Source organism: Cynocephalus volans, chromosome 6 (assembly GCF_027409185.1).
Source record: "Cynocephalus volans isolate mCynVol1 chromosome 6, mCynVol1.pri, whole genome shotgun sequence".
NCBI lineage: Eukaryota > Metazoa > Chordata > Mammalia > Dermoptera > Cynocephalidae > Cynocephalus > Cynocephalus volans.
This window is the reverse complement of record NC_084465.1, coordinates 134,963,464-135,035,552: the sequence shown is the minus strand read 5'-3', so window position 1 is coordinate 135,035,552 and position 72,089 is coordinate 134,963,464. Positions and strand designations below refer to the sequence as shown.

General features: G+C 38.9%; 3 protein-coding genes across 4 annotated transcripts in view; 1 reads left to right on the top strand and 2 right to left on the bottom strand.

Annotated features, from left to right (window-relative positions):
* Positions 1-2,605, bottom strand: part of RPP38 (ribonuclease P/MRP subunit p38) — a 3,910-nt gene extending 1,305 nt beyond the window's left edge. The window contains exons 1-2 of one of the 2 annotated variants that reach the window (XM_063099808.1): positions 2,404-2,605; positions 1,201-1,257 (exon numbers count right to left, since the gene is read on the bottom strand). The gene's annotated coding sequence lies outside the window, so the exon portion shown is untranslated. The remainder of the gene's footprint in view (positions 1-1,200; positions 1,258-2,403) is intronic. The other variant, XM_063099809.1, reaches the window with a different exon arrangement.
* Positions 2,606-21,399: 18,794 nt separating this feature from the next.
* On the top strand, positions 21,400-27,951 carry ACBD7 (acyl-CoA binding domain containing 7). The gene is made up of 4 exons (XM_063100926.1): positions 21,400-21,443; positions 27,431-27,548; positions 27,653-27,715; positions 27,802-27,951. Exons 1-4 carry the CDS (start codon positions 21,417-21,419, stop codon positions 27,873-27,875), a joined length of 282 nt encoding a protein of 93 aa, XP_062956996.1. The 5' UTR covers positions 21,400-21,416; the 3' UTR covers positions 27,876-27,951.
* A 3,240-nt stretch (positions 27,952-31,191) lies between these two features.
* Positions 31,192-64,306, bottom strand: OLAH (oleoyl-ACP hydrolase). The gene is made up of 7 exons (XM_063101342.1): positions 64,275-64,306; positions 60,986-61,116; positions 38,148-38,286; positions 36,184-36,283; positions 35,314-35,483; positions 31,686-31,768; positions 31,192-31,334 (listed from the first exon to the last, which is right to left on the bottom strand). The coding sequence occupies exons 1-7, from the start codon at positions 64,304-64,306 to the stop codon at positions 31,192-31,194; spliced, it is 798 nt and encodes a 265-aa protein (XP_062957412.1).
* Positions 64,307-72,089: the final 7,783 nt, after the last annotated feature.

The window sequence follows — 72,089 nt, the reverse complement described above, 5'->3', positions numbered from 1 at the left end:
ATAATACTTTCATTGTCCCCTTTTGTAAGTCTCCCTCTCTCCCAGGGCCCTAAGTTTCTTGTCTATCCTTCCTGAGACATTTGATGCGGATATAGTTATATATCTTCCTTCTTGTGGTTATCTCAAGCTGACTGCTCTGGCTGTCAATTTCATGAAAACTTGGCAAATGTAATGAAATTTAAAGATATTCATCCATTAAGAAAAAATAAGAGGGATCCTTATTGGGGAAAATCTTATAAGCCACTGGTCAAGGGAGCATATCCTGTTTATCCTTCCCAGAGGGAACCGTACATTCCTTTCTCTTCCCTCAATTTTCTTCCTCGCCCTGGGGCTCAGCTGAGAACCATCAGGACCCACTGTGCAAAACTAAAAGAAGTTAAGTCCTCTCCAGTGAAACTCCATTTACCAGGCAGGCATCTGATGAAGAGCAAGTGTGTCTGTGGAGTGTGTCGGAATGAATCAAACACTTTCTCCACGAATTATTTGATTCACACAGCATTCCTGTAGAATTTCCCAGTGTGTGGATGAGGAAACAGACTCAGTGCCCAAAGTCACAACTAGTTTTCCAAATCCTGGTTGTATGCTCTTTCAATCCTGGCTGCACTTCAAAAATAACCTGTGGCTTTTGGAAACATACCGATGGACGGTCCTCACCTCAGATCTACTGAATCGGAATCTCTTGGAATACGGCCAGGGCACTTCTGCTTATTAAAAAAAGCTACCCAGGTGAATCTGATTCAGAATTGCAACTAGGAACTGCTGGTGTAGGTCAGGCAGACTTTCCACACTGGACAGCCCTGACAAGTGGTCCCCTGACTTCTACTGGTCTCCGATATTCCTCCCAGTTACCTTCCTACAGAAAACCAAAATTCAGCTCCTTGGGTGAGAGATCAAACTTTGGTCACCTCATAGAAGTACTGTCCACTGCTGGAGACATCTGCTACCTAAGCTGCTTCCTCCATGCAGCCACTGTGAGCCCTCCCCCGGCTGTCTCTATCGTCCCCTCGAGCCCAGGGCATCAGGAAGAAAAGCAGCTCATCTGAATCCAATAAAGTGGTTGCCAGAGGATGGTATAAGGTGGTCAGAAAGAGGGAAATAAATGACTAAGGGGCAAGACAAATATGACCTAACAGAGTTCTTGCCAAACCGCAAGTTAGTTAATGCTTCTCAGCATCCAAACAGCACAGGGTAAATACTTACAATTATGTGCTCCAGAGGGATAGCAAGATAGGCAGTAAATTCTCCTGTCTTCAGAATCTGGTAAGGGGAGATGAAGAGAGTCAAGTAGTTCAGATGAGCAGAATCTAATATGTTGTAATCCAAAAACAAAAGTGCTAACTGGTAAGAAATAATACGTTTGCAGAAAGGAAGGACAGTAGGAAGACCTCGCCAAGCTGCCTTTTAAACTATGTCACAGAGACCTCTGCTGCTTACGGGATCATGTGCAAATTCTTTTAAGTGACAGACAACTGCCCTCCACACTGTGGCCCCCATGTCCACGTGCCTTTCTCCTTATGCCCCACCACGCACATGACCCCCAACACTGAACCACATACTATTTAACAAGGCCACCACTTTCTCATCTCCATGTCTATATACATTAGTGCCTCTGCCTGGAATTGCAAACCTATTCTCAGCCCCTTGACCACCTTTCTTACTTAAACAAATATTTATCCACTACACACCAGGTCTATACAGATTAAGTGTTAAACAAGGCAAAAACAGTCACTGGCTTCGATGAGCTTAGAGTCAATGAAGAATACATACACATCAACAAGTAAAATGTGGTGCACATTAAGGTCAGGGAACTACAGGATGCTTAGGGAACATATAGCAAAGGTCTAACTTAGTTGAGTGGGTAAGGAAAGGAAGGCCTCCTGGAAGAAGAGACCTTTTAACCTACATCTGAATAATTCCGACCAAAGGGAGTACGAAGTAGAGAAGTATCCCAGAAAACAGAATTAAAGGAAATAAGTTTAATGTCGCTGGGGCAGAGATGCTACGTAGTGGTGAGCTATTTGGAAACGTAGGCAAGGACTAGGTGGTAAATGCCCTTGCAAGGCTGCCAGTGGGAAGCGACTGTAACGTTCCCAGCGGAGGAGTGGCATGATTAGAAAAGCGTTATTGCAAGACTGGAAGCAGCCAAGAGGCTCCTGCAGTATTCCAGGTAAGAAATGGTAGTGGCATGCACTAGCCGAGCCGCTGAGGGGATGGAGAGGAACACGTTAGTTGAAAGAGGAGGTGAAAATCCCCCGACCTAATGATCAACTGGGAGTAAAGACGAGGAAAAGCTCAGGGATGACCCCCGGTTTCTGGAGGGGATGGCGGCGCCGGTACTCAGTGACTGCAGTCCTGACCCAGGGTCAGTCCCTCCCTACTGTGCGCAGCCCCTCCATCTGGTACCTCCGTCCTTTACTATTTAAGTAGCACACGGAGTTGTCGTTACTTTGTTGTCCGTCTTCCCGTCCGGCGGCTGCGCGAGAGACGTCCGGGAAGCCGTGGAGACCTTGCGTGCCCGCCGACTTCGGCCGTCGCCGGGGTCCCAGGCCCTCCTGCAGGGTCGGCGTCCTCTCCACTCCCGCTCCCGACTCCGCGCCCAGCCGCGGTGGCTCCACGTGCGCCTGCGCCGCGCGTGCGCACAACCCTCGCCCCCCCCCCCCCCCGGGCCCGCCTTCCAAGCGCAGTGGGACGGAGTGGAACGGCTCGGAACGCTTCATGTTTTAATATTCTGCCTTAGGTCACTATCTTGGGGGAAGTCAGCCCCCAGCGTCGCGCGGCCCGGAAGCGACAGAACGAGGCCCCTTTACCAAAACCTTGAGTTTAGGACCGTGGTTGGAAACCCCACTGCCCTGAAGCGGCAGTGCGCAGGCGCAATATCAGTCTCGCGAGACCCTACGGTAACCTGCAGCTCGCGATTTTGACTGCCTGGTGGTTTGGGGACCATCTCAGCCAATAATCTCATGGAGGCTGGTTCTCTGACGGTATCTTTGCTTCCCTCGTCACCCTCTCCCTTCTCACCCAGCGTCTGTCTTTCAGCCCCTTGGAGTCTTAGCCCTCTATCTATTTTCGCTTTTCTGAATTTGGCTTGCCTTAGGGACGCAAAACCCCAGCCCCTGTCCTGGTGCCCCCATCTCCGTCGAATCCCTGCGGACTCCCCCCAGCACCGTGAAAATGAAAACAAATGGGGGTGGGTTGGAGGGAGTAAAACACATATTTACAAGCAATAATGGAGGGAATCTTGACCGCCTGAAAGAGAAGGGGCGTAAGGGCTGCTTTGAATTCTGCAATAACGGTCCCGAATACCCCATCCATTGTCTGCTGTGGCCACTCCAACCGGTGGAGACCAGCGGTTACGAATGGAGTCGCTAGAAAACCCTGGACAATTGGTAAAACAGCTGAATAACATTTTAAAGGTCAGGAATCTTAATCGGTTGATCTACCCCTGCCAAGAACTTAGAAGACGGCACGTTGCTTCTGACCTAATGAGCCTACTCTCTCCCTACCCTTTTGCTTTTGCTTTTCCAGTCTAACTTGTGCCCCCTCTTTTTCTTTTCTCAATCTCTTCACTGCTCGTTTTGTTTCTCATTTTTTGGTCTAGTTTCTTTATTTTCAATTTTCATTACTTACATAATACCTAACTGGCCATAAAGTAAACAAAACAAAAACTGTGTTGCTGTTGATCATAGGTTATTACGGGTTACACAGGGTAAAGTACAATGTGATTTTTTTCACAATTAGATTTTTTAAAAACGAGGCTACAGTGAGTTTGAGTGTAAAATCAGTCTTTTGTTTCATACAATGAATAATATTAGTTCACTATGATGGACTGCAAACATCATGCAGTTCTAAAGACAAATAGAGATACACAGGTCTAACTGAAATGTTAGAGTAATGGGAAGGAGATGTGTATAAGAGTTTGTCCCTCTAAGGTTGCAGATTTATAGTTTGAGCAGCATCTCAGTTAACATTTGCTCTGTGGAGATTATCAGCCCTTATATTACATGGCTCTGGAGCCAGGCTGTGTTGGTGGAAATACTAACTTCACTGCTGACTAGCATATGACCCAGACAAGTTAATTAACCTCCTCCATGAAGTGATAAAAATAGTACCTATTGTGAGGATTACAAGAGATGATCTATGTAAAATGCTTATCCCAGTGCCTGGCACACAGTAACTGCTTGATAAATTGAACTATGATGAATCCAAAGGCAGCCTTGGCAGAATTAAGTTAATAAGAATTAAATATAGCTTCTATGATTTTAGTTTTTGTGTTCTAAGACAAGCAATATAATTTCCACAATAATTTTGCTAAAATGAACCACATTTCAAAGTTAAATTCTTTCCAATTTGTACTGCACAACATTACAACAGAGTAAAAAGATTCCATGACCCAATCACTTCCAAACATGTTTCCTTTCAGTTTTCCATTCTAATTTGTTTCACATATATGCATGCTTTTACATTAAAATAATACTATAGATTAAATTTTGTGTTCTGATTTTCTTTCTGTGTACATTTTTCCATATTTCTGAAACATAGGCTTCAAATCACCACTTTAACTCAAATATTTGGTATTCTACACTGAGTGATCAGTTTTACTTTATAGTGACATCTGTTACAGTTACTTTACCGTGTTTGGCCTTTTTTAATATTAGTTCTAGAATTAGACTATTATTATATTTATATGCTTGCTGTAATATAACAGTGGTTTAAGATTGGGGATGATAACTTACGTCATTGGCCACAATCCTTTGATGAAATAAATGAAAGTTTCAATGAGAAAGTTTGTCAATAGAAGAATGTAAGAGAATTGACCTTCAGATTCTTCTTTCCCTCCATGGCATTCTGACCTTTGCTCTGTGTGTGTGTGTGTGTTGTGAGATTATTATGTCCTATAATAATAATTGTTATATGAACAACAATCAGTTACTTTAAATCATTTATTACAAATAAGCTTTAATGATAAGCTTCAAAATCAAAGAACAGACTTTGAACCTTTGCTATTGGAAGCTCTGCTAGTTAAGACTGTATAAGAGTAATACCCCAAAGAATATCTGTGTCCACAGAGGCAATGTGAATGTGAGGAGTTTCAAGCACGTAAGCAATTCCTAGGCAACAGCATGGTGGCAGTGCCACATGTCCATAGATAAGGCTGGTAAGAGAAAAAGAACCTAATTGGACTCAGGACATTTATTATACTTACAAGACAGCAAAACCAAGATCAACATGATGTCAACTCCCTGCACCCCTAATCCCATGAGACAACATCCCTAGTTCTAGAGGCCTAGTTCTACAGGTGTTATGAGTGGTGGCTTATTCAGCATTAAGGAACCAACTCTAAACTTCAGCAAGCAGTTCTATAGACTTACACAGAAGCCTGCAGCTGTACCCTAAGGTGGAGCTCCTTGTCGGGGGAAAGGAATAGGGGGAGGAAATGGCAAGCCCTAGTCTTAACGAGACTAGGGAAATGGATGAGAAACACTCTTGTGAGGGTCTTCCACAAGACAGGGAAGCTCCAAGAGAAATTGATAGTTATTCAGCCAAGAGTTGGGTCAAACTGCAGTCAGACCTTCTCATGTGGCTATATGAAGACGTTCAAAGTTGTCAGGGGCCTTGGCAGAGCTGTTCTATTAAAAAAAAGAAAATTTGAAAGACTTTCAATCATATGATCATAAGACTAGTCTGGGATTCTCTTTTCTTTCTCTCTTTTTCTTTCTCTAATAGGTTGTTTTTTAGAGCAGTTTTAGGGCCACAGCAATTTTTTTTTTTTTTTTTTTTTTTTTTTTTTTTTTTTGGAGGAAAGAGTCCTAATGTGATGTTAGGCTTTAGATTTTCCATAGGTCCTAAATAACCAGTGCCAGTGATGGAAATAAAATGTGTACATGACATAAAGTGGGCTACAAGTAACTGTTCAAAATATGCCACAAAAAATACTAGAATTATTTAAAGTATAGATATTTATATGAATTAAATTCCCACAGAATTTTCTCTGAAGCAATATGAGCAGGATGGTTGAGAAGCATTTTTAAGATAGAAATATGTACATATGTGTATATATATCTATATCAGGTGAAAAAATATAAATAACACTCTACTTTGTTGTTCAACAATATTTATTGAGCATCTTAACGTGTCACACGATGTGCTAGATGGCAGGTACATAAGAACGAAGAAACCATTTTTCCTTTCTTTTTCCTTCCCTTCATTTCTTTTTTCAATAGGTACAATATTCATTGAACTCAATGTTAGGAATAAAGCAGTGAGCTGAACAAAATTCTTGTAGAGGAGACAGACAATAAACAAGAAAAGTAAAAAAAAAAAATGTAGTATGTCAGATGATTACAAATGCTATCAAAAAAATAAATAAAGCAGGGAAAGGAGGAAGGGGATGCTGGGATGGGGTGACAAAAGGTCTCACTGAGAGGTAACATTTGAGAAAAGACCTGGAGAAAGGGAAGCATTGAGCCAGGCAGACACCCAGGGAACAGTGTTCTGAGATAAAGGCCCAAAGACAGGAGGGTGCATGGCCTGTTAGAACAGCAGGGAGACCTAGTGGAGCAGGAGTCCTTTGAAGGAAGGTGAGAGGAAAAGGAGAGAATGGGAAAGGAGAGGGGAGGTGGCTAGAGGCTTGTAGACCACACTAAGGATGTTTCTTGTCCTGAAGGCTTCATGGAGGGGGCTCTGTCTAGGCTGAGTCTTGAAAGAGGTGTTGGCCAGTTAAGAAGGTGGGAGAAGGGCATTCCAGAGAGTAGTGTGGCAGTTATAAACCTGGAGAAAAGGGAACTTAAAATGGTGCAGTTACCTGCAGGGGTAGAGTGTGCATGCCTGTGAGGAAAGAGAGCAGTGAGAGATGAGGTTGGAAAGGTCAACACCACATATATTATTCAGACTACTCTAAGAAGGAGAGCTAAGTTAATATTTTAGATGTGAGCACAACCCTAGCTGCATCATTCCTATGGTTTGGGCCCCACCCCACAACCATTAAATCAAAATCTCTGGTGGTGGGAATCAAGCATCAGATTTGGGTTTGTGACTTTCCTTCCAGGTGACTGACTCCACAGCTAGGATTAAGAAGCGTTCATCTTGAGAATTCTGCCCAAAGTGATCTTAAGATTCAATGCAGTCCACATCAAAATGCCAGTGGGTGGTATTCACAGAAATAGAAAAACCTATTCTAAAATTGATAAGGGGTCTCAGGGAACCCTCAAGTAGCTGCAACAGTTGTAAAGGAGGACTCACAGTTTCTGATTTTAGAATTTATTACAGAGCTGTAGTAGCTAAAACAGTGTGATATTGGCATAAAGAAATATAGATCAAAGGAATAGAGAGGTCAGATATAAACCCTTGCATCTGTGGTCGATTAATTTACTACATGGGGGCCAAGACCATTCAATGAGAAAAGAATAGTTTTTTCAACAAATGATACAGAAAAAACTGGACATCTACATGCAAAAGAATTAAGTCAGACTGTTACTTACACCTAATACATAAATAAACTTGAAATGAATCAAAGACCTAAACTTAAGAAGTAAAATTATAGAAGGAGCATGCCAAGGATCCTAGGCAGGAACTGAGGGCAGAATCCCCTGTCCAGAAGTAGCCAAGGAGCACACCAAAAACACCAGTTCTGTGTGGATAGCACACCACAGCCACAGCTGCCACGAAAGCAGCTTGATGCCACAGCGTTTGCCACAGCCACCATGCAGGCAGCCCACCACACACTCAACTAAATTGACACAAAGTCACGAATGGAGAACAGAAAAAGAAGAGGATGTCTCCTCAAAGCCCACTCCAGAGTAGTAGAAGAAGCAACTGCTCTACCAGATTCCCAGACACAATGTGCCTGGAAATACAAAGTACTAGACATACAAAAATCCAAAAAAAAAAAAAAAAAAAAAATGACACCACCAAAGGAATACAGTAATTCTCAAGTAACACACCTTATAGAGCAGGAAACCCTTGAAATGACTAAAAAGGAATTCCAAGGAAAAAAATCTTAAGGAAACTCACTGACACACATGAGAAGACTCAGTTAAACAACATAATTAAATGACAAAAAAAAAAAATACAGGATATAAAGGAGGAAATATACAAAGATTAATACCTTAAAAAGAATGTAGCAGAACTCATGGAACTGAACGATTCAGTCAAAGAAATCAAAAACATAGCCAATAGCTTAAGCAGCAGGCTAGAACAAACAGAAGAAAAAAATTCTGATCATGAAGGTAGTCTTTTCAAAACAATCCAGCTGTACAAAAAAGAAGGAAAACAGAATTTTTTAAAAAATGAAAATCTAAGAGAGCTAGCAGACAACCTTAAGCACACAAAAATTCGAATCATGGGTGTTCCAGAAGAGGAGGAGAAAGGAAAAGGCATGGAAAACATATTTCATGAAATAATAACAGGAAACTTCCCAGGTATAGGGAGAGATATGGACGTTCAGATACAGTAGGCTCAAAGATCCCCAAACGGATTCAACCCAAAAAGATCCTCTCCAAGACACGATATAGTTAAATTGGCAAAGCTCAAAGACAAAGAATCTTAAAAACAGCAAGAGAAAAGCATCAAGTCACCTGTAAGGGATCCCCTATCAGACTAACAAAAGACTTCTCAACAGAAATGCAACAGGCCAGAAGAAAATGGGATGATATATTCATCATACTAAAAGGGAAAAACTACCAGCCAAGAATACTATATCCAGCAAAGCTATCCTTCAGAAAAGAGGGAGAAATAGTGTATTTTCCAGACAAAAACTGTGGGAGTTCACCACCACACAACCAGACCTGCAAGAAATCCTCAAGAGAGTCCTTCATCTGAAATCTGAAAAACAATAATCATTACCACGAATACACAAGAAAGAACAAAACCCACTGGTAGAACAAAAGTGCAAACAAGAAAGAGAAACTAAATGTTATCACAACAAAATACCATAATGACAATAAAACAAAAACAAACTCTCAATCTCTTTGGAAGATGGTAAGGAAACAATTCATTTTTCTAAAACTAGTAAGTAAAAGGAAAGAGTCAAGGTTTTATCCTGTCTTTCCTATATGAATTGTTCCTCAGGATAACCATAAATAGCTGAGGAGGGAACATTTCTGTCTAGTGAAATATTCCAGCTAGTAAATAAAGAGGGAATAAAATAATTAGAATATATGGTATTTTGCAAACCTCTCTTGAAATAATAGATCTAGCAAATGATCATCAATGACTGCTAACATCACAGAGAGATGATCAAACATAATGGGCCTCTTGCAGTAAGAACATATACCTCTAAAGCCAAATCTAACCTTTGTGAGACCAAGCCTCAGGATCCATCAACCAATCATCAGGAAATGCAAGGGATGGTGGAACAAGTTAAATGATACTACTGGGAATGGGGCCAGCAAATCCAGACCTTGGAAAATTTTAGGGTGTAAAGGGGACAAAAAGCAGATAAAGGGAAACCTATAGTTTAAAAGAAACTTAAGGGACAGCTGACATAGCAATCAATGCAACAAGCAGAACTTGTTTGGATCCTGATGTAACAAATCAATTGTAAGAAAGAAAGAGGGAAGGGGAGAGAATTGGAGAAACTTAAACATGTTTCATGTTTGATTATATCAAAGAATTATTGATTTTTTAAATGTGATTATATACTACAGTTATATCTTTTATAAAAGAGTTATTTTTTTTTAGAGACACACTGAAATATATAAAGATGGATGCTACGATACAGGGATTTATTCAAAATAATCCAGGGGAAAGGCAGAAAGTGAGTGGGAGATACAAATAAGATAAGATTGGCCATGAATTGTTGATTGCTGTAGCCGGATTTATTGTATAAGTATTAAATTTTTCATAGTAAAAAGTTAAAAAATAAAAATTAAATTTAAATTTAAAAAATGCTAGCTGCACAACGATAATTACTAGGGAGAGTTTTAAAAAGTAAAACTATAAAACTCTTAGAAGAAAACAGGGGAAAATTTTATGACGTTAAATTTGGCAATGAAATCTCAGATATGACACCAAAAGCACAGGCAACAAAAGAAAAAAAATAGATTAATTAGATCTTCATCAAAATTAATACATTTTGCACATCAAACTACACTACCAATAGAATGAAAAGACAAACCACAGAATGGGAGAAAAAATTTGCAATCATATATCTGATACAGGATTAATATACAGAATATATATATATATATATATTATAAATATATAAATTCCTACAACTCAACAATAAAGAAAAATTTCAAAAAATGAGTGAAGTACTTGAAAAGACATTTCTCCAGAGAAGATATACAAAAAACCAATAAACACATGCAAAGATGCTCAATATCCTTGGTCACAGGGAATGCAAATCAAATCCACAGTGAGATACCACTTCATACCCACTAGGATGACTATTATTAAAAAGCAAATGAACAAACAAATATGGAAAGTAAGAAGTGTTGGCAGGAACATGGAGAAATTGGAACCATCCTAAATTGCTGGTAGGAATGTAAAATTGTGCATCTGCTGTGGAAAACACGTTGGCAGTTACTCAAAAAACTAAACACAGGATTACCATTTGACCCAACAATTCCACTCCTAGGTGTATACCCGAAAGAATTGAAAGCAAGGACTCAGCAGATATTTCTATGCCAACGTTCACAGCAACATTAGACACAATAGCCAAAAGGTGGAAACAACTTAAGTGTCCATCAACAGATTAATGGTTAAACAAAATGTGATACATACCTACAAATGAAATATTACTCAGCCATAAAAACGAATGAAGTACTGATAAATGCCACAACATGGCTAAATCTTGAAAAACATTATGCTAAGTGGAAAAAGCCAGTGACAAAAGGACAAATACCGTATGATTACACTTATATGAGGTACCTAGAAGGCAAATTTATAGAGACAAAGTAGAATAGAGGTTACCAAGGGCTAGGATGTATGGGTGGATGGGTAGTTATTGCTTAATGGTTACAGAGTTTCTGTTTGGGATGATAAAAAATTTTGGAAATAGTGGTAATGGTTATGCAATATGGCGATCATACTTAATGCCACTGGATTGTACACTTAAAATGGTTACAATGGTAAATTTCACATTATGTGTATTTTACCACCAAAAAGAAGTGCTAGTCTTTGGCCTCACACATAGGCAGTCCCTTATTAAACAAGAGGCCTTAGCCTAGAGCACAGTAACGATCCTACTGGCCTCAAAAAAGATGTAGAGCACTCAGCTGTTGTACAAAAACATGCTTTTTCTTCATAGTACAATTCACATTGAAAACAAAAAGATGCATGTATTTTCACCCAGTTTTAGAGATCAGGACCCTTTTGGTCTGCAGGTAACAAAGTATCCTACTAGAAGTGATATACTTGATGGTGGTTGTTTTCTGTCATTGAAGTCTGGAGGTTTTCCAGGACTGGCTCATTTGGCTACACATATTTCATCCAAAACCCAAGGGCTTTCTACATTTCCCTTTTGCCATCCTCGGAACGTTGTCTTCTCAAGGTTACAATTTAGATGTCACAGCTCATTACATTCTACACAATCACATTGTGTAAGGCAGTAAGTTTTTCCAGCATTTCTTTCTTTTAATCAGAGAGAATATTTCTAAGAAGCCCTAACATAGTTCCCTTTGCAGCTCATTGGCCAGAATTACTTACATGCCCACACCTAAACCAATCACTGGCAAAGGTAAGTGAGCAAACAAGACTGGTGTAGGCCAATTATGATTCTTCTCCTGGCAATGGACCCGCCTTCCTTGAGCATATTAAGGCTCCATAACTGAACAAAAGTGGAATTGTTGACAAACAAGAAGAGAGAAATGGCTGCAGGTAGGGAACCAATGATATCCCCAGTAGGGAGATATTTTGCTTGAGTTCAATCACAGAATATGTTAACTGGACATTAATATGTAAATGCACACAATATTATAACCAAAAGAGCAGAGTGGAAACGAAATTATAAGCCCTATGTACTTTAATTCAGCTTTGGCTAGACATTACAATTAAAACCAAAGTCTACAAATTCCATACATTTACTGAAGAACATTAAATAAATAGGAGATTATTGACAGTAGTGTTTGAGAAGATAAAGCCCTGAGCTAGCCATTGTGTTTTGTCAGGTTGGGTAAAAGCTAGAAGATACCTATAGACTTTTACTCTAAAGATACTAAAAATATAAATATTAAGCCAAATTGAGTTAACAGTGCCCTCTGGCAGATATATACTTGTATTAATTTGTTTCTGTTGCTTGTAACAGAATACTTGACACTGGGTAATTTATAAAGAAATGATATATATTTCTTACAGTTTAGAGGCTAGGAAGTCCATGGCCCAAGGGCTACATCTGGTGAGGACCTTCTACTTGGTGGGAACTCTACAGAGTCACATGGTGACCAAGGTATCACATGGCAAGAATGGGCTGAGAAAGGGTGAGCTAACTTTCTACTCACTCTCCTTATAAACCCATCATAACCATGCCCATGACCACCCATTAAACCATCAATATATTAATCCATTCATGAGGGTACAGTCCTCACAATGTAATTACCTTTTAAAGGCCCCACCTTTAATACCACAATTGGATTTCCCACCTTCTTAACACTGTTACAGTGGGGGGCAAGTTTCCCATACATGAACTTTTGGCAGACACACTTAACTCATAGCAATACTTTTACAGAAACTTGTTATAATGAAATTGTCCTGGCTAGTTTTGTTGCAAGGAGTCCCCTTCAGACATCCTAATTTTGAAATTATGTGAAATGTAATCCTTCGTCTCTAGGCTATCCTTATTCGTTTGTTATGGGAAATACTAATACAAGTATTAGCCATTTGTGTTTGATTCAAAGTTATATTTATTAGAATGTGTTTGTTGTAGAAAATTATTTATTCATCTAAAGCAATATAATTTATTAATTATATTACGTACAATCACCAGCACTGTAATCATTAATTCCACATTGTGCCATTCCTGACTTTATAACTTTACTAATAATGTATAAGTGACTTGACATCATTGTTTAGTCAAAAATTAGTAAGACTCCTGTTTTGGAATTCTCCCTACAGACCCATTTGTAATTAATCTGGTAGCACTAACAGACCCATTTATTGTAAACAACACAAGTATGACTTTTTTCTCTGACATCGATTACCATTCTTCATACTTGTGAATATTCATCACTGACAGATGTTTAGAACAATCAGACCATAAAAAAATTCGGCCAATCACACAAAACCAGAACTGGATAATCGTATCATTGTAGTTAATATACTAATCTTTATAATAAAATCAAACACCGAATGCAAACATAAAAGTAAACAAAAGCAAATACTAACATTTTAAGCCACTTGGATTTATGGGAAAAGCTGGTATCTTTGATTAGTGACTAGTAAAATAATATGGTAAAATCACAGAAATGTTACAAAGCAGGAAAGAATATAACGGGGGCAGAAATTTTAATCTATATTTGAAATTAAAAAATCTGACCTTGGAAAACTGCAGTTTGCTTCTTTTATAACTTTTTTTTTTTTTAAGTATAGGCATTATGAGCTCTTTAAAAGCCACAAATTATTACAGGTTTTCAAACTAGAAATGAAAAAGCCACAGAAGCATTATACAGGTTTTCATTTCAAATAAAAGTTAATATTGAGAGCTGTAACCCATATAAACAAAAAGGTCTATGGAGTTCTCAACGGTTTGTTTAAAAGTGTAAATTTAAAATTTAAAAGAGCATTTTAGAGTCCAGAAAGTGAGAAAATCACTGTGGATTATCTCGTTTTGATAGGTCTATGTCTTGCTGTGGCTTTGTAAAGAGCCACTGTTCTGAAATTTCAAGCCTCTGTTTTAAGCACCTGGCTGGGCCTAGGCTTTGATTCTTCTAGCTCATCAAGCTGGTTTTCAGTGACCTGAGAAAATAACCAAAGTTTCCTTCATAGCATTGTGGTTTTTCTGTCTATTTTGTTTGCTATCAATTTTTACCTTTTTTCTCATTTTTTTCTTTACTCTTTTTTTCACTATCCTTTTTTTCTTATGTTTCATTTTTATTTATTCTATTCTTAATCTAATTTTTTTTATTTTAAACTTCTTTTTTTTCTCCTTTCTCTTATTTAGTTCATTAGTATTTGCTTTTATTTATTTTTGTGTTTGTCTGGCACTGTGTTTTGATTCCATTATAAAGATCAGTTTGTCAGGTGGACTTTGGAAGTGATTTATTTTTTCTTTTCTGGCTTATGGCTGGTATAGGGATACGAACCCTGAACCTTGGTGTTATCAGAACCACACTCTAACCAACTGAGCTAACCGGCCAGCCTGGAAGTGATTTTCTTTTGAAGTGATTTTCTTTTGAAGTGATTTTAATCAAGTTCCTCACCAGCTTTTCCCAACTTTAAGTTGACCTGGGGACATCTTGACTCCAAGCCCAGCAGAAAATACAACTTGCTGCAAGGCCTCTCAGCCATCCCCTCCACAGAGGAGACTCATATCAGCCACCACCAGTTCCTCAAGGCCATCGCCAAGTGTGACTCCACCAAGCTGAAGTTGGCCTGGCACATCCTGACTGCAAAAAAGGTAGCCATAGAGATCATTAATAAGACTCAGCAGACCTCTTCCAACCTCGAGAGACTACTCAACAAAGTAAGAATCTTGAAGGTCTTGAATCATCCCAACATATGTTTGAAGTGATAGAGATCAAGGCAACACCTGTCTTTCCATGGAATACCGTAGTGGAAGAGAGGTATGGAGTACCTAGTGGCTTGTGGAAGTGTGCAAGAAACAGAAGCCTGGGGTAAATTCCACCAGGTAGTGTCTGTGGAATCCTGCCACCAGAAGTGTACTGTTCACAGTGTTAGAGGCCAAAAACCTGCTCTTGGATTATGACATGAGCATCAGGTTTGAAGATTCTGGCTTCAGCAACAAATTCAACTTTGGCAACAGGCTGGACACCTTCTGGGGCAGTCCCCTTTACGCTGCCCTGGAACTCTTCCAGGGCCAAAAGTGAGATGGACCCATGGTAGATGGAAGACATCTGAGACTTATGCTGTATACACTGGTCAGCAGAACCCTGACTTTTCATGGACATAACTTTGAGGAGCTGCAGATGGATATTCAGTGGAATATACCATATTCTCTTCTACATGTCCGTAGACTGCTCAAGAAATTTCTCATTGTTAACCCCAGCAAGAGAGGCACTTTACAGCCCTCCACGAAGGGTCCAGGGGTGAATGTGGGTCATGAGGATGACATCATCACCCTGGAGCCCCAGGCTTCAGCTGATCAGACCAACTGCAGCACACCTTCCTCTTGTCACAAAGTGCAGTACAGCATCCTACCAACCCCCAGTGGTGGAGCTGGCTATTCCCACCTCTAATTCCTGTTCTGAGAATACTCAGAGGAGCAGTGCAGAAAGTGAGTGGCCTAAGGAGGACCAGGAGTCAAGGTGTGAGGGCAGGAGTAAAGCCAGGTGCCTGCCAGGCCCCTATCTGGCCTGCAGAGGAAGGAGACGACCTCACCTCCACTAAATGGGACCTCTCCACCAGCATATGTCAATGCAGGAATTCCCACTTTTGGAACCAGCTAGCCTTAACCAGGCCACAAGCAGAAGGGGAAAGACAGCCTAACTGGACCTCCATGACCTTTGCCTCCCCCCACCCCTTAGTCTCCCCAGCAATACCCACCTTCAGCAGGAATCCAAGTTTGCCTTGGGGCTGCATCCCATGCAGGGAACCTGTGAGGTGCCCCAGACCAGCACAACCCCCAAGCATGTCCCTGCAGCCTCCTCTTCTGCCCACACATCAGCAAAGTGGTGAGGCCTCAGAAAGAACCAGTTTCTCCCCAGGTGTGTCCGAAGGAAACTCCACCCACCTTGTCACCTGCAACTGATGTGCAACCAGCAGAATTTGCCCAATTGTGTGACCCCACTCTCTCCCTCTGACAACAATCAAGGCCAGCGTGGGGCCATTGAGAGCTTCTGCAGGTTCAGGTTCAAGCTCACATGGAGACATCTGTGTTACAGGTTTGCCAGAAGGAACCTGAATGTGCCTGAAAAGAAAAGATTGAGGGGAGACATTCAAACCTTATGTAGTGGGCAGCAGAGGTAGTGACAAAAAAAAAAAAAATGTGGAGAGGCCAAGCCATGCTCATTACACTTGACATGGAATATGAAGACCATGAGCTTTATGGAGATCAAGGAAAAGGTAGAGGAGACTGGCCAGTGTGAGCTGAGCAAGAAAAGCACACTGTTGTGCATGCAGGGCAGGCACCCTGGGCCCAGGGGAATCCACGCAGGGGAGGACGGAGGTATCTAAAGGATGGCTGCTCAATGGAGTTCCATTTAAGTGGGTAGCTGCACCTCTGTGACCTTCAAAAGCAACACCTTCAAAATAACCATAGCTTCACCTTTCAAAGGCTGCCAGGAGCCTCCAGGGAGACATGAGGGCCTGCCGCTGTGCCCCCACCTAGACAAAACTACAGAGACCTACTGAGTATCTCCAGGTGTGTGCAGTGCTTTTACCATTGGTTTTTCCAAGCTTGTTGGGGAGCAGAGGTGCTTTTTCTAGATGGCATTTTGGTAACATGTCAGAACCTTTAAAAGTTTCTTCTTGGGGAAATCTCATATGTGACTGCTATGGTCTGAATGTTTGTCTCCTCCAAAGCTAATGTGGAAGCTTGATCCCCAATGTGGCAGTCTTGAAAGGTGGGGCCTTTAGGAGGTGATTGGATCATGACAGCTATGACCTCATGAGTGTATTAATCCATTAACGGGTTAATGGATTAATGGATTATCATGGATGTGGACTGGTGGCTTTATGAGGAGAGCAAATGAAAATGTTCTCACTCAGCCCTCACTATGTGATGCCCTGCATTGCCACACGGCTCTGTAGGGACCCCCCATCAAGAAGAAGGCCCTCACCACATGCTCCCCCTTGACTTAGACTTCCCAGCCTCTGAAACTGTAAGAAATAAATTTCATTTTCCTATAAATTACCCGGTTTCAAGTATTCTGTTATAAGCAACAGAAAACTGACTAATACAGTGATTTTTACTGACTGTGTCAGTAGCCCTCGAGCCACTTCTGATGTCAAAAAATAATCTGGAGTTTATCACAACAGAGCCAGGATGGCACTGAAATGTGAACCCAAGGGCGAGTGCACAATGCTGTTTGTATTTCAGGACGCATATCCTAGCTGCAGGTTGTAATACAGGGGGGCACTTGGCTCCTGGCTGAGGCTCCCCAAAATCTTGTTACTGAACCCAGGTCCGTCTGCCTGCCTCCAAACAAAAAACAAACAACCCAAAAGTCAAATGTTGCTGACAATGGAAGTCAGTTTTATTCAGAAATACTGGTGACCTGAAAAGAGATGTTAGGCTGACCCATCTCTCTGGTAAACCTGGAAGAGAAAGGCCAGACTAAAGCCATCTTTAAGACTCAGATTTACTGAGGGGTTTTTATGGAGGAGGATGAGGGAATGGAACATGGAAAATAAAGAGCAGGAGGAAGGGGGACGTGAGTGGTGGGGGTTCTGTGCAAGGAGCCATGTGCAAGTTCTTGCCAAAATTCCATCTGGTTTCTGCTCCCATCCTTGCTCTTATCTCAGGGTCCTTATCCAGGGTGGAATCAGCATAGCTTTATGGATGTCTTCCTTGGTTTCTCAGGGTTTGGATAGTACATGCCTCGTGGCAAGTCTGCAGCTCCAGGCTGAGTGGAAACCAACTTTACATTCATGCAAATATTGTCATCTTGCCTCATACCAAGGTTCAAAATATCAAATAACTGCAGGAAAAGAGGGAACTCAGAGAAATGCATGCTAAGAAATAAACTATGTCTTTTTAAAATCCTTTAGAGCCCAGGTAGTTTTAGGTCCCAACATGGCTTCAGTCCTGCTCACTCCAACAGCTTGAGAATGGATGGGATAAGCAGGTAAGCTTCCTGTGTGCTTTGAAAGTGAGCTTTAACCTCAGGGATTGGAAGGGAGGGAGGCAGTAAGAGGAAAATCAGCCCAAATATCATTGGCTGCTATGGGACCTTTTCTCCTGTACTTTTCTCCATTCTGCAAAACTTGTTTCGGAATACAGAACCTGCAGGGTGCATTCCCAACTTGTTCTATGTGCTAGCATAATTATGGCACTAAAGAATCATAATGAACAGTCCAAGAAAGGGAAGTTATAAACTAACCTCATTCAAAAACAAGGATGCAAAAAAAAAAAAAAAAAAATCCAAAATATAGCAAACAATCCAGTAATGTATATTTGAAAAGATATTTTCTCAAAATTAAGTTGGCATGAATCAGGAACGCAAGATTTGTTTAACAATTGAATATTAATTACTGGAAGCCATCCCTATAAAAGACCAAAGGAGAAACATATATGATCATCCTAACGAAGACATAAAAAATCTTTTGGTGAAATTCAATATCCATCCATATTAGTAATTCTTACTAAACTACAAGTAAGAAGGAACTTCTTTGACATAGTAAATAAATATATGTGTGTGTATATGTGTGTGTGTGTGTGTGTGTGTGTGTGTATATATATATATATTTATATATGTTTACACACACAAAAAAAATCTGACCACTGCAGTAAACATCACATTTAATGGTGAAACACTGAAAGTGCTACATGCAAGGAATAAGATAAGGGTGCCCACTATTTCTACTCCTTTTCCTTAGCTAGTCCCAGCTAGTGTAGCAAGGCAAGGAAAAGAAAAAAAATTGTGAGGATTGGGAAGGAAGAAATGAAACTGTCTAGGACTGGCTGGTTAGCTCGGTTGGTTAGTGTGCAGTATTATAACACTAAGGTCAAGGATTCAGATCCTCATGCTGGCCAGCTGCCAAAAAAAAAGAAAAGAAAGTGACTTTATTCATAGACTATATATTTGCTATAGAGAAAAGCAGAAATAATTAACGAAAATAATTAAAGTTAAAAAGATTTATCAAGTCTGCTGGATAAAGAGTCAATATACAAAAGTCAATTCCCTTTCTGTACTCCAGTAACAGGTAAATAATGAAAAAATTGTACACCTCTATCTACATCATCAACAATTACAATGTTACTTAGAAATAAATGTACAAGAAATGTGCAAGACCTTCAATGGGGAAAAGAAGAAAACTTTATCTGAAAACATTAAATAAAACAACTATTGGAAAAGATATATGATACTCATGAATAGTAGAACTCTGTCATAAAGATATCAACCCCTCACCACCACCCAACCAACATAGAGTTTCAATGCAATTCCAAGAAAAATTCAAGATTTTTTTTTGCATATGAAACTTGACCCATGGATGCTAAAGTTTATATGGAAGAGCAAAATGCCAGAAACAGCCCTTCCTGAAAAAAAAAAAAAATGGGGAGAATTTAATGACTGAGACAGTTTGTATGGTATTGGTGGAGTGATAAACAAATAGGGAGTCCAAAAAATTCTTCTATAATTGCTCCTTGTGTTCTCTCTTAAACCCACTCTAATCAGGCTTTACCACCCACCTCCACCACTGCATTAAAATTTCTCTTAATGTTATCAGTACCTAGATCCAATCATTAATTCTCAGTCCTTGTCTTGTTTGACATACTTTCTCACTTGGTATGCTTTTTGACTTGGTTTCTGGGATACCACATATTTTGCATATTAGATGTGTTTGTTATCTGTCATCCCTTGTTGACTGACATTTCTCAAGAACCTAGAACAGTGCCTAGCTCATACTGGGTACTCAATATTTGAATGAATGAATGAATGAGTGAGTGAATGTGGAGGATAGGACGAAATGGAATTGGGAGGGTCGCAAGAAGCTTCAAGGCTTAATGTAATAGTTCTTTTCTTAAACTGGTGGTTCATAAATATGCCATTTAAAAAAATTATATATATGTAAGTGTATTGGTTTATCATCAATATTTTAAAAAATAGTAAAAAAGCAAACTCCATTGTTTATCCAAATCGACTCACTCCCTAAGAGCTCCTGACCTCTGAGTTTTCACTGTACCTGATAGATTATTACCGTGAGTGGAGGACACCCGTCAAAGATTCCATTGGGTCTTCTTCCTTTTTGCTCCTTGAGACAAGACACCCATGGCTCTGTCAGTCTGAAAGGGGAGGAGGGGGCAACTCAAGAGAAGAAAATGCGTGGAAAAGAGGTCTTAAAAGAGCATTCTAGACTTAGACAATAAAACAGAGCACAGGGTACTTTCCCTCCCCTCTTCTGGTTTCTTACAATGACTGTAATATCAAAAGGTTTCAGCTGAAGATACAGACTGATATTGGAGCTAATTGCAGTGTGTCTGTCCCTGCTCAAACTCTGATAGACAGGGCTCTCCCCAGCAACCATGGCTGGGCTAACAGAGGGAGCACTCACTGTTCTGAAGCTGCCATTTGCCATTCACAGACCCCCGTCCCTTACCCCTACCTTCCCTCCAGCCCCCATTCCCCATGGTCCAGGACTTTAACAAAAACCAGAAAACTGCTCAGTACGTTTTCCTCACTTTTACTTTTTGTCCTTTACTCGGAAATTCATTGATTTCACCATGAAAATATTTTCGAGGAGAAAAAACATGCAAGACAATTAAATTAATAAGTAGCAAGTATTTTCAAAATGTGGTGTTATGAGAAAACAAGCTTTTGGGGCTTATGCGAAACAAGTTTTGGGGTCTTTCTTCTCCATCACTGGTCTCATTGCTACACGTTCAAACTCAGCCGCTGTTAACACTGAGTTTCTTTTCTCCCAGTCACCGTTCTCCACGAATACTGCTATTTAAACGAAGAATTGGAAATTAATCGCTCAAATGACGGGACAATCTGGTTCCAGTTCTTTGGAAATGTAATACGACGCGATTCACAGCCCCAGTCTGTGTGTCTACAGCCTTGGAGTGACCCCGGCTTTGCTCCCCCGAGAACTGGGTCAAACTGAGCAGGCGCGCAGTCTTGTGCCTTTAACAGGTTTAAAAACAAGTTAGGGTGATTGCAGAACGTGTTCAGAATTTAGGTGTTTTTGCTTCATAAAGAGGAGAAAAGACGCAAACCACAGCCCTCTTTCATCCAAGATGAGCAGCGCCTGCATATGCTGGGGCAGACGTGAGAGGCCGAGTGAACGCCGGCTCCTGTCCGGGTTTCTAGGAATTTTGAAGAGCAGAGAGACAGAAGGAAGGAATGCTAAGTGAGGTCTGTGCCCTGGGGAGACCTCTCTAGGTTTTCTGCAAACAACTTCTTGACAAAGAATGGAAGAGCGAGCCAAGAAACTCATTTAATCTCCCTTCCCTTCGCCTTCCAGTTGCAGAGCCCGGGGCAGCGGGGAACCGCAGACGTCCCGCCCTCCCGCGCCCGCGGCCAATGGGAACCGGCCAGTCCCGGAGCGCGGCCAATGGGAGCGGCCGGCGCAGGAGTCCTGCCCTTTAAGAGGCGGCGGGGCGCTGGACTCCTGGGGAGCTGCTGCCGCGCACCGGCTGCATGACCGCCCGCACCATGTGCCTGCAGGTAAGCCCCGGGGTGCGGAGGACGCGCGGGAGGGTGAATCCTAGAGGGCAGCGCTCGACCGGGACGTGGGGCAGGCGTGACGCCCCCCGGGAGCGCTCGGCGGCGACCCTGCGGACACTCCTCACCCTTCCCGAGCGCCCCGTTATTGCAGTGTAGACCGCACGGTGCAGCCTGTTGACGAGCAGCCGGGGCTCCCCCAGAGTAATCCTTCTGGGCCCTGAAAAGGAGGCACAAGCCCCGGGGAGCACAAGACGGGCCCGCCCCCGCCCCTCTCTTTCATTTTCTTTTGATTTCTTTTCTTTCCATTTGGAAAGGGAGGCGAGATGGGCTGGGGTCTCTCCCCGCACCTCCTTGTTCGATGGGACCTCCAGGGATTATCGTAGGCAAGTGTTTTTCTGAACAGCTGACATCTATGAAGCTCCGATTTTAAAATACTGTTTTACTAATATGTGAAAAAAATATGTTAACATATCTGTTAAGGGTGGAAAACTTTGGGAAAGAGGACAAATATACAGTAAATAAAAATCATCAGGAATTCCTTCATCCAGGTGCTAACCACTGCTAACATGATGGTTACTGCCTAGTACAGTATGTTTTTTTCCACGTGTAGAGGTGCATGTGAATATCTGTGCACATACATGTGTGTATCTACACACACACACACACCTATAATGTTATTGTGTATATACAGTTTTGTTCCTGCACTTAACACTGTATTATGAGCCTTTTCTCATCATTAAATATTTTTGTAAAATATAATTTTTTAAATGCATAAAATTTCCTAAAATGAACATGGCTCATCTTCAGGCAATATGTTATCATAAGTAAATGGCACGTACTCCAGAGTCAGCTGGGTTCAAATCCATGTCTCAGCCCTTCTTAGCCTGTGACGTAGTTACTTAACCTCTCTGCGCCTCAGTTTCCTCCTCTAAAAATGGAAGAGAGATACTGGTAAATGAGCCACATGTATAAAACATTTAAAACAGTGTGTGGCATGTGGTAGGGTGGCCAGTAAAAATAAACATGTCACTGACCATTTACATATTCTTCTCTTATGTGTGACTTACATGATTCATATGGAGATTTTTCCCCAAATAATCAAGACTTTCCTCAAATCAAAAGATCTGAAAGTTTCCTTGTTAGCTTAGTACTTTGGTTTTTTGTTGTTGTTTGCTTTAAAAATATTTTCAGTGAGGTTTTAAAAGTTGGGGACATCACAGGAAAGCAATATGCTAAGAAATATTAATATTAACCATCATGATGTTATCTACTAACAGTCCATTTGAGTATTATGAATATTGAAGGAAAATAACTTTTCAAAAGACAACACCAATAGCTGGGTGATATATTTAAACCTCTTTCTTCTTCATAACTTAATTGGCATGTGCAGGCATTATACTGATACTTCTGTTCTGCCGAGATGCTTCGGATAGCTCACTTATTGGAAAGAGAGACGAGAGGCAGATGGTACATGGTCCCTAGTCTCCTATTTCTTTATACTAAAATAAGTAGTACCGACAGACTCTAATGGAAGTGGCAAAACAAATGGAATTTCCATTTTAGCTATAACCTCTCGATTTTATTTCAAAATTACAGTATGTTTACTTCCTCATTCCCTTGGGTTGACTGTCCCCCCAAAACTTAATTCCCACAGTAACTGCTGAGGGTGGGAAATCCTATTATGGTAATTGAAAGGTGGGGCCTTGAAGACATGATTATATTGTAGGACCATGCCCTAGTCAATGGATTAGTAATGGTGGTCCTGGGCGTGGTTCTGAGAGCTTTAAAAAGGAGAGTGCGTGAGGAACTGTTCTCTCTGTGCTCTACCATTTTCGCAATGTGATACTCTGCCTTCACTGTCACCACCACCAAGACCTTCACCTAGTTGTGTTTTTTGGACTTTGGACTTCCCAGCCTCAGAAACTGTAAGCAATAAATTTTGTTTTCTTATAAATTACCCAGTTCCAGGTATTTTGTTATAAGCAACAGAAACGGACTAAAACACTTATCAAAGCTTTTAGGAGAGCTGATGATCATCTTAACCAGACACATTTCTTTCCTGGGTGAAACTAAAAAGCAGACTGCTCCTTCAAAAATATGCACCTCATTGAATCTAGGGGATTGATGAGTTTACAACAGGCAAATAAATACCTCCCCCCATACACATTTGTGTGACCTAAGAACCATGTAGTTCCTTGTGTGTGAGAATTTTGATCTTCCTAATTTAGTTCTTCAGTGGGAGAGAATTGCCCCAAAAGGCCGTGTCAATCCTCTGTGTGGGGTGACTGTGTTCTTTGGCTGCAGAAAGTAAAGTTAGATCAGGTGAGAGTCACCCTCAGAGGCTGTCTTCAGCTGGGGTGAAATGTGAAAGGAAATTTACACAGAGGCCTGAGTGGTCAGTATGGAAGTCATGATGTACCCAATGTGAGTGTCAGTGGCAACCTTGGTGTCCCTTCTACACTAAGGGTGGGGTCAGGGGACCTTGTGGCAAAAGCATGAACAGGAGGGTATCCAGGGAGAGGCCTCAGTAGCCTTAAGACAGATTGTTTCGCAGTGTCTCGAGCACAGGAGAGGGGAGATCACCTCAAACACTCAACCAGGATGTGGGGAACCCAGCTCCGAGAGGATCAGCTTAGCAGAGGCCAGAATTCCTCACTGAAGCAGTGAGCCCAGTTCCACAGCAGCACAGGAACATTCTGAAACTGGGATTTTCTTTGCCCAGATGCTTTGGAATTCAATGTGAACAGTTTTACATTTAAAGCTGTGTCTCGCCTGTGATAACTTTCTGGCCTCCTAATATCCACTCACTTGTGAATCCGCCCAACCAGCATGTACTTAGTGAGTTCAGACCGCGCTGGTGCCACCTGCCAGCACTCTGTAAAGGCACGACTGTTGCTCCCAAGCTGAATATTTATGCCTTGTTTTATATCATGGACGTGTGGGCGAACAAGCAAATCCAATCCCACCAGCCTTTATGTTGAGCCTAGTAAATTCTGTCCTCACTACCTGGAGCAGCTTTCCCTGCCTCTATCCACCCAACAAACGCTGATGCCTACGGCTGAGCGCAAGCACCATCCCCATCTCCTCTGGGAGGCGTCGTTCAGGCCTTTCCCTTCTTAGCTGCCTCCTCTATGTTCCCAGAGCAATGGCTGCTTCTCCTCTACAGCAGTTCTCACGGGGTCACTGTTGAGCTGCTCCTCTCCCACTGGACTCAGCTCCCTCAGGTGGGCTGCCCTTTGCATCCCTGCCTGCCTAGCAAAGGCCTGGCCCATCGTAAGTGTTCAGTACTTTTGTTAATTACTGTGAAATGCTGCCTGCAGTGAGCTCTGGGAGGGCAGGCTCCACAGAAGCAAATCGAGAATATTTGCATTCTTAATCGTTTAATTGTATACCTTCCCACTGAGATGGATATTATCTTCTTTTCCGGCTGAAGCTGCGTCTTAGAGGAGCTTTGTTTCTTGCACAGAGTCGCACGTAGTGTGGCTCAAAGCTAGAATTCAAACCTGAGTATCCCATTGAAAGGCCAGTGTTCTTTCTATTACAGCTCATCATGGTTGGGGTGGAAAGGACCTCAGGGAGGAGGGACATCGGAACAGCACCTTAAAGCAGGAAAGGATAGAGTCAAGGCTCCAGGAAAGGGCAGACTGGACAGAGAGAATGATGCCAGGCACTACTCTGGAACCAGGTTCCCTACGTGGGGACGGAGGAAGGACAGGGACTGCTGGAATGGTGTGGGAAATTGTATCAGAGGCTTAGTCCTCCTTTGGAAAGGATCCAAGACTTCCATTAGTTCTTTATATGATTTCATACCCCCCAAAATAGGAAGAACAATTTGCCAGAAACTCCTTCCTGGAAGACAGGGACTTCGTATGGCTTTAGAGAAGACTTAGAATTCTAATCAAAGCTTTGCTTGCCAAAGGAATTGAGTTGCTGTCATTAAAAGTGGCATGAGACTTTACAGCCACCAGAACATCTGAGATGGCCGGTGAACCTGAAGAGGAAGATCCCCACACATCTTTCTGAATAACCTTGCCTGCCTTGCCCATAGGGAGCCCTGGCCACTCATGTAGCATTTTAATTCTGTTCTTATTATAAATACAATACATGCACATGGTGGAAAATTTGGAGAGTATAGAAAATATCAAAACAAAAAAACTTATCAATAATCAGAGGCAATTACTGTTTATATATTTTAGGTTGTATATTTCTTTCTACACAACTTACAAAGTTGAGTGTATATAAACAATTTTGTCTTCTTTGTTAAACCATAAACTAAAAGTATTTTTCAAGTTTTGCTTCATTGCAAGTATTTCAGTTTTTCTAGAACTAGTGTTTTCTCCCCAAAGAGCCTTATACTAAAAATAATAGTTAACCTTTATTGAACATTCATCCTATGCCAGAGATTATTTTAAGTACTTACATGTGTTAATTTATTTAAATCCTCCTAACAACCTTGTGAATAGGTATTATTGTTTCATATTCCAAAAGAAGAAATACACACAGAGAGATTAAGTGACTTGTCCAAGGTCACACAGCTCTTAAGTGATAAAGCTGAGATTCAGATCAAGGCAGTCTAGCTCCAGAACCTGTGTTTTTAACTATGACATTATGTATAAAGCAGTTGACAGTTTCCTAGAAAGACAGAAAGACGAGGCACCCCTTGTCACATGCAGCTATCCTTCTCAGTTCCCTGTTGGAATTGATTAGGAGGTTGGGCCATTTTCAACATTATTTAGGTTAGAAAGGCTGGTCTTCAGTTTACGGATGAGTTTAGTTCATCATGAAACAACTGCTCTAGTTGTGCTACAGTCCTGTCTTTGGGCCTGCAGGGAAACTTTACCCAGCAACTCTGCTGAGATCATGGGCATTCTGAGGTTGCATTGTGGCTATCCACTTTCTCTCCTAGGCCCTTGGATCAAAAGGGAGCTCTGGCATTGGAGGAAGACATATGGGGGGTGGGGCTAGGATGCCTCATTGAACTGCTTTCATCTGGTACTCAATTTCTGCTTATCCCCAATTTTAAAAAAATAACACAATTTAAAATACAGTTTAGTTTTAAAAAGAATAAAACAATTAAGAAAAATAATCACCGCAGCCCTTTGTATAGTATGAAATAAGAGGTTAAAAGGGAAAAGGGATGATGTGTTTAGGTGTGCCAGGCTCCAGAGGATGCAGAGCTGGACTTCTGTGTCTTGAATGGAATAGGCCAAGGTCATGGCTACTGACTGAGAGCCCGGGCCCAGCCTGAGGGTCTTGGGGAGTTAGGAGATTCAGTCAGGGTTTTCAGAGTTAACTCAGGACAAGGCTTACTACTCAAGTATATTTGTATACAAAGTTTCCTGGAAGTATATGAATATACTTATTACTCAAATAAGCAGTAAGTATGTTTGTACATACTACAGTTTTGCTAATCAGCTCGAAGTTGGCTAAACAACTCTTTTCTGGAAATCAATTGAAATAAATCGTTTCCAGTTTTGGTGCAGCTAAATCAGGAATATTTATTGCCCTTAGAAACTAGCTAGTCCACTCAATATGTATAAAGAATAGTGGTGGTGAGGAACGTGGGCATTGGGACACTGGAAAAGAAATGCCCTGGACAATGGTATTAACTGGTAGCAAAGCCCCTGCCTGTAGGAACGTATGGATTTAGGAAGAGGAGGAAGGTCGTGTCCACAGGGTGATCAAGAAAGCTGCGTTGAGGGTAATGCCTTAAAAAAAAAAAAAATGAACATTTCAGCATTAAAAATTTTATTTAGTTCTCTACATTACATGTATCAGCTAAATACCAGAAAAGGTGAATTTATGGGAGCTCAAATAAAGTAGGACATTTCTGGTAGAACCAGAGCGGCAACAGTTTATTTCTATTTGAAAACTTCTTCCTTCTCCTTTTAAATGCCCCCAGATTATGGTAGGCCTGCCTAAAGTCAGCAAATGCACTGTGTGCTCTTTTTTTTCTTTTCTTTTTTTTTTTTTTTTTTTGCCTTTAGGCTGATTTTGACAGAGCTGCAGAAGATGTGCGAAAGCTGAAAGCAAGACCAGATGATGAAGAACTGAAAGAACTCTATGGGCTTTACAAACAAGCCATCATTGGAGACATTGATATTGGTATTACATCCTCATTTTTAAAATAATTTCTTCATTTGAACAGTATTTATAGAAACCCATAGTAAAAAGCAAACTTGAAAATCTCTCTCTCCTTCTTTTGGCAGAGTGTCCAGCAATGTTAGATTTAAAAGGCAAGGCCAAATGGGAAGCGTGGAACCTCAAAAAAGGTTTTTAAATCTTTAACAAGTTGCAACAAACTTTGTTAATTTCCCCATGCACCAATCAATGAGATGATCTGTTTGTATCTTTCTAGGGTTGTCAAAGGAAGATGCCATGAGTGCCTATATTTCTAAAGCAAAAGAGCTGATAGAAAAATATGGAATTTAGAATTCAGCATATGCGAATTTTTCCCTTCTGAAGCCTTCATAATGGTATTATAACCTGACATTTAGAGGGGAAACTGTAAATGTTAACTCTATGAATCACGTACAGTTTTGCTATTAGCATGAATTGTGATAGTTGAGTGTGCAGAAACTACATAGTTAACTAAATGTTGCTTGCTTCAACCAGGTGACTTTTAGCGTTCTTTTAAAAAAAAGTTGCTTTGGTAGCATGTATACAAAAACATTAACAATTGTTTGTTCTTTTGGTTTATCTGTTCTTCTAAAATGAGTTAGTGTTACTGGTGTAATAAAAACCGTTTATTGAGAATCAATAGCAAGACTATTCCTTTGTTACACTGTAGCTTTGGGCTGGCATTGATGCAGGGACAGTGGAGTTACAGACATACCTGATTTCAGTCCTCTCTGTGACTTACTTATTAGGTGACTGAGGGTAAGTTACTTAACCTTGCTAAGTTTCATGTGAAGAGAAGGGAAAATAGTATCACTCCAACGGGGTTGTTGTAAGAACTGAATGAGACAACTATGATCACTCCACCCTCATATTAAAGCAAATGCTTTATAGAACATAACAAATAACCTGAAAAAAATATTTTTTTTCAGAGAAACTTATGAGTCTGTCTATAGAACTTCAAAAAAAGAAAAAAAGCTACCATGGACATATCACTATTTCTTTAAAAAATTGTTGCATTTAAGACAAATTAAACAATCAGGGCTGGCCAGTTGGCTCACTTGGTAGCATATGATGCTGATAACACTAAGGTCAAGGATTCAAATCCCTGTACCAGCCAGCCACCAAAACAAAAAAAACAAAAATCAAACTGAAATGTATCTAGTGGTAAACTGTACCACTACAGTACCCTGTATGTTCAGTTTTATGAGAGTGAAAAAGTAGAGCCTGAAATATAATACTGAGCCACTACTAAGTCTTTCTTCGTGTACCAGGCTCTTTAAAAGATAGTCTCATTTTAACAGTCCAAAAACCTGTTTGAGATCCTGTAGGATAAATATCCCCTAAAACATTGTACCTCTATTCCGTGCATAAGAATTTAGGTTTGGTATGGTATGACCAGAGGAATAGATTGACTTTGAGTTACTTAAAAAAAAAAAAACAACAACAAAAACCCTCTAGATCCATTAGATGAATTGCCAGGGAATCATGCTGAGTGGAAAAGCCAATACCAAAATTGTAGCTGCTGTATGATTCCATTTAAGTAACATTCTTGAAAGGGCAAAATTGTAGGCACAGAGTACAGAATAGTGTTTTCCAGAGAGGAAGGAGGGGGTGTGGCTATAAATGGGTGGCTGAAAAGGTCCTGTAGTGACAGAATGTTCTGGATCTTGACTGTAGCAGTGTCAGTACCCTGGTTTTGTACTATGCTATAGTTTTGCATGATGGTGTCACTATTAGGGGAAACTATGTAAAAGGCTGCACAGATTTCTCTATTATTTCTTACAGCTATGTGGGAGTCTACAGTTATCTCAAAAAGGTAAATTTAGGGCTGCCCGGTTAGCTCAGTCGGTTAGAGCATGCTGCTGATAACACCAAGGTCCAGGGTTCAATCTCTGTACCAGCCAACCACCAAAACCAAAACAAAGAAAAAGTTTAATTGAAAAAAAAAAATCTAGTTTGATTTCTCATCTGGAAAATTGGGGCAATAAAGATGATTCTCATTTTTCCTAAGTTTTGCCTAAATATAGAAGTCTTCCACAATGAAGTCAAGGCCAAGTCCTTCAAAGAGAGGGCATCAGCAACAATAGGCCTGGCCTCCTGTGGTTGGGGGCTTGGAAAATCTCAGAGCCATTTCCATGTGGACTTCACCTCCACCAGGTGAAAAGGCAGAAGAAGCCCACCTGAAAAGCCTGGCATTGACTACACTGTGAGACTCCCATTTGTGGACTATAATGACTAAACATTTTTCAAATTAATAATCATGAGTCCAAATTACTTTTGTACCAATCCTTCAGTGATGGAGTCCTGGAAATAGTATCAAACAAAGGGAAGAGTACACTCGGCACATTTAACATAATTTGCTGAGGGTATTTCTAGCCTAAATTTGTTGCATGAATTCTAACTGAAAGCTCCCCCTCCTGTAATTTTGTATTATTTGTACTTTAAAAAGAATGATGAATTCTGAAAAATAGCCCTTGTATGCATTTTCCTAATCTTATTTACTAAGACCCTGTGTACATTACTTTAAAATAGTAACAAAAACACAGACCCATATTATGTGATAGTATACATATCAATACTTTGAAAGTTAATATTTTAATATATAATGCTATGTTAAGCAGTGTAGGCTTTAAGAAAGAGTCATCGATCACCTTAAGTAGTGGAGTTTATTGTGAAGATCTGAAGGAAATAAGGAAAACTGTGCGGGGGTGGGGGATCTGATTGCATACCAGGCATTGAAAAGGTGAAGTCTAGGAATTGACAGAGTTCAGGGTTCATGCAGCTCCAGGCACATGGTGAATCTTCATTCTCTTCAGCAGGCATGGATACCACTAGTAGTGCTCCCCCATTATTCTGACAGCTCATTTTCCCCCTTTCTGCTTTTCTTTTTCCCTTGGCTCCTGTTTGTTTCCATCTGTTCTGCTTTCTTCCTATGTCAAGTTCAGGTAATCCCAGAGTGAGGCTGAGGGCCTGTTTGTATTCAACCACTTCACGCGCCACGGGCCAGACTCTAGATTGCATGCCCACTAGAGGGCTCACCCTGGGTCCCAGTCAGTCATTGCCAGGGTAGCAGGATCACGCAGAGCCAACTGGTTATTGGTGTAGAAGGAACTCCTTAGAAGGAGGGCCAGGGCCATAGGCATTCTGAGGACTTGCTGGTACAGATGACAATGATTGTTTAGGGATATCTTTTAATTAAGCAGTAGATTACATTTTCTTAGGAAATGGGAGTATCTTACATTTCAAAAGATTTGGTCAAGATTTGAGCCACAGTGTGTTGATGAAACAACAATTTAATTTCAGACGTATCCCATGTCAATCACTTTCACCATTAAAATAAGTAAAGGAAAAAATGGATAATTTACCAGCATGAATTTTGTTGACAAACTTCTCACAGGTGAGAATCAAATGAGATTCTAATATGAAGATAAAGGACTGTGCCAGAAGTATTCTTTACCTGTTTGTCTTTTGTCCCCAGACACATAAATGTTCCATGGATAGAAAACAAATCAACCTGACAGCAGAAAAATGTATAATTTCTAATTTCTGAATAAAACTAATGAACTACATCTGTATAACTGAGAACAGTATCATATGATGACTGTCTTAAGACTGAAAGGAAAAATATCTAAAAATCAGTAAGCAATGATATTTCTAGACACTTGGTTATGTAGTTCTTGACAAACTTCTCGTTTTCAGGTTCCATGAGATAAAAGTGATCTCCTGGAAGCACACGAATATTAAATCTTCCACTGGTTACATCGTTCCAGGCTAAAAATAAACAATATTATATTTATTAACAAATGACAACTAAAGATTACCAACTACAACTAAAGATTTATTTCCAGACATTATTTCTGCGAGAGCTGATACCCAATGGTAGCGTTACCTCCAAGGTCTTATGTTCTCTGTGTCCTCTATTTTTAATTTCTTTGAGACCTATCAGTACACAGCAGTATTATCTGCATCCTCTCATTTTACACAGACCGACATCTCTCCTATGACATCAAATTAAACTTAGACCCATTTTCTACACATTGTAGTAACTGCTATCTGACATTAGCTGAAAACCATCAAACACCTATTTCAACGAAATACCCAAGACTATAAAAATGATTTCACCTTCCATATCCTTGGCTATGTCGTTAGATCCAAGAAAGCATGTTAAGTCACAAGAAAGAACGGCCTCAGATGGTGCATCAAAGCTGTGACCATAAAAGAGCTGGTTAGTAATTTTTTATACTCAACATCACACACCTTTTCCTGTTCATAACTTCAGTGAAACATGGGATGGACTCATTTCTTCCCTTTTGGCTAGTTCTAGCAACGCAAATGTGTTTTCACCAGTGCCACTGCTATCTATCAGAACCTGCCTGAGACTCACGGTGGGCCAGGCCATTTCCTGACATCATTTAACTTCTAGAATGTTGCAAGTGGCAGCAGGGTGGCAGTGGGGTACCGAATCCAACTCAGGGTAAGACTGGTTACAATGAGTACAACTAGCGCTGTTATTTCCCAGACATGATGACCTCTGTGGGATCTCCTGGCTCTCCATGAGGGTCACTATGCACAGACAGAGAGTGGCTTCTGCCTCTCCTGTTTCATCCCAGCAGCCACAAAGGTAGCTGTTGAGCCCAGTGCTGTGTGCTGTGCCAGACACTAGGGACACGGGGATAAACACAGTCCCTGCCCTCTTGCAGCAGAGAAACTGACTGGGGAGACAGACATCAATGAAAGACGGAAGTTCCCCCAAGTCCAGGGTGGTCTGAGAACACTCAGCAGGAGATGGGTTGGGGACAGGGTCAAGGCAGGTCTCCCTGGGAAAATAGAGTGTATCTGACATTGCAATGAATAGAAAAAATGTAGGCAAAGGGGATAGAGGAAACAGGAGGTGGGGAGCCGGGGAGGGAGCACGAATTAACAGCCATTGTTCAGAGAATGAAGGACAAATTAAGGTAGAAGAGGTCTAGGCCAAATAAAGGATCTTGTTGTCCTAAGCGTGACTGGAAGTGACCAAAAGGTCTTAAGGTAAGGGGCATCGTGATCCAACTTGACTTATCCCTCTGGATATAGTGTAGGGAATGGACTGGAGGGAGGTTGAGTCTTCTTATTTACGAGACAACCAATTAAGTGGATCTTTTCAATTTTTAAAGTTTAAAACATTTTATGTTTAACTGACAAATAATAAATGTGTATATTCATGGAGTACAATGTGGTATGTTGATATATATCCATTATGAAATTATTAAGTCAAAGTAATTAACATCCATCACCTCACATACTTGTCATCTTTTTATGGTGTGAACATTTAAAAACCTACACTCTCAGCAGTTTTGAAATATATATTACATTGTTATTCACTGTAGGCACCATGCTGTGCAATAGATCTCAATAATTTATTCTTCCTGTACAAAAACTTATTCTTCCTGTCTCCTAATTGAAACTTTGTATCCTTTGCCAAACATCTCTCCAGTTCTCCCCACCTCCTCAGTTACCCACTCCCCGCCCAATCCTGGTAACTACCGTTCTACTGTCGTGAGTTCCACTTTTTAAAACTCCACATGTAAGTGAGATCACATAGAATCTCTTTCTGTACCTGGTTTATTTCACTTAACATAATGTCCTCCAGTTTCATCCACATTGTCAAAAATGACAGAATTTTCTTCTTTTTCTGAGGCTGAGTATTATTTCATTCTGTATGTGTGTGTGTATATATATACATACACACCACATTTTATCTGTTAATGGACACTTAGGTTGACTCTATATCTTGGCTATCGTGAATAATGCTGCAATGAACATGGGAGTGCAGCTATCTCCCAACATACTGATTTCAATTCCTTTGGATATATACCCAGAAGTGGGATTACTGGATCATATGGTAGTCCTATTTTTAGTTTTTTGAGGAACCTCCATACTGTTTTCCATAGTGGCTATACTAATTTGCATTCCCACCAACAGTATATGAGGGTTCCCTTTCTCCACATCTTCACCAGTACTTACCTTTTGTCTTTTTGATAAAAGCCATTTTAACAGGTGTCAGGTGATATCTCATTGTGGTTCTAATTTTCATTTCCCTGGTGATTAGTGATGTTGAGCATTTTTCGTATGTCTTCTTTTGATAAATGTCTATTTGGTCCTTTGTTCATTTTTTAATTAGGTTATTTGTTTTCTTACTATTGATTTGAGTTTCCTATTTTTTTTTTTTTTTTTTTGGATATTAACCTTTTATCAGATGTGTGGTTTGCAAATATTTTCTCCCAATTTTCAGGCTGTCTCTTCACTCCGTTGATTGTTTCCTTTGCTGTGCAGAAGCTTTTTAGTTTGTTGTAACCCCACTCACCTATCATTGCTCTTTTTACCTGTGCTTTTGAGGTTATATCCAAAAATTTTTGCCCAGACCAATGTCATGGAGCTTTCTCCCTATGTATTCTTCTAGTAGTTTTACAGCTTAAGGTCTTATGTTTAAGTCTTTAATCATTTTGAGTTGATTTCCATATTTAGTGTGAGATAAGGGTCCAATTTTATTTTTCTGCATGTGGATATCCAGTTTTCCCAACACCATTTATTGAAGAGACTGTCCTTTCCCTTTTTGTGTGTTATTGGCATCTTTGTAGAAAATCAATTGACTGTAAATGTGTAGTTCTATTTCTGGGCTCTCTATTCTGTTCCTTTGGTCAATGTGTCTGTTTTTATCACAGTACCATGCTGTTTTGATTATTATAGTTTTGGAATTTTTTTTTGTCACATTTCAATTTAGGGAAGGAGGATATCATATTTGTGACTCTGTGCTTAGCCAGAAACACAAGATGGCTTAGCCTTTTGAGAGTCATATTTGGGCTAAGATAGTTGGGATAGAAATGGAGAGATATGGATAGACTTGGGTTATCTAGGAGGTAAACTGTGGACTTGGTGACATATTGGAAGTGGGCAGTATATGGAGGGATATGTCTAAGATGAATGGAATGTCCCAATTCTCAAGTTGCTACAGGTCTGCTCCCCTTTTTATAGCTATTTGCCTGTGGTTCCCCAAGGCCCAGTTCCAGACATTGTGGAGGAAATAAGAGAAACATATGCCCAACAATATGCCTTTAAAAAACTTACACCAAAGGAAAAGGCCGAGGCAGAATGGAAGAAATGCATGACAGAATGTAATGGTGTCTAAGGAGCACATGCTGGCCCATAGCTGTGAGGAAGATAGACTAGGAAGAGCCATTTGTAGGTTTAAGTTATTGGGGAAAGATTTACAAAGTTTTAGGACTTTGATCCTATCATAAGAATCAAACATCAATACAAACATCCCATGAGACAAGGGAATGGAGAGATGCCATGGAGCTAAATAACTTCTGGAACTAAATTCACATAAAAGCACACCTAGCAAACTCTTCCCCACTGACTTACCTGCACACTTAAGCCAACAATAAATAGTGATCCACTTCTGCCAACACCTCTAAGAAGATGAGAATGCTTTGGCATTAATTTATCCTATAAATATTTATTATGTGATATGGATGTCTAACTATATATGTATTCTATAAAGAAAAACATGTGTTAGTCATCTTTTATAGATACAGTTTCTGTGCCAAAGCTCCATTCTAAGCCAGTACAAATATCACAGGTGGCCTCAAAATAAATGAAATCAAATTTTTAGAATTTTGTCTTCCCATATAAGCAGCCTCAGGGAACTGCCAATCTACATATTTCTATAAATAATTATACACACAAAAAAAAACTTGTCTCAGTTACTTACGTGTAATTACCAATTATTTGCACATCTGCCATGAGTGTGGGAATATATTGTCGTAAAAGTTCCTTGTCATCAACAAAATTCTTGGGGGTGCCTCCAAATTCCATAAGGCGATGACCAATTTGTTCTTCTGATAATTCATCGTGTTTGGGAACAGGAAGCCGGGCCTTTGACTTGAAACATGAACAACATAGGCCTGATACTTCATATAATACACATTAATAATAATGTGCAAACTAAGAGAAAGTCATTAAATCAAGTTTGGGAAATGGACTTCTTTATCTACAGGTTACAGAGAAGAATTATTTCTTTTTAAAAGTGGGGGGAAAAAAGAAAATTCATCAGTAATTCTAGCATCATAATGCCACCCAAATGGTATTCTAGACTTAGAATCCCAGGCCAGTCAGAACTTTTCTCAGATGAGATGGGTAAGATCAAACGGGTAAGAGGAAGAATAGCAGAACAGCAGCACTGGGTTTAAAAATCCACTGTAGCTGCAAAAATTTGACATCACTGTCTCTTTTTGAAATTTCGAGGATTTTTTCCGGGCTCTCATCCAGTTACTTTACTGAAAGTTGATTAAGTTCCCGGCTGGCACAGAATGAAAGAAAAAGCACTTAGGGTCAGTATTAGATTGAAGGTGCCGGGGACAGTGTGGGCGATGATCAGGGAGCGGTTGAGGTACGTTTCAGAGAAATTGAGAGAGAAAGCTATTGAAAGAGATTGGAAGATTTTATCCTTTAGCAAATAGTACACCTGTCATCATCCTCATTCAGGACCAAAATTTACCAGATGGGAAAATAATGGCTTGATTTTTATCCCCCCATTTCCCTCCTGTCCACTGCCCTCCCTAAAGTGTACTAAGTTACTTACATGGGGAGGAGTTGTACTTGACACAAAGAAATGTATTGGTTCTAGCTTATGTTTCTCTTTTAGGTGTAGTGCAGTCATAAAAGCAATATAGGATCCCATACTAAATCCAGGAAAGAAAAAACATGGTAATAACTGTTCAGCAAGATTCACAATAATCCACTGATGTTAATAAAAACGAATATCATAAACACAGCAATGATTACATAATAGTCAAAAGAAAAAAGTTAATTGATAGATAACTCTAACAGATTTGTAAAATGCATATTTTTGATGATTAAATCATAAAAAGTGTTTCAAAGATACCCTAGATAATTCAGTCTAAGATTTAGTACATTTCTATGATGTGCTGGAATTAAATTTTTTTCTCCCTTAAAGATGTATATCACTATGCCTTTGAGAGTATATATCAGCAATTCTCAAAGTATGGTCTGGGGACACCTGGAAATTTCTGAGACACTAAAAAGTGGCCCACAAGGTCAAAGCTATTTTCAGGATAATACTAAGTGATATTATTTGCTTTTTTTACTCTCATTGTGTCATGATTACACAGTGGAATTTTCTAGAGTCTGTATCACTTGGGATACTGCAACAGTTTGAATGCAGAAACAGATATGAGAATATGGCTGCCTTCTATAATGCAAGACATTAGACAGATTTGAAAAAGTGTAAAACAGTGCCACTCATCTCACTACATATTTTTTGGGGGAAATATATTCTTTTTCATAAAAATCTTTTATTTATGTCAACATATAATGGACTTGTTAATTTTATTTTTAGGCAAGTTTATAATTAAATATCTAACATTTCTTAGTTTTACTTTCTAATATGATCAATATTGACAGATGTATCACATATAAACAAAAGCTCTTTGAGGTCTTCAATGAATCTTAAAAGCATAAAGGCGTACTGCCTTAAATATTATGTTGTGAACTGTTACAGATATTATGTAGATATATTTTGTACACAAAACTGCCAGAAGTTATTTGTAAATTGTATAGCTACATGTTTTATGAAAGAAAGGGAAACTCAGTCCATGTTCATTGCTGATGGAGTGTGAAGTGCAGTTAAATTGGAAATATGTATCACACACTTTAACAACATGTATGTAATTCAACTTAAATTCTGGGAATTTATCCTAAGAAAGTGATAAGAGATTTATACTAAATTTTCTGTAAGAGTGTTCATTAAAGTGTTGTTTATAACAGAAAAAGATAGAAATAACTCATATTTTAAAAAGGAGATTAATAAAACAAATCATGAAGCAATGTATACTTATAGGCCATGAAAGAAGTTCATAGCAACATTAAATAAAAAAAGTTGGGTAAAGATGTGAAACAGGAACCCAATCATGTAAAAATACTGAGAAACCACATTAACATTTTCAAACATTGTTATCTGGGTGGCAGGATGACAGGTACTTTTTATTTTTTTAATTTTTGCTTGATCATATTTATAAATAGTATATAATATAGAAGCCAAAATTTGTTAATACCTTACTATATACCAAGTTATTTATGATCATATTCATTTAATCCTCACAATTAGGAACTACTGTTATTTCAGCTGTATACAGGAAGAAACTAATTCAGAATCTTAAGGAATTTGTCCAAGGTCACATAGCTGCTAAGAGGCACTAAGCAACCCAGGGTCTATGACCCAACCTCAAAATTACACAACCAGCTTAAGAAACATATACTATTTGCAAAATGTTTAATTTTAAAAGTAAATGAAATATAAGTTGCTTTTATTGTCTTAATTTTATAAGTCTAGGTTTCTTGGGTTTTGTGTTTTTGTTTTTTGCTTTTTTACCTCAAATAAAAAAGGTATAACTGGTCATAATTACATCACATGCTATTTAATCCACACAAAAGCTATACATCTCACAAGAACAAAGAACAATGTTAACCATGGACTTGTGATTGAAGAAACTGCCCCGGATGTCTTTTAAAACAGATTTGAAATACCTGTGTCCAAAAAATGCAAATGGTTTATCCTGGATGACCGGCAGCAGAACACAAGCAATTTCATCAGCTATCTGGTAGATGTCATTTGCAAAAGGTTCTTCTAACCGACTTTCTCTTCCAGCAAGTCTTATGGAGTGCACTGGATATTGAGAAACACGTTATCATGCATACAATTAAAGAAATGCGTGATATTGTAAAAGGCCTCATATTTACATGATATGAGCAATTTCAAATAAAAATGGTCAAGTACAGTGAGAAATTTTAGAATTTGTTGGCAAGAAAAGCAATAGCATAAAATTCAGCAGACTAAAAATTAAAAAATGTCATCTAACTACAAAATTCCTAGAAATGCTAGATGAAACACACATATAATAAGATGCATAAATTAGCTCATAATAAAGTAAAAAGAATACATAGGAGAAAAAAATAAGGGTACTGAAAATTCCAGTGATGGGCATGTGCTAATGAAATGTTTATCCCCTGACAGCCAAATCTATATCAGGAAAATAGAACATCAGCTTTCAAGGGTGTCAAGATGGTTGGGAGACAAGGCATTGGAATGCCTTAAACTCTTGAGAGTTAGAACTGAGTCCTCTACATAAAGCCAAAAACTCTAAGCTCTAACCTCTGTATGAAATGATAAACTAGAAAAAAAATCCTCCTAATGGTAAAGGGACAAAATAAGACCTTTTTGGTTTTGCCTTGGCTCTGGATATTTGGGTGGGGGGTTTGGGGGGACAGGAGATAATCTGTCCTTAGACTTTTTAGGAAAAGATTTGAATTTATACAAATTGGAAGTTTTACTTATATTACCTTAGTAGTCTGATCAAAATGAAGCTGAAAAAATAACTCAAAATGGTCCTAGGCTGGTAGCACCTGAGTTGCCTAACAGAGGCAGTGACAATTATTTCCTTATGAATACGTATACAACGTAAGCATCTCCAGAATCAAGAATCAAGTTGATTACAAGTAACTTAGCTTGCAAGAGCAACATCAACACACTTTAAAGGAATACAGCAAAATCAAGCACCCAACTATGTAAAACTCACAATGTCTAGCATCTAATCAAGACTCACCAGACATGTTAAAAAGCTGGAAGATATGACTGATAACCTAGTGTGGGCAAGAGGGAATCAAAACATGAGAAACAGACAAAAAATAAGAAATGATGAAATTATCAGATAAGCACCTTAAAATAGCTATTAAAAATACAAATATGGGAGGACCGCTGCTGGTGGCCGGTCGTGGGGGGTGACCGCCACTTTGCCCTCGGCAGGAGAGGCTGCCTCATTTATAGGCAATAGCTTTGAAGTGTGGAGCAGGAAAAGAACTGTTTCTTAGCTGCAAAAGCGAGTCTCAAAACAGGGAACATGGTGCCAGGGCTGCTGTGGATGCAGACAGGATCCCGGAGGCCAGGGCCGCGCTGAAGGCGGCCAGCTGCGCTATACAGGATTCGAGGTTTCAGGCCACCATAAAGAAGATTCCTGGGAGTGCCCAAGCCGCGCCGCGACTGAACAGCCTGAGGCGGCAGCGGCCGAGAATGGGGAAGATGGCAAACCAGAGGCAGAGAGTGAGCGCCCGACCTGGCACAACCCTGTGAGTGACCCCTGGACCAGCCCTGTTTGGGGGGCCACTCACCGCCCCGGGGCTGCCTCCATTTTCCCAGGTGCTAGCAGCTCCGCCCGGCTCTGCCGTCACTGAGCCTTCCCACTTGCTTGGCCCGGCACAGGGCTTTCCGGAGCCTGCGGGCCGGCCTCCCTTCCCACTCCCTCCGCGGTTCTCTGGCGGGTTGGTGGCGTGGGGTGTCCCCGGCCAGTGTCGGGAGGGCAAGGAAGTACGGGTGGGCCGACTGTCACTCCACCACACCCTGGACTCCGGCCCCCGGGAAACTTCCTGTTACTGGGAGGCAGATACCATCTCTGCACCCACCAGTTCAGAAAAAAGCCTAACGAATTTCTGGTTGGGAACAGTGTGGTAGGAGAGTTCCCAGGTCCGCTTGAACCTGCCGGCGAGCTGGCTGCAGGCAGGCGCTAGACTCGGTTTATACTGGGGGGATTCAAAAGTGAACAAGTCCCGAGAAAGATCGACACAGTGCTACAAAGGCACCAAGAGCAACCGGTCGTCTGTGCCTAGCAGAAACCTGGTAGACTTCCTGGGTGAGGCGGTGCCGAGCAGGGTCTTGAAGGCCCAGCTGATAGACGAGGGGTGCAGAAGACACGCCCCAGCCCAGCACAGTGCGCACAGAGTGGGGAGATGTGCGGCCATGGAGGCAGAGACTCGACAGAAACCACACACCCTGTGGGGTAGCCACTGCACGATCCAACAGCCTGGGCCAGAGCACACGGAACAGGGAGAAGTCCTGCACAGGAAGTGAAAGCTCAACAGCGATCACACACCCTGTGGTACGTGATCCGCCAGCCCAGCAGAGTCTAAGCCGACCAGAAAGGTGGCTCCCCGGAGAAGCCCAAGACCCGAGGCAACCACACACACAAGGCACTAGAAGCCAACTGAGCAGCCACGGAGGGAGCCATACGAAATTGGCAACCACAGCAACATCCTAGTTAGTCATTAGTCTCAAACCGGTGGTCTGTGAAACCCCCTGCCACAATGAATAAACATCAAAAAAAAGATACCAGAAATACAAAAAATCAAGAAAGTACACCACCAAAAGTTAATAAATCTCAAACTCTAGAGCCTATAGAACAAGAAGCCCTTGAAATGACTGACAAGGAATTTCAAGTGCTAATTCTAAGGAAACTGAATGAGATACAAGAAAACACAGCTAGACATCATGATAAAATGAGGAAAAGTATACAGGATCTGAAAGAGGAAATGTACAAAGAAATCAATGTCCTTAAAAAAATGTAGCAGAACTTGCTGAATTGAAGAAGTTATTCAGCGAAATAAAAAACACAACGGAGAGTTTAACCAGCAGGCTTGTGGAAGTTGAAGAGAGAACCTCTGAACTTGAAGATGGGCTGTTTGAAATAATACAAGCAGACAAAAAGAAAGAAAAAAGAATCAAGGATATTGAAGAAAATCTGAGAGAGATATCAGACAACCTTAAGCGCTCAAATATCCGAGTCATGGGTATTCCAGAAGGGGAGGAAAATGGAGATTCCATTGAAAACATATTCAAAAAAATAGTGGCAGAAAACTTCCCAGGTATAGGAAAAGTCACAGATCTTCAGATCCAGGAAGCTCAACGATCTCCAAACGTATTCAACCCAAAAAGGCCTTCTCCAAGACATGTCATAGTCAAACTGGCAAAACTCAGAGACAAAGAGAGAATCTTAAAAGCTGCAAGAGAGAAGCGTCAAATCACCTATAAGGGAGCCCAAATCAGGCTAACATCAGACTTTTCATCACAAACCCTAAAAGCTAGAAAGGAATGGGATGATATTTTCAAAATACTAAAAGACAAAGATTGCCAGCCCAGAATACTCTACCCTGCAAGGCTATCCTTCTGAAATGAAGGGCAAATAGTATATTTCTCAGACAAACAAAAACTGCGGGAGTTCACTACCACACGACCACCCTTACAAGAAATCCTCAAGGGAGTACTGGGTTTGGTTCCTGAAAAATAACTACCACTGCCATAAAAACCCAAGAAAAATCAATACCCACTAGTATAATAAAAATGGCATCCATGAAGAGAAAACAAGCAAACAAAAACGCTATCTACAACCTAAGGAACCAACAAACACAGAAACCAAACAGTGAATCAGAAAGCAAGGAACAAGGGCCGAGCCCGTGGCGCACTCAGGAGAGTGTGGCACTGGGAGCGCAGCGACGCTCCCGCCACCGCAGGTTCGGATCCTATATAGGAATGGCCGGTGCACTCAATGGCTGAGTGCTGGTCACGAAAAAGACAAAAAAAAAAAAAAAAAAAGAAAGCAAGGAACAAAAGACACCTAAGACAACCAAACAACCAATAAAATGCTAGGAATAACTCAACACCTTTCAATAACAACTCTTAATGTAAAAGGCTTAAATTCACCAATCAAAAGACACAGACTGGCTGACTGGATCAAAAAGGAGGACCCAACTATATGCTGCCTACAAGAGACCCACCTCACCCATAAAGATTCACACAGACTAAGAGTGAAAGGATGGAAAAAGATTTACCATGCAAACAGAAAGGAAAAACGAGCTGGAGTAGCTATTCTTATATCTGACAAAATAGACTTTAAACTAAAAACCATAAAAAGAGACAATGAGGGACACTACTTAATGATAAAAGGACTGATCCATCAAGAAGACATAACAATCATAAATGTGTACGCACCCAATGTTGGAGCAGCCAGATTTATAAAACAAACTCTATTAGACCTAAAGAAGGAAATAGACACTAATACCATAATAGCGGGGGACCTGAACACCCCACTGTCAATATTGGACAGATCATCTAGGCAAAGAATCAGTAGAGAAACACAAGATCTAAACAAGACTCTAGACCAATTGGAATTGGCAGATATCTACAGAACATTCCACCCAACAACCTCAGAATATTCATTCTTCTCATCAGCACATGGATCATTCTCCAGGATAGATCACGTATTAGGTCACAAATCAAGTCTCAATAAATTCGAAAAAATTGGAATTATCCCATGTATCTTCTCAGACCACAATGGATTAAAACTAGAAATTAATAACAAATGAAACTCTGGAAACTATACAAACACATGGAAATTAAACAGCATTCTACTTAATGACATATGGGTCCAAGAAGAAATCAAGCAGGAAATCAAAAAATTTATTGAAACTAATGAAAACAATGATACATCATACCAAAACCTGTGGGATACTGCAAAAGCAGTATTGAGGGGGAAATTTATTGCATTGAACGCTCACTTCAGAAGAATGGAAAGATGGCAAGTGAACAACCTAACACTTCACCTTGAAGAACTAGAAAAACAAGAACAATCCAAACCTAAAGTTAGCAGACGGAAAGAAATCATTAAGATCAGAGCAGAACTGAATGAAATTGAAAACCAAAAAGCAATTCAAAAGATCAACGAATCAAAAAGTTGGTTTTTCGAAAAGATAAATAAAATTGACAAACCATTAGCATGGCTAACAAAAAAAAAAAGAAGAGAAAAGACTCACTCAAATAACAAAAATTAGAAATGAAAAAGGCGATATTACAACTGATTCATCTGAAATACAAGGAGTCATTCGAGACTAATATAAACAACTATATGCCAACAAATTTGAAAATCTGGAGGAAATGGATAAATTACTGGACACATACAAGCTCCCAAAACTGAACCATGAAGATGTAGAAAATTTGAACAGACCAATAACAATAAAGTAGATTGAAGCTGTTATCAGAAGGCTCCCAACAAAGAAAAGCCCAGGACCAGATGGCTTCACAGCAGAATTTTACCAAACATTCAAAGAGGAATTGACACCGATTCTTTACAAACTATTCCAAAAGATTGAAACGGACGCAAATCTCCCAAATTCATTCTATGAAGCAAACATCATCCTGATACCAAAACCAGGTAAAGATATAACCAAAAAAGAAAACTACAGGCCAATATCCTTGATGAATATAGATGCAAAAATCCTCACTAAAATACTAGCAAACAGAATACAGAAACATACGAAAAATTATTCATCACGATCAAGTGGGATTCATCCCAGGGATGCAAGGTTGGTTCAACATAAGCAAATCAATAAATGTGATACACCATATTAATAAACTCAAACACAAGGACCATATGATCATCTCTATAGATGCTGAAAAAGCATTTGATAAAGTTCAGCACTCATTCATGACAAAGACCCTCTATAAGTTAAGTATAGAGGGAAAGTATCTCAACATAATTAAAGCCATATATGCCAAACCCACTGCCAATATCATCCTGAATGGGGAAAAGCTGAAAGCTTTTCCTTTAAGAACAGGAACTAGGCAAGGATGCCCACTCTCACCACTCCTATTTAACATAGTGTTGGAAGTACTAGCCAGAGCAATCAGAGAAGAGAGGGAAATAGAGGGCATCCAGATTGGAAAAGATGAAGTCAAACTGTCCCTGTTTGCAGATTACATAGTACTATATATTGAACAGCCTAAAACCTCTACAAAAAACCTGCTGGAATTGATAAATGATTTCAGCACAGTAGCAGGATACAAAATCAACACACAAAAATCAGTAGCATTTCTTTTCTCCAATAGTGAACATGGAGGACGAGAAATCAAGAAAGCCTGCCCATTCACAATAGCCACCAAAAAAATAAAATACTTAGGAATTGAGTTAACCAAGGAGGTGAAAAATCTCTATCATGAGAACTACAAACCACTGCTGAGAGAAATTAGAGAGGATACAAGAAGATGGAAAGATATCCCATGCTCTTGGATTGGAAGAATCAACATAGTGAAAATGTCCATACTACCCAAAGTGATATACAAATTCAATGCAATCCCCATCAAAATTCCAAAGACATTTTTCTCAGAAATGGAAAAAACTATCCAGACATTTATATGGAACAATAAAAGACCACACATAGCCAAAGCAATGCTCAGCAAAAAAATAAAGCTGGAGGCATAACACTACCTGACTTTAAGCTATACTACAAAGCTATAATAACCAAAACAGTATGGTACTGGCATAAAAACAGACACACTGACCAATGGAACAGAATAGGGAATCCAGAAATCAACCCACACACTTACTGCCATCTGATCTTTGACAAAGGCACCAAGCCTATTCACTGGGGAGGGGACTGCCTCTTCAGCAAATGGTGCTGGGATAACTGGATATCCATATGCAGGAGAATGAAACTAGATCCATACCTCTCACTGTGTACTAAAATCAACTCAAAATGGATTAAGGATTTAAATATACACCCTGAAACAATAAAACTTCTTAAAGAAAATGTAGGAGAGACACTTCAGGAAATAGGACTGGGCACAGACTTCATGAATACGACCCCAAAAGCACGGGCAACCAAAGGAAAAATAAACAAATGGGATTATATCAAACTAAAAACCTTCTGCACAGCAAAAGAAACAATTAACAGAGTTAAAAGACAACCAACAGAGTGGGAGAAAATATTTGCAAAATATACATCTGACAAAGGATTAATATCCAGAATATATAAGGAACTCAAACAACTTTACAAGATGAAAACAAGCAACCCGATTAAAAAATGGGCAAAAGAGCTAAGTAGGCATTTCTCTAAGGAAGATATCCAAATGGCCAACAGACATATGAAAAAATGCTCAACATCACTCAGCATCCGGGAAATGCAAATCAAAACCACACTGAGATACCATCTAACCCCAGTTAGGATGGCTAAAATCCAAAAGACTCTGAACGATAAATGCTAGCGAGGTTGCGGAGAAAAAGGAACTCTCATACACTGTTGGTGGGACTGCAAAATGGTGCAGCCTCTATGGAAAATGGTATGGAGGTTCCTCAAACAATTGCAGATAGATCTACCATACGACCCAGCTATCCCACTGTTGGGAATATACCCAGAGGAATGGAAATCATCAAGTCGAAGGTATACCTGTTCCCCAATGTTCATCGCAGCACTCTTTACAATGGCCAAGAGTTGGAACCAGCCCAAATGTCCATCATCAGATGAGTGGATACGGAAAATGTGGTACATCTACACAATGGAATACTACTCAGCTATAAAAACGAATGAAATGCTGCCATTTGCAACAACATGGGTGGACCTCGAGAGAATTATATTAAGTGAAACAAGTCAGGCACAGAAAGAAAAATACCACATGTTCTCACTTATTGGTGGGAGCTAAAAATTAATATATAAATTCACACACACACACACACACACACACACGCACACACACACACACACACAAAACCGGTGGGGGGGCGGGAAGAAGATTTAACAACCACAAATACTTGAAGTTGATACGACAAGCAAACAGAAAGGACATTGTTGGGGGGGAGGGGGGGAGGGAGAAGGGAGGGAGGTTTTGGTGATGGGGAGCAATATTCAGCCACAATGTATATCGACAAAATAAAATTAAAAGAATAAATAAATAAATAAAAATACAAATATGCTCAATGTAAATGAAAACATGAACATGATGAGAAGAGAAATTAAAGATTTTTAAAAGATCCTAGTGAAACTCCAGATACGTAAAATACAATATCTAAAATTTTTATACAAATACACCACATGAGATTAATGACAGATTAGACATAAAAAATAGAAGTTCAGTCAATTCGAACATATAGAAAAAGAAACTATCCAAAATCAAGCATAGAGGGAGCAGGACAAAAAGATGTATGGATAATGAGTGTCCCATGATACGATGTAAATCAGTCTAACACAAGTGTAGCTGGAGGCCCAGAGGAGAGTAGAGAGAAGGGAAACAGAAAAACATTTGAAAAAATAATGACTGAACCTACAAAACACACTTTACTAATTCATTCTTATCTACCTTAAGTGACTCCATATCTTTGCCTTACCACAATTTGCCCCCCTTTGAAGCTCAAAGTCTTTATCCTTTGTGTTGTTACTTCTGCAGAACTTTACTGTTCTTCCGTTACAATGCCATATCAGTTCAAGTTCTCACCATCCCTCTGAGTCACTATTGCTGAGTGCTCCCACGTGTAAGCCAGATGCGCAGATTAATAAACTTCTGCTTGTTTTTCTCTTGTTAAAAGAAATGGCTGAATATTCCAAATTTGAGGAAAATTATGAAGTCACAGGCCCCAAAAGCTCAAAGAAACTGAAGCAGAATAAACAATGAGAACCATAAGGCATGTCACAATCAAATTGTTTAAAACATATTTTTAAAAGAAAATCATGAAAAGCAGCCACAGAAAAGAGACACAGAGACATAAAAAGATAAAAATGAGAACAAATTTCTTGTCAGAAACTGTACAAGCCTGAGGACAATACTGGGATGGAGGGAGGGGAAAGGAGACAACTGTCAACCAAGATTTCTATACCCTATTACATATCTTTCAAAAGTGTAAGTTAAAAAAGACTCTCAGATGCACAAAACCTGAGAGAATTTAATCACTTGCGCTAATATAAATATTAAAGAAACTTCTTCAGGCAGAATAAAAATAACATCAGGTGGAAATTTGGATCTACCCCAAAGTTAATTATATAGGTAAATATAAAAAATTATTTTCTCTCACTCTCTTTTTATTTTTACTCACCACTACACTAAGGAGGATATTTTTTTCTCATTTTTAAATCACTATAAAAGATAATTGGCTGTTCTACACAAAAATGATAGGTAGGAAAATGTATTACAAAAGTAGTACAAAGGTCAAGAGAAGAAAACAGAATAACACTCTTGTAAGGTTCTTTCAAAAATGAAGTAATCTATGATTTGAGGGTAGACAGCGATGAGTTAAGGATGCATATTGGAGACCCTAAACAGACACCTAAAAAATAAAAACAATAATCTGGACCTAATAATCCAATGGTGGGGGTAAAAAAAAATGTTATATTTTTTCTTTAAAAGAAAAAACTTTATCCAAAAGAAAAGGGGGAGAAGATGGAAGAAAGAATGAAGAACAAATGGGACAAATGTGAAAACACATTGCAAGATGGTAGAATTAAATACAACCATATCAATAACTATAATGATGTAAAAGGCTTAAACATTCCAGTTAAAAGCCATAAGGAATCAGACTGGCTTAAGCCAAGCAAAATCCATATATATGCTGTCTATAAGGAACACACTTTAAGTATAAATCACAGTGGGGAAAGATACACTATGCAAAGAATAATTGAAAGAAACTGGAATGGCTGTAATCAATAGCAGATACATTAGACATCAAAACAAGGAAAAAAGCACATTTTATATTAAAGGGTTTGCATCATTAAGAAAACATTAGAATCCTCAATGTGTAGCACATAAGAGAATTTCAAGATATATAACAAAACTTCTAGAATTAAAAGCAAAAACAGACAAATCCACAATTATAGCTGGAAATTTCAACACTCTTCTCTTAGTAATTGATAGAGCAAGTAATATAAAATTGGGAAAGAAATAGAAGGAAATAACACAGTCTACCAGCTTGATCTAATAATACTTTAAAAGTACTCCATACAACAGTACAATACACATTCGTACAGTGCACATAGGATATTCATCAGGATACACTGCATTCTTGGTCACAACAAATATCTAAATAAATCTAAAAGGACCAAAACCATACAAAGTGTGTTCTCTGATTCACAACACATTTAGTTAGAAATGTAAGTAGAAATTAATAACACAATAATAACTGGAAAAATTCAGGTATTTGAAAATCAATCCAAACACCTCTAACTAATTCATGTGTCAAGGAATAAATCACAAGAAAAATTAGAAAATACTGTGAATTAAAAGAAAATGAAATCAACATATACAAAAATGTAAGGTGTGGCTAAAGCAGGCCTTAGAGGTAAAATTTATACCATTAAACACTTAAAAGGAAAAATGTTCTAAAATCGAGGTCATAATCTTCCCCTCCAAAACTAAAAAACAAAGAAATATTAAGTAGATTTTCTATATACCAACAATGAACAACTAGAATTTGAAACTGAAAACACAATACAATTTACATTAGCACAGAAAGAGAGAGAGAGAGAGATAAAGAATCATTTAGGCATAAATTAAGTACATATTTTGTTGGATTTATGTGAGGAAAGCTTACAAAACTCTGGTAAAAGAAATTTAAGCATGCTGAAATGATGAGATATTCTGTGTTCATGGACAAGAAGACATGATATTGTTTAGATGTCAATTCTCCCCAACTTGATCTACAGATTGCATAATATCAACCAAAATCTCAGCATGTTATTTTGTGTATATTGACAAGCTGATTCTAAAATGTATATGGAAAAGCAAAAGATTTAGAAGAGCCAACACAATACTGAAAAAAAAAGAATAAAGTTGGAAGACTGACACTATCTGATTTTATGACTTACTATTTAACCACAGGAATCTAGACAGCATGATATTGATGAAAGAATGGACAAGTTGATCAATGGAACACAATAGAGAACTCAAACAGACCCATACAAATATAGCCAAATGATCTATAACAAACAAGCAAAGGCAATCCAATGAAGGAAGGATGGGTTTTTTAACAAATGGTGCTGGAACAATTGTTCATTTATGTGCCAAAAAAATAAAGTATCACAGCCCTTTCACAAAAATTAACTCAAAATGGATTATAAGCCAAAATGTATGATATGTACAATGCAAAACTATAAAACTTTTGAGAGACAGCATAGGTGACCTTGGGTTTGTTGATGAGTTTTTAGATACAACACCAAAAACATAATCTTGAATTAAAGAAAGAATTGATTAGTTGGACTTTACTAAAATTAAAAACTTTTGTTCTCAGAAAGACAGTATTAGGAGAATAGGAAGACAAGCCACAGAATGGAGAAAAATATTTGCCAAACTCATAGCTGATAAAGATCTGGTATTCAAAATGTACAAAGAACTCTTAAAGCTCAACAATAAGAAAACAAACAACCCATAAACAAAAGACCTGAACAGAAACTGCACCAAAGAAGACATATAGATGGCAAGTAAGTGTAGAGGATTCTTAAAGCAAATGTACTTCACAGGGCCTGGTTTTTCAAAGCTTTGCAGTTTCAAATATTGACCTTGTGGAGGACTGGAAATTTTCCTCAGGCTATAAAGTCTCTGGTGTAAGATAAAGATCTGTGGCACAGCAAGGTTGCTGGCTCAAGGACAGACAAGTTACTGATTGTTATGTAAAGATACTGAGAAATTGCTGTAAGAAGGAACGTTTGCTAAGATCAAGCTTTTGTTGATAGGACCACTTAATTGCCTTACTGGAATGTCATCTGGCTTGTTTCACTGAATGTTACCAGACTCTATTGTTAAACTATAACCCACCTATGTTCTCTTCCTGGTCTGGAAAATAAATGCAGGAAGAGAACCCCAATTCAGGGTTAATTTCCCAAAGAATGGATGCCTCTTGCTTGAGGGTTCCAGCAGGAGATTAACCACTTCGGGGTCTCTCACTGCTCAAAAGAGATGGGCTTTGAGTAATCCTTTGTGGCTGCATCACCTAGGGGAAGTGGGGTGACAAATCCGTGGGGGGCAAAGCAACAAGTAAGCACGTGAAAAGATACTTGACATCATATGTCCATATGGAATTGCAAACTAAAACAATAAGACACTATTACCCTTCCTAGTAGAAAGCTGAAATCCAAAAAACTGACAACAACAAATGCTAGCAAGAATGCAGAGAAACAAACTCCTATTTATTGCTGCTGGAAATGAAAATCGGTTCAACCACTTTGGAAGACAGTTTGTTAGTTTCTTATGAAGCTAAAAATGGACTTACCATACAATTATGCTCCTAGAAATTTACTCAATTGAGTTGAAAACATGTCCACATGAAAAACCTGCACATGAATGTTTATGGCATCTTTCTTTAAAATAGGCAAAAATGGGAAGCAACCAAGATATCCTTCAATAGGTGAATGAGTTAACAAACTATGGTACATCCAAACAATGCAAAATTATTCAGCAATAAAAAGAAATAAGCTGTCACAAAAAGACATGGAGGAACCATGTTAAAATTTAAAACTTGGGCTTTTAATGACTTGCTTTAAATGGTAGACTCTAACTCAAAGACACACAATGGAATACTATACAATAATTAAAAACCAATGAACTAACAGTATATATATATCCACATGACAAATCTCAAAAAAATACAGTGAGAAGAAACAGCAAGTTTCAGAGATATGTTTATAACATGATACATTTATATAAAGTTAGAAATATGTAAACTGATACTACTAGTATAACTTGCTTGGGTCAGTGTTTTAGGAGGCCAAAGTGGAGAAATGGGTACAATTGTGGAGCGAGGTCCATTGAGACTTTAATTATATTAGTTGTTTTATTCTCTAAGGGGAGCAGTGGAGATAGTGGAGTATGTGTTACATACATTTATATGTATCAACTATTTAAAAAATTGTTTAAAGAAGTGGCCTTTAATTGGCTATATTGAATCATCAGCTGTTAATTTAAAACCTCATATAAAAGTACTTCCAATAATTTTTTTTTTCCTGGCAGCTGGCCAGTATGGGGATCCAAATCAATAATTTCTAAAAGTACACTTATATGTGAATGACAGAGTTCTCTCTTTCCAATGAATGGGTTACTTTGTTTGAAACCTAATATTAAAGGAGTAGAAAGGAAGGGACTTGGAAAGCTTGAGGGAATGGAGAGGTGTAGTATTGGCAAAGTAACTATGCCAGGGGACAGCAAGGCCTTGGCTAGAGACAATGTCTCTTGGAGGTCTGATGGTAAAAATAAAGGAAGGGACTGAAGACAAGAATCTACAGAAACATAAAAATATCAAAAAATCAAAAGTATCCAGTTCCCACCCATGCAAATAAGATGCCACTCATTCTTTTTTGAAACTGCACTTCACTATAGCAACAAGAGAAAGCACTCTTGAACTCAGAAACTGAGTAACCAACCAGCTCAGCCTCAGTAGAATGACCTGTTATTGCTGGTGAGGAAAATCCAAAACAGTTAAACAGAAATAACCTTGACATACAGAGTACAGAAAGTACAAATCAAACTTTTCCAGCTAATAAAATAATTGTTAAAAAATTTCAGAAAGCAACAAAAACAACACAATACTCCAACATGCATTAAATTAAATAATTTTTAAAAAGAAATTACAGAAATGAAAGAACACTATAACTCAGAAATTTAAAATTCTGGATAAACCTAAACAAACAATTTCAAAAAATGACAGAATCCTGGGAATAAATAAGACAAAAATTATTTCAGAAATGACTAAAACAAATTTCCCTCTGACATAATAGGTACAAAGTATTTAAATGAATACAGAGGATAGGAAAAAAGAGGTAAGAAGGGAAGAAAAGCAAAATTAGGAAAGAGGAGAAAGATTACAAAAGAAAGCAATAGTCATAGAAGGCAGGAAAACGTCCTAGCATAGGAACAGATGGAGACCCACAAGAATGGTAAACAAAATAAAACACGGCAACTGAACTAATATTTGAAACTCTAATCCATGCAAACTGCCCTGAAATTAGATAGGAAACTACATATTGAAAGATCCCATTGCATGCTTGAGAAATTGACCTATAATAGTCAAGTTAAAATGTTACGATTTGAAGATTTTAAAAAAAAAGGCCTTCCAAATTACAGTGTTATTTATAAAGGAAAACAAATCAAGATGATATTAGACTTTTTGATGACAAAATATGAAGCAAGACAATAATAAAGTACAATTTCTAAGAAACTCAAGGAAAGTATACACATCAATAATTTATCTCCAGTATCAAAACAGTTTTATGGATGAAGGAACTTATGATATATTGCAATCATGAGCCTGCTTAAGGAATCTACTACAACAGGATTATCAACCAGTGCCTACTGGTCAAAGCCAGCTGCCACCTATTTTTGTAAATAAAGTTCTATTGGGACACAGTCACCCTCATTTTGTATGTATTGTCTGTGTCTGCTTTTGTAAGACAATGCAAAACTGAATAGTTGCAACGAGGACTGTATACACCTTAAATCCAAATATATTTACTATTGAGCTCTTTTACAGAAAAAGTTTGCCAATACTTGTACTAGAAGATGAACCATATGCAATCAACAGATGATTAGGAAACGTCTGACAAACGGATTCGTGGCATGATTTGAATACATTTAGTTGTGATTCTATTCTGTATGCTCTGATAAAGTAGAAATAATTGGACTACCTTTTTTAATGAAAAAAGGAAGAAAAAAGAAAAGATGGCTGAGGGCAGCCCCCTTGCCTGGAAGCAGGCAAGGAGCATGCATGGGGTCCTAGGTAGGAGCTGAGAGCAGCCCCCTCCACCTGGAAACAGGCAAGGAGCACGCTGAAAACACCACTTCCATGTAGGTGGGCCACCACCACAGACACAGTGGCTGCAAAATCAGCTCAATGCCATAGCAGTAGCCACAGCCATAAGAGACTAAACTGCATTGACACGAAGAGAGTCACCAGCAGAGACAAGAAAAAGAAGAGGACGACTCTCTCCTCAAAGCCCACTCCAGAGTAATAGAAGAAGCAACTGCTCTATAAGACGACCAGACATCAAGGCAGAGATACTAGAAATGCAAAAATCCAAAAAAAAATGACACCACCAAAAGAATATAGTAATTCTCAAATACCAGACCCTGTATAGCAGGGAACCCTTGAAATGACTGAAAAGGAATTCTCAACAAGAATCTTAAGGAAATTCACTGAGGTATGAGAAGACTCAGAGAACATAATGAAATGAGAAAAAAAAATCTGGGATATGAAGGATGAAATTTACAAAGAGAGTAATACCTAAAAAAAGAATGTAGCAGAACTCATGGAACTGAATGAGTCCCTCAAAGAAATAAAAACCACAACTGATAGCTTAAGCAGCAGCCTAGAACAAGCAGAAGAAAGAATTTCTGACTTTGAAGGTAGTCTTTTTTAAATAACCCAGGTGGACAAAAAAAAAAAAAAAAAAAGGAGAAAAGATATTTTTTAAATGAAAATCTAGTAGAGCTATCAGAAAACCTTAAGTGCACAAACATGTGTATCATGGGTGTTCCAGAAGAGGAGGAGAAAGGAAAAGGCATGGAAAATATTCAATGAAATAATAATGGAAACCTTCCCAGGTATAGGGAGAGACACAAACCTTCAGATCCAGGAGGCTCAAAGATCCCCAAACAGATTCAACCCCAAAAGATCTTCTCCAAGACACATTATACTCTAACTGGCAAAGCTCAAAATCAAAGAGAAAATCTTAAAAGAAGCAAGAGAAAAGTGTCATGTTATCTATAAGGGAGCAACTCTCAGACTAACAGCAGACTTCTCAACAGAAACTCTATGGGACAGTACAAAATGGAATGATATCATCAAAATACTAAAAGGAAAACACTGCCGGTCAAGAATACTATACCCGGCAAAGCTATCCTTCAGAAACAAGGGAGAAATAGTATATTTTCCAGACAAACAAAAACTGTGGGAGTTCACCACCACATGGTCAGACCTGCAAGAAATCCTCAAGGAGTCCTGCATCTGGAATCCAAAAAACAATAATCTCTACCACCAACACACAAGAAAGAACAAAACCCACTGATAGATCAAAAGTGCAAATGAGAAAGAGAAAGAAACTAAATCTTATCACCACAAAAAAACCATAATGACAATGAAACAAAAGCAAACAAATTCTCAGTCTCTTGGGAAGATGATAGGGGAACAATTGATTTTTCTAAAAGTAGTAAATAAAAGGGAAGAGTCAAGCATTTATCATCTTTCCTAGGTGAATTTTTCCCCACGGTAACCATAAACAGCTGAGGAGGAAACATTTCTCTCTATTGAAGTATCCCAGCTAGTACAAAAAGAGGGAAGAAAATAATTAGAATATGATCCTTTGCAAACCCTTACTTAAATAATGGATACAACAAATGATCGTCAACGTCTGCTAATGTTACAGAGAGACAATCAGACATAATGGGCCTCCTGCAGTAAGGACATTTACCTCTGAAGCCAAATCTAACCTGAGTGAGGCCATGTCTCAGGATCCAGCAACCAATCATCATGAAATTCAGGGGATGGTGGACCACTACTGGGTTGGTGTCAGCTAATCCAGACCTTGGGAAACTTTATGGTGTAAAGGGGGAAAAATTAGATAAAGGGGAACCTGTAGTTTAAAAGAAACTTAAGGGACAGATGACATAGCAATCAGTGCAACAAGCAGAACTTGTTTGGATCTTGATGTAAATAAATCAAATACAAGAAAGAAAGAAGGAGGGGAAGAGAATTGGAGAAAGCAACACATGTTTAATGTTTGATTATATTAAGGAATTATCATTGATTTTTAAAATGTGATTATATACTGTAGTTATGTCTTTTATAAAAGAGTTCTTATCTTTTAGAGACACATACTGAAATATATACAGATGAATGCTATGAAAAAAAATTGAACTATACACTTAAAATCTGTACCTCAATTTTTAAAAATAAAGCAGTTCACAAATCAAAAGAAAAAAGAAAAAAAGAAAAGAAAAGAGAAGTAGTTCACTGATTTCATACAAATAGGTGTGTCTCTAAGGATATTAATTTAATTAAGCCTGAAAAAAAAAAAAAAACAGAACAGTAGCCTAATTAAGAAAAATAAAGGCTAAGGAGAGTATATAAAATATGAAGATAACTTCTAGAGGCAAAAGTGCAAACATTTCTAAAGAACAAAATATATAAAAAATAAAAATTGCCGGCTGGTTGGCTCAGATGGTTAGAATGCAGTGTTTTAACACTACAGTCAGGGGTTCCAATCCCTGTATAGGCCAGATGCCAAAAAAAATAAATAAATAAAATAATAAATAAAATAAAAATGAAAAGAGAAAATGGTCCCACCACATAGTAAAAGAAACACATTATTTTATGATATAAAATAAAATGACAGAGCACAGATCAATCATAACTGTCTTAACAATAGATGTAAAGATTTTTAGATTGTCACATAAAGCAAAACCAAGCTCTATGCTATAGAGTATGAGAAACACCCGAAACAAAGTGATTTAGAAAGGGGTGGAAAAGACATACCAGGAAATAAATGGAAATAAAACGAAAGCAGAGCTTGTAATATTAGTATCTGACAAGGTAGAATTTGGAGACAAAAGCATCAAATGATAACAAGGACACTTTATAATACTAAAAGCCATGACTCTCAATGAATATGTAACAGTTATGAATACTTTATTCACCATATAATACAGCAGTCACTTTTATAAACAGAAAGTACAGGAGATGCAAGAAGAAAAAGAGAAACACCCTAGTAAGGGGAGAATTCGCAATTCACACACCTCTCAGGTCAGGAGTGGTCAAGTGGACAGAAAAAGTAAACATAATCAACATAGTAGATCTTATGGGTATGTACTGCATTTTGCATTCTGGAATAAAGAAACCGCTTTTCCTTTTAGCAGTCATGGAATATTCATGAAAATCATCATATCTTAAGGTCACAAGGAAAACTACTACTATAAGTTCCACAGAATAAAAAATAAAACAAACACCAGCATCGGAGAACAAAGCAGTACAACTAAATATCATCAATATGAACAACACCATATTTTTAAAAATCCCTTCTGTCTAATTTTTACAAATTTTTTTGTTAACTCTTGGGTCAAAAAGGAAATACAAAATGAATTACAGAATTTTTAAAAATGATTTTTAAACTTACTATATAACAGAATACATGAGATATGATTAAAGAAAGGATCAGAGTCAAATTCACAGCCTTAAATAGTTGTGCTATCACAATAATCAACCACATTGTATATCGATAAAATAAAATTAAGAAAAAAAAATATTTGTGCTAAAAAAGGTAAATGAAAATAAATGAATTAAATATATCAACTCACAAATATTCAAATATAGAAAAAAAACCAAATTACATGGAAAAAAGTAGAATGGAGGAAATACAAATAAAAAAAACTTATGTGTTAAAAAGCAGGAAAATAGGAGGACTAATAAGTAAATAAAAATCTTAATTCTTTGAAAAAATATCAAAAAATAAACAAACTACTATAAAACCTTCATTTAAAAAAAGAGAAAGTAAATAAGAGGAAATGAACTAGAACTAAAGGGAAACTTTTGAAAAACATAAGACTATTTTGCAATGCTCCATGCAATACATTTGGAATTTTACATATAATCTGTATACATTAAAAAGATACAATTTATCAAAATTGACCCCAGTAAAAACAGAAAGTTTTCAGAGAAGAAATAGAGGGAGTTATTAAAGAAAGAACTACCCTCAAACAAAAAAGATCAATCTTTGCCTCTTAAACAACAACGATTCAATTTCAAACAACTCTGCCTAGTGTTGGAATGTGGAGAAATTCCTCCTTTCATTACTTAAGAGTGAAGTATAGAAAACGTATTTCCATTTCCATGTAGAGCATGCGCGTGACAAGGAAAAAACCACAAAAGATTGTATAAATCTAAAGGGAGAATATTCCTACTTCCACAGTCCTAGTTTATCATCTCAAAAGAAACCACTATTATCAGTTTCACATATTCCTCTGTGTCTTTGTGTATCTTCCATATGATTCTATATCTTTGTATATTCTCCCATCATATTCCTCTGTATGTGTACATGTATGTTTTTAGATTTTTTTTTTTTACACAAATGGCAGCAAATCGTAACATCATTTCACAACTTGCTCTCTCCCCCACCACCCCCAGTTAATGATATAACACAGACCGTGTTCCGCATCTGTACATGCACACTTGATTCATTCTTTTTAACAGTGGTATCATATCCAATTGTAGCTATGTTCCATAATTTAACTAATTTCCTATTAATGAATGTTGGTTTTTATCCCAACTTTTTTTTTTTTTGGTCATTGTTTGGGAACTTTGGCTACTAAAAACAATGCTGTAGTAGTGAAGAGCCATGTACAGAGATGTTGGCATACTTTGGGGAATGCAGCTGTAGTTTAAATTCCTAGAACTGACTTTCAAATAAACCATAACAGGAAGGCTGTTCCCTCCTGGAAATTGGAGAGTATTCGAGCTAGAACAAAGCTTAGGAATTGAACACAGCACAGGTGTCTCAAGTTACCATTGAGAACAGTAAGACAAAGAGTCAAAATATAGTTTCACAAGACTTCCTAGCTTGTCAGAGCTAGTAAATCTGACACTAGACAAGTCACAGTTTTAACAGAGAAGAACCCATCTCCCATTTGCTTTATTATCTTATTTAACCCGCAAAACTTAAGCAAAGAGAGCCAGGTCACTTTGTAGTGTATAAATCACCTAACTGGAAAGAAAGAAATGGAATTAGATCCACGAGGGGCTCCAAATAGATTTGTTTTGTTTTTTCTTAAAAATATCTGAAGCAAAACTCTGAATAATATATGAAGCTACTCTCTCCTTCAAGAGCTAGATCTTAACTCCTTATCCCTTGAGTAATTTGCTTCCAAAGAGTAGAGTACAGAAAGGACGGGAAAAAGTAAATTTACAGTGGAGAAACCTGGCACTGCTTTGGCCATGGGATTAAACTTAGCATCATCTGCGATGAATCATGTTGATAGCATGGACCTTTGATAGAAACTAAGAATGGTGCTTCCCCTCTGTGGTCTTCTTCACAAAACCATAACCCATAAATGACAAAAACATCAGGAAAATCCAAATGGAGAGACATTCAACACAATACCTGACCTGAACTAGTTGAAACAGACAAGGTCATCAGAAACAAGGAAAGTCTGAGAAACTGTCACAGACTAGAGAAGGCTAAGGAGATATAACAACTAAGTAATGTGGTATCCCGGACGAGACAGAAATTTAAAAATTAGTGGAAAAACTAGTGAAATACAAATAAATTGTGGAGTTTAGTTACTAGTAATGTGCCAACATTCCATAGTGATGACAAACATACCATAGTAATGTAAGATGTTAACAATAGGGGAAACTGGGTGTGGGGTATACGAGAACTCTCCATATTCTCTTTGCAAATTTTCTATAAATCTAAAACTATTCGTTAAAAATTACATTTAAAATAACTAAGTAGACATCTTTGGTCAAAAGTAAAAAATCTGAAGCAAATACAAATGGTCTCTGATTTATGGTAGTTTGATTTATGATTTTTCAACTTTACGATGGTTTGAAAGCAATATACACTCAGTAAAACCATACTTTGAGTACCCGTAGAACCATTCTGTTTTTCACGCTCACTACAGTATTCAATGCATTACATGAGATGTTTAACACTGTGTTATAAAATAGGCTTTGTCTTAGATGCCTTTTTCTAACTGTAGGCTAATGTAATTGTTCTGAGCACATTTAAGGTAGGCTGGGCTAATGGATGATGTTCGGTAGATTAGGTGTATTAAATGCATTTTTGACATATGATATTTTCAACTTATACTGGGTTGATCAGGACGTACTGTAAGTTGAGGAGCATCTGTATGGCAAAATAGTAATATTTGAAAGGCTGGTAGTTGGTACACCATGGTCTGTTATATTGCCCTGTATAACCAGCTTTCCATTGTGGCTGTTAAGAAGTAGATTGCAGCAGGCCAACACTCTCATTGAAAAAAATAGAAAAATGAGATAAAATACAGACACACACACACACACACATCTGTTTGAAGGCATTGTTGAGTTGCTGAGGCAACTAGGACTTGCCTGAAGAAGAGGGAACACTAGAGAAGTGAACTGAGATTCTTCCAGCCTCTTTCTCACTAAGGAGATGTGCTAATTGTTTGTCACAGGTCAAGAGTTCTAGACTGCAGCTGAGGGCTACTTCTAAGTAGCCAAAAAGCCAGCAGAGCGTTTTGCATTCTGACAGGCAAGAGAGACAAAAACTGGAACATAGTGTGCAAAGGCAGCCAGAAATAATGTGCCAAGATTTCAGAGAGAACTGTACAGCATGTTTTCCCCCTCAAGGCATTTAACTTACTCTTAGGCTATGCATATCAAGAAGTTAAAAAATATATACATAGAAAATTACTGATGAGGGGCATTTTCTTTGGCTTCACAATGCTTCAAAAAAACAATTCAAGCAGATAACCCGCAAACAAGTGAGATCTTAGGAAGGACAGGGCAATAGGTTCGAATAGAAACACAGAGAGAAAAGGGGCTTAAAAAATTGAAGACAGTCTCAGTGACCCATGAGACAATATCAAGTGATATAACATATGTTTAAGTAGAATCCAAGAAAGAGAAAAAGACAGAGGCAAGAAAGACATTTTTAAGGACATAATGACTAAAAATTTTCCAAACAACGTAAATGAGAAATCCACAGATCTAAGAAACTCAATGAACCCTAAGCATGATAACCAAATAAAGACACATAATTAAAAAAAAAAAAAAAAAAGGTAATGAAGAACTGCCAGAGGAAAAAAGACAACTGCACATAATGTGAATAATTATCATATTTGCTGACTTTTCATCAAAAATAATTCAAGTCAGAGAACAATGAAATGTCATCTTTGGAGTCATGGGGGAAAAAAGCCGACCTATATTCAGATAATATGTTTTTCAAAGGTGAAGGCAAAACAGAGACAATTTCAGTCTTTTGAGGGAATTTGCTGCCAGCAGACATGTACTTTAAAAATGTTTCCTCAGGCAGAAGGGAAATGATTCCAAATAGAAACTCAGACTACACAAAGGAAGAGAGTGCAAAAGAAAAATAATAAATACAAATGTGGATAAATATAAAAGATGTTTTCCTCATTAAAAAAATTTAAAAATATAACCATTTGAAGGAAAAATAATAAAATGTACTGTAGAAGTAAAATGTGTGACAACAATAGCAAAAGGACAAGAGGGGGAAATGGAAATATGTTGTTATAAGGTTTTAACTAGAAGATAGACTGTGATAAGTCAAGATGCATATTGTGAATCCTATGCCATCCACTGACACAAGAAAAAAACAAGTATGGCTAATAAGGCAACAGAGGACATATATAGAATATTTTTAAATAGTACTCTTTTAATTCAAAAGAAAAGCAGAAGACAGGGAAAAAAGAGCAAATCACAGACAGGACAAATTGAAAACAATTGCAAAATGGTAGATTCAATTTAACCATATCAATAATGACAATAAATAATTACATTGAAAAGAAACGCAGGGTGAGATATCTCCTTAGAAGTACTTCTACCTTTAATGACAATAACACAATAAAGGTGACAGGGTTTCTTACTTTAGAAATATAAAAATCACCCTATTGAAATGTAATCCTCAATGCCTATTATTAATTACCTTATAATAAGGAAAATCATCACCGTGCTTCAAATTCCCACACGTGCATGTTATCTGACTTTATAAATTGCTAAGATGGTGATTAAAAATTAACATACCTTCCAGTGAATCATGAATCTTTTGGCCCCATTTGGCAAAATAAATGGAGCCACTTCCTGCCCAGGGAAAGCAAATCAGCTTAAAAACAGCATCAGGCTTTTGGTATAAGCAGTTCAAAACTTTTTCATTCCTAGAAAGAAAATTTTTAAATATTTAACATATATAGCAAGTAAATTCTCCAAACTGAATTAGGTATGTTTTAATGAAAATCGTTATTAATTATAAGGTGTGTATGTTCAAATACAAAGTGGTTGCCAATTATTCCAATAAGAAAGGCCAACAAAGTTTTTATGGTCTTTGACAATTTGAATATATAAACTTTTAGAGACATAGGTGAAATAGTCAAGTATCTAAATATAACATTTAGTAAGTGCATTTCATATGCACATTTAAAGTTATACACTGTCATGTTCTTCATAATGACATTTCAGTCAATGAAGAACTGTATACACAGAGGTGGCCTCATAAGATTATAATGGAGCTGGAGGTGTGTAGTGGGCTATACCATCTAGGTCTGTGTAAGTACATTCTATGATGTTTGCACAACAACAAAAGGGCCTAATCATGCATTTCTCAGAACGTATTCCCATTGTTAAGCAATTCATGACTGAAAATGTTAATTTAGTAATCGCCTTTTTCACAACTCAGGGAATAGTTTTATCCAAACATTTCATGGACCACTTCAACTTCCATGTCTTCATCACAACCGGAGACAATTTTCAAGTCATCTAGTTTTCCAAAGCATATAATTTTCATTCCATTCTGAGTGTTGGATAAACAGTGCTTTTTGAATTTTCATATAATGTCACTGGGAATTTTACCCCAAGATCCAAGTACTAGATCAGCTAGTATTAGGAGAAAAAAAAAATTTAAGTCATCTTATCCATATATTTTTGTGTTTTTTCAATTTAGGGCTGGCCAGTTAGCTTGGTTCATTAGAAGGCAGTGTTGCAACACCAAGGTCACGGGTTCAGATCCCCATACCAGCCAGGTACAAAGCACAATTTAAACCCTTCCTGTGAAGTTTTGAAACTGATCATTAAGTTACTTACAAAGACACAACAAGTCACTTCAAAAGTTCATGGAAAGATTTTTATTATATTTTAACTTTATTTTTCTATCAACTTTTTGAAGTACTCTCCTATAATCTTCCCAGTTATGAGGTCATAAACTCTAGTATAATGATTAAATTTCTTTTGCAGGGGCACAGATGGTGGCAGAAAAAAAATTTTTGCCTTTTTTTTTTTTTAAGTTAATCCCCTACAAGCATCCAAAACTAACACTTACTGAGATCTTTTCAGGTTAACCTGAGTTCTCTAAAGAGAATTTTTTTTTTCATGATAAAATAAATGAGATAACACACATAAAACGAGAGACTTTATATGAATTTAGTCACAAGCGAAACTCTTTTGGGGGGTTAAGATAATTTTTGAAGAAAAAATGTGCTTTGTATTTGGGCACTTATGCTAATAATCGGTAGTTTAAAGATAAAACAAAAAGGATTCCTTTTAATTTTTTCTTTTGAAGAACATTTGTCCTTGAAGCTGTGTTCCTACTAACCAACTCCATCTTCAAAAAACTCATTAATAATACAGCAGCCCTAAATGAAAACTTATATATATCCACTATATTCTTGAAAAATGCTGGATTCACTTTTTCAAGGAGTGTCAAAACTTTGAGTAGAGACTACCGGAGCTTGGTTAAAACTATAGAACAAATGGATGACTTTCCTGACCCTCATTTTTACAGGCTATTAAAAAGCCTAGAAAAATCACCTGAATCCAACATTTCTTTTTAAATTTCATATTTTTAAAGTCAAGAAGACTAACTTTAACCTATTTAAATTATTTGTGTTCTGATAAACACAAAATATGTTAGGACAAGAATGGTACAGGTTTTGCAGTACCTGGAGCCTATGTAATTTGCAGGAGTGAGGGTAGTCGTTAATAAAAGAATACAAAATTAATACTGCTAAATTAAGCTGCAGAACCTTTGATCATTAGTTTCATGGAAAAAACCATCTTCTGTTGCGTTGGCAGTGAGGGTGGGAGCTGCCTTTCATTATTTAAATCAGTGTCAGTCCTCAGGGGGTCCTCAGAACCCATTACGATGGGACACTTAACACTGCACAGTGAGCCCGTGGCCAAGACACCATAAGACAATAGAGCTGGGTAGTGCCCATTGCTGCCAAGCCTGGACAGTTAGTAGAACTGCTCTCACCCTCGGGCTTTGCCTATCTCCCCATCCATCTGACCTCTTTTCTCCACCTTGAAGAAGAAAAATCAAAGACCAGTAAAAACTGGACTTGCCTTCTCCATATCCCTTCCCTCTTATTTTTGAGTTAAATGATAGAATTCTAAAATGTTAGAGATGAGAGTAACCAGAGAAATCACTTAATCCACTATCGCAAGCTACTGACTACAGGCTGTGGAAAGAGGCCTGGGTTCGAATCCTACCTACACCCCTCACAACATGACATTAGGCACATCACTCACGCTCTTTAAATTCTCAGTGTCCTCATCTGGTAAACTGAGGACAATAATAGAGTCTTCCCTATAAGATAGTTGGGATGATTAAAAATGGGCTGGATGGTTAGCTCAGATGGTTAGAGTATGGTGCTAATAAAACCAAGGTCAAGGGTTCAGTTCCCCAATGGTCCAGCCACCCAAAAAATAAAAAATAAAAAGTTACAGTAAAATGAAAATACCAAGAAAGCTCAGCATGGTTTTAGGCACACACTAAGGAAAGATAAATGTTATCCATTATTACTTATTTCACGGTTGATGAATCTGAGATTCAGAGACATTAAGTCACTCAGCCAGTTATTGACAAATCAGGAATTAGAACACAGATCCTGTTTATCTTAAAAGCTACTTCTCTACTTAACCCTTTTCCCGTATTCTCAACAGCAACATACAAGCAGGCTACTAAGTGGCAGGCATTTGGTGAATATACATGGGAAGCTTTGGATTAGAGAGTTGGGACCCGCCCCTCTTTTCCACTTTCGTGTGTAAATCGAACCCTGCCTTCGCCTCTCCTAGTCCACACAGGTGCTTTGCCTGAAACAGAAATTTACAATTTCACTTGTAAAATCACCACCAACTCAATACTATTTCACATAGTGAGTAGTTGATAACATGTACAATACTTTGCACTAGCACCAGTGACAAGCAGATTAGGCTTCTGTGAGAAGCCTTTTTCAATCTAAAAAGGCAATCTTACAAGGCGGGGGACTGGAGTACCTGGAGTGGAGTACATAACAGCCCGGTTGCTCAAGGAATGGCCTACCTGGTTCTCCCAGCTCGGTCTCCTCTGTCCATGCTGTGAGTTATGGTGTAGAATTGCTGGTCTCAGCAACCTGTTATGCCAATGCTGAATTCAAATCCTCCCTGGGTGTAAAAGCTCTGATGAGCCTTGAGCACGAAGAGGAGTGACCAGGTTTCTTTTAACGCTGCTGACTATATTGACTGCTCCAACCCCTGTTAAAAAAAAAGAAATGAAAAAGAGGGAGGACAAGGACACTAGGAAGAAGAGAACGATTTGCTTAAATAGAGGAAGAAAGTTCACAGAGGGTGAAAGTTCCCCCCGTTTGTTCCTCTGGGCCTTTTCTTAGTATTTATGGCCCAGAGCCAACATAAATCACTTTCAATGTCTCATTACGATTTCACTGACTTTGTGTGCAAGTAGTTCCTTCTTAGGTAATCACATAAAATGCAGACAAAGATGGCTATTTCTATCAAGAAAAATAGTCCGAGTGGGATACACATCTTTGGTATTTACAATTGAAGTTGTTATTGAATGATCCAAAGCTTCAATAAAATTAGATTAAATTCTCCCAGGTGTTTCTAATTGAACAAGGCACTACCCTTTTTTTGATATTTTTTGACTTAGCACACCCTGTGATTAGTTTATCCGAGAGGAAATATTTACCAAGTGATTAAATATTTATCTAGTGTTCAATTTATTTAACAAATACATTATGAAAGCCAAGATGTCCTGGTTTATTTCGCAACGTTGGAGGAATCCTCAGGTAAAAGTAATAATGAGTCTTCCCTCAAGGGAAAACCACTAGAAGCAGTCATTTGATTGGAATACCAGAAAAGAGAGAAGAGAGAGAATGGGGCAGAGGCAATATTTAAGAGGTAATAGTTTAGATTCTGCCAGAACTGATCCATGACATTAATCCAAAGATAAAACATGACCAGCAAATTCCAAGCAGAATAAATTACAATGAAAGAAATCTACATATAGATGCATTATAATGGAACTGCAAAACAAATAAAGAAATAAAAACAAAGGAAAAATATTAAAAGCAGTCAGGGGTGAGGAAGTGGGAACAAAATGCTGTCTTTGAAGGAACACCAGTTGTACTGGCAACAATGCGGAAAGCCAGAAGAGAACAGGATGACATATTCAAGTGCTAAGAGACAGTACCTCCAAATTAGAATCCTATACCCAGTGAAAACAGCTTTTAAGAAACAAGGCAAAATAAAGACATTTTCAGACAAATAAAAAAGTTTGTCAACAGGAAACACTCTCTAAGTGAAATACTATGGGCAGAAAGCAAATGATGCCAGATGGAAGATATGACATGAAAGAAGAAATGAAAAACAGACAATGGTAAATACAAGGGCAAATGTAAATGAACTCTGATTGCATAAAATAGTAATTGTGAGGTCTAGTGGGCCTTGGAATGTATATGGAATTAAAATACTAGACAAAAGTAATCTATAAGTCAGGAGCAGGTACAGAGAGATCTTTACATTATCTGTAAGATTTTATTAAATTTCGATTTTGATAAATATGCATGTTTTAACTTCTAAGGCAAACTCTTAAAAACAAAAACAGAACATAACTCATCCAAACTAAAAGGGAGAAAGATTTAGTCAATCAGAAAGAAAAGTGAGAAAAAGAAAGAGAAAGAATCACAGAACAGATAAAACATATAAAAAGCACAAACAAGATAGCAGATTTAAACCTTAAATATCAGCAATTATATGATATGTGAATGGATCAAATTCTCTAGTTACAAAGCAACACTGTCAGATTGGATTAAAAAAAATCCAACTATATACTGTGAATATGAGATATATCTATCTAAGAAGATAATACTCTTATGATTTTAAAATAATTTAAAATACAAAATACTCACTTGCCAGTCTTTGGCAATGGCCCTGAGGAAGCAATCTCTGAAAGTTGACTATCTCTGAGAGCCACCAGTTAGGCAGACAACGAGGAACATGGAAAATGAGGTGCCCTGAGAACAAGGCAGAGAAAAATATTGTGCTATAGCCCAGAGGAGAAACAGGGTGTGCTCTATTACAGAACCAAGAGGAGTTGAATGTGACTGAAGGTCAGAACACAGGCAGACAAGTGGTGGAAGAAAAAAATGAGAAAACATGAGTCAGGTTGTGAATGACCTTGTAGGCAACAGAGTTTAAGAAGTTTAGACTTGACCTTAAACGAGGAAAAGCCATTGAAAGGTGAAATGCTGAGAATCGCCTTTCAGAATGATGGTTACGGCTACAGGGTAGAGACAGGTTAAGACAGGTTGTAATGATCTGGGAGACAAAGGGTTGTACCTGGCCTAATCATAATTAGCAAATACAGAACACGTAGTAAGGGCCAGGCTTACACTGTTCCTAGTAAGAGAGGAATGAATGGTTTAAGCTTTCATATGTACTAAGTCTTTTAATTTCTCAATTATGTAGGCACTATTCACAAAAATAATAAGGCATTATTATGATCCCCATTTTAAAGATGAAAAAATCTGAGGCACAGAAAGGGTAACTAACTGACTAAAAGATGCATTTTGGTAGGGAGCAGACCCAGAAGGTAAACCCAAGCAGCCTGGCTCCAGAAGCTATTGTTACTTAGTGTATTAATCCATTTCTGTGGCTTATAACAGAATATCTGAAAATGGGTAATTTATAAAGAACAGAGGTTTATTTGGCTTATGATTCTGGGACAGCTCCATCTGGTGAGGGCCTCAGGCAGCTTCATGGTGGGAAGTGGTGGGCAGCTAGCAGGTACAAGCAGGTTACATGGCGACAGAGGAAGCAAGAGAGAGAGAGAAGGAGGGGTGGTGCCAGGGTCCTTTAAAGAACCAGCTCTTGTTGGGAACTCAGAGTGAGAACTCACTCATTATATCCCCCCAGGGTATTAATCTATTCATGAGGGATCTGCCCCCATGACCCAAACTGCTCCCAACATTGCCAAGTTGGGGATCAGATTTTGATATGAGCTTCGGGGACAGCAACATATCCAAACTTATCACCTAGCAAGGGCTTGCTGCCCGATGCACATAGAAGTCAATACTATGGCAACAGTTTTTGAGAAAAGAAAGGCTTTTTTGTGAGGTCCACCAGTAAAGATACAGGAGGCAAGGCTCAAATTTGTCTTCTCGATCTAGGGTCTGGGCATGTTTTAGGGGGTTGGGGAGCAAAGGAAAGAATGAGGAAGTCTCAAGATGGCAGAGGTTGATTGACTAGTTCTACACAAGTCCATGTTTGGTCAGTGCACCAGATCTTCCTTATTGTAGGAACCTTCACTTCAAAATTGTCTCCTGTAGTTAAGTTTCCAGCCATTTGGTTCCTCTCATGGGGAACATTGTTCCTGTAGTTCTCAAGGTCATGACTTTCCTCCCCTGTGCAGGCTCCATGGGTTTCTTGCAAAACATGCTAGAACAAAGTAAGGCCAGTTCAACCAGTCATGCAGTTTCACTGTGCTCTCAAACCATAATTCATCCCGTCTCTGTGATAAGGTGGAGATGCTGAGGATAAAATGAAGGGCTGGATTCTACAGCTACTTTAGGTGATGGAGTCAATAGGATTTGGTGGTTTATTACTTATGGCAAGTGTGGGAAAAGGAGGGAGCAACTACGGCTCCCTATTTTCTCCGTTGGGCAACTGAATGCATAGTAGGGTCATTTACTAAGATAGGAAACACAAGAGGAGGAACAGATGTGGGGGGAAAGTGACGTGTTGGGTTTTGGATGTGTTAAGTTTGAGGTACCTCTGAGGCCTCCAAGGGTAGATTTACAGAAGGTATTCAGTCATGGGGATGTGGGCCGCAGGAGAGTATTTGGGAACAGATTTGGGCATTGTCTACACCGAGAAGAGGCTGAAGCTAAGGGATAGAATGAGATGGCTCGGGTTGAGTACAGAGAGCCGAGTTCTTTCTAGAAGAAATCCATTTATTTTTGTGAACAGTACCATTTCAGAGTTGGGGTTGTGGCCACTCACCCCCAAACCCATTTGTGGACTCATTGAAAATCAATGGCTTTCAGGTTAAGAGTGAAAAGAAAATGGGCTAGAACAAGACCCCTGAGAATCACCAGTATTTAAATGGCAGGCAGAAAAAGAGAAGCTACAAAGAAGGCTTACATGGGGAGGTCAGGGAAGTGGGAGGAACACCACGCAGGTGGGCTCCGCAGCAGAGCTAACGTCCAGGAGGACACTAATGGTCAAAGATGTCAAACAGTAAGAGATCAAATAAGACAAGAACTGAGTGGGTCCACTGCTACTGGTGATATGGTGGCCCTTCTAACCTGGGGAAGAAAAGTTTTAGGTACTTTCATCTCTTTGCATCTGACCAAAGCTCCAGTGGCCTGAGGGAGAGAGACTCTGGGTCTGGCATCTCACACCGGAACAGTTGGCAGGGCAAAGAAAGGATTTGGGCAGAGCACCAATGCTGTTCACTGCCTTTAAAAGGGAAGATTTAGGAGCCTGACAGGAGTAGAGCAGATGCCAGCTGACCAGGTAAACTGATCTTATGAGTAATTTGATGGTCAAGGGAAGGAGAGAATATGAAAGACAGAGGCAAGACTAAGGAAGTGAAAAAGTGAGAAATGGTTTGAAACCTAGAGGAATAAATTGATGGAGCAAAGTCCCAGAGTAGAAAGAAAGGATTACGTAGTCTTCATCACTCATTTTCTTTTTTGCTAGATGGTAAGGTCTTCAAGGGTGGAGGCATTGGTGGTCTTGTCCACTGTTATACCTCCATTGCATTCTACCAGGCAGGTGCACCATCAGTTGAATAAACCATGATGAATGAATGGGATTAGGAGACAGGTCTAGTGGTTATCACTACAGAAGCATAGTGAGATTTATTCATGTAGGATAGGAGGGAGGGAAAAAAGGAAGGGGTGATGACATGGATATGTTTTGAGTCTGAAGCAGAGGAAGTTAGAGTTTAGACTGATGGCAGCTTTTCTTAGGGAAGTAGTAGAGAACATTGAGCAGTGACAGGATGGCTGGTGATCAGGATAAAATTGGAATGGTCAATACTCAGAGGAAGTGAAAAGCTCACTCCGCAGTTACCAACAGCTGGGACTGAAAGTCATCGCTGGCATCAGCCAGCTTTCTTGACCTTCTGTAGCAATGTGTATCAGCTCAGGAACAAAGAGTGTGGACAGAGGACTTGGCCGAAGCCCGTAGACTGGCAGGTTGGAATACAGAAAGTCAGAGTGGAAGGAGAATTGAGGGTTCCCTGTGAAGAGAGAGGGACCAAGGGATTATGACTGGAGAGTGCAGAATAGAGGGCAAGGGAGTCTGATCACCTGGGGAACAGGGCCTTGGAACTGGAAGTTGTGATGGGAACAGAGTAAGTTTCATAGGAGTGAACGTGGGGAACACATCATGAGGCGGCTGAAGTCAACAGGTGAAATTTTACAATCTGAGACTTAGGAGGTGAGACTGCTCTGCAGGATGACCAAATCATGGCCCATTGTGGGGGTTGTGAGTTTTGGGGGTGTAGCAACGTCAGCCACAGATGGCAGGATTCCATGATGGCACAGTGGGCCTCTGGTTACTCAAGAGCTAAGGATCAACTTTGGTATAGTAACCATTGTAAGTGATGCCCTTCTTTCTGAAATGTGAAACAACCTGAGCTTTGAAGCCATGATGACTGTGGCAGGGGCTATGGCAACCTCTCATTTGGGGCCTTGTCTTCCAGACTGAGTGCTGTGCAGCCCTGCTGTTGGCCTGCTCCTGGGACATTGCCCTTCCTCCTGGTCCTCCCTGGCCAAAACACATGCAGTACCCTTTGCAGAGCATGTATCCGTGAGCTGTGCTATGATAGACACAGTCACAGGAAGAGGTGCTAGGTCAGTGTCTCAAAAGTCACCTACAAATACAATCTTATAGGGAGATGTTTTTAAACTCCAGCTTTTCTGTGAGCTGCAATTCTTTAATCAAGATGCTGAAAATGTTTGCGAGAGTCCAGGGCAGTGGAGGTACTAATACCCCAAATGATTGGCTCATGCTCTCAGAATCTATACGTCATCAGTCCCCCCCCCATGCCTTCTCAGAGTGAGTTTTAAACCATACTGTCCTTTCTCCTGAAATGTCACCTCCCACAACACTTGTGTTACCCAATACTTTTGAACGCCTGCAGTCTGAACCAAGGGCTGGGACAAAGCCCTCATTCATCCTGACAGACTGTTTGGCCTTTGGCTCTTTGCCTTAGCGATACAGTGGACAACGCTCAGATGTCTGTGTACCTGGCCAAAGTTGCTGCCAAAATATACAGATTAAAGAATAGTGCCTACATTTATGAGGACACTTAAATTTAATGCATACCTCTCACCCCCTGCCACCTGGAGTGAAGAGAATTATGCCAGGGTGCGACCAATGATATAACGTTTCTCGCACCATCCCTTTATCCCACTCAGACACTCCACTGCCTGTGGACAGCTCATGAGAAGTTGTCTGGGAAGCCATCACATTCTGCCCATGTATATACATTCAGCCCATGTATATGTTGGGTCATGGCATATATACATGGGCCGAGTGTATATGCCCATGTATATGCTGTGCCCCAACAATTACATTTAAAGCTAGTAATGTATGGTACTTGCTTTTAAAAATTCTTCGAGGAGTTGACATCCCAAGAAATAGCTGTAACCATAATTAAATGTAAAGAAAATAATGTGACTTTTACACATAGTTAATCAGCCTCGGGTCTCCTTAGAGGTCCATGTACAGTTGTTCCTTAGCTGATTTTTCATTGCAGCAGACCCCACTGTGGGGCACCCCAAGAGCCTGGGCTAGCTTCTAGAATCACTCAGCCACCAGTGGCCTTGGGCAACCCATGCACCTCTCTGGGCCTGAGTTTCCTCAGCCACCCCCCAGAATGGGCCTGAGACCAGATGAGGATGTGGAATGTAAAAGGAGAAGGTGTTGGGCTGAAAGACTTCGGAGGCTTTACCTGTTCCCCGATGTTCATCGCAGCACTCTTTACAATAGCCAAGAGTTGGAACCAGCCCAAATGTCCATCATCGGATGAGTGGATACGGAAAATGTGGTACATCTACACAATGGACTACTACTCAGCTATAAAAAAGAATGAAATACTGCCATTTGCAACAACATGGATGGACCTCGAGAGAATTATATTAAGTGAAACAAGTCAGGCACAGAAAGAGAAATACCACATGTTCTCACTTATTGGTGGGAGCTAAAAATTAATATATAAATTCACACACACACACACACACAAACGGCGGGGGGAGAAGACACAACAACCACAATTACTTGAAGATGATATGACAAGCAAACAGAAAGGACATTGTTGGGGGGGAGGGGGAGAGGGAGGAGGGAGGGAGGTTTCGGTAAAAGGCCACAATAATCAACCACGCTGTATATCGACAAAATAAAATTTTTAAAAAAAAGAAAAGAAAAGAAAGACCTCGGAGGCTTATTTCAGTTCTGACTCCCTGTGATGTAGTGACCTTCCGAGTTGGAAAACGATACGCCATGTGCCTGCACTGCCCCCTTCCCTACAGGGCCAGCTCTGCCTCGGCACTTCCTCATGGCATCCCAATGCCACCAAACAGTAGGAAATTACGAAGTGCTTTTGATTGAGAGGAAAAACTGGAGCACAGGAGATGGTGCTATTTGCGCTATTCCCAGGATGTGGAGAGTCACAGCTGTAAATACACCATATTTTCTCGGGTCTGTGGCTTCCTTTTCTCCAACTTTGCTTCTTTGTGATCCTAGAATGTCTCTCCCCTTCCCCTATTGCCCTCTCTCCTAGTGAACTCCTACTTCTAGGAAGTTCAATGAATAACAGTAGCTTTTTAAGTCTCTGTGCTTCTCTACA

What these genes read in the sequence shown, in the direction of transcription:
- ACBD7 (XM_063100926.1), top strand. Translation starts at nt 21,417, where the DNA reads ATGACCGCCCGCACCATGTGCCTGCAG. An exon ending in CCCGCACCATGTGCCTGCAG is followed by an intron (nt 21,444 to 27,430) that starts GTAAGCCCCGGG and finishes TTTTGCCTTTAG; the next exon opens with GCTGATTTTGACAGAGCTGC. An exon ending in AGCGTGGAACCTCAAAAAAG is followed by an intron (nt 27,716 to 27,801) that starts GTTTTTAAATCT and finishes GTATCTTTCTAG; the next exon opens with GGTTGTCAAAGGAAGATGCC.
- OLAH (XM_063101342.1), bottom strand. Translation starts at nt 64,306, where the DNA reads ATGGACAGAGGAGACCGAGCTGGGAGAACCAG. An exon ending in GATTCATGATTCACTGGAAG is followed by an intron (nt 38,287 to 60,985) that starts GTATGTTAATTT and finishes CTCAATATCCAG; the next exon opens with TGCACTCCATAAGACTTGCT. An exon ending in CATAGCCAAGGATATGGAAG is followed by an intron (nt 31,335 to 31,685) that starts GTGAAATCATTT and finishes GTTTATTTTTAG; the next exon opens with CCTGGAACGATGTAACCAGT.